The sequence below is a fragment of the Arachis ipaensis genome, chromosome B5 (assembly GCF_059453495.1).
Source record: "Arachis ipaensis isolate K30076 ecotype BB chromosome B5, ASM5945349v1, whole genome shotgun sequence".
NCBI classification, from domain to species: domain Eukaryota; kingdom Viridiplantae; phylum Streptophyta; class Magnoliopsida; order Fabales; family Fabaceae; genus Arachis; species Arachis ipaensis.
In genome coordinates this window covers 135,748,166-135,820,254 of record NC_142440.1, presented here as the reverse complement: position 1 = coordinate 135,820,254, position 72,089 = coordinate 135,748,166, and the positions used below count along the sequence as shown (strand labels likewise).

The window sequence follows — 72,089 nt, the reverse complement described above, 5'->3', positions numbered from 1 at the left end:
AACATTTCAAAATAAAACTTGTCAATAGACATTCAGGTTCTTTCAAAGTCATTGAAACTCCTCTAATTGAAACCCTCAAGTCAAATTCAAAGGCATTGCACTTGTCACATTTAAAACAGCTTTAAAACATAAGTTTCATTCTAAATAACTTTTTCCTGAAAGAGATACAATGCCTTTCTTAAGAAGCAAGACTAAATCACAATTTTCCCTTTAATAATTCGTTTCAAAAGCATGAACCATCCTTTTCTTGATAATTCAAATAAAATAGTAGAAGTCTTTAACTCATCATTTTTCTAGACAACATTCAATAAAGACTCAGATTTTATAGAAATTTCGGCAGCACCTCCCCTAAAACTTGGACTTTGCCACCCGGTTCGGGTCCCAACTAAACCGTTCCAAAATCCTTTTCAACAGCCCAAAATCCAAAATCAGTTCAAGGCAAGCCAAATCCAACAGTTATCTCAATTCTATATTTCAAGGAAACCTTTTCAAGAATCAAATCTTTATCAGTCGAATAAACTCATTTCTAAAACTTCAAAGAAACGGTTCAGCAATAATCGTTTATCAAAAACCAGATCATTTAAAGCCAGCCAGGCTGAATTCAAGAGTGTATTCTATTTTACACATTCTCAAGAAAATCCATTCAACTCAAATCAAATTTCCAACGGATTAAACTCGATCTCAAAGCTTTTAAAGGAATCAATTTCAAAAGCATTTCGTTTCACAAAGCCACACAACTGTCGAGTCAAACAAACACCCATAATCATACAAAATAACCAAACAATACATAGGACTGATACAATCACCAAATACACATCCTCACATCAGTACCCATATGTAATAATTCCAATATACAAAAATATAGTTTTTGGAAAGCGCCCCTACCTCAAAACACAATTCCATAACCCAAACGCCTCATCAAGTCCTTTCCGCCTCAACCCGAACTGACGGCAACCAAAACCTCAGCTCCCAGCCACTTTCGCAATAACCATGGCAACACTAATCGCAACATACAATAGTCAGGACTTGACCCCATGTTATCAAAACTCATATTCATTAACCGAACACAAGAGAATACTAACGCGAGGCTTTCCGAAACATAAATACTTCCTGAACTAGCGAAACAAAATATCTGCGATTCCGAACAGGCTGGGCAATAGCTCCGGCGGCGGCCAAAAGCTCCGAAGGATCTACTATAAAAACCACGCAGCATTAAAACCCTCTAGAAATCCAAAAAGGCAGAAACCTCAATTAAAACCCTTACCGGCAGAGTGGAGCAGTAGCTCCGGTGGCGACCTCCCGTAGCAACCACACCGTTTCCCGGCAACCAGAGGCACAGCGGGGTTTCTTGGCGGCAGAAACGGCAGTGGCTGGGCGTGATTATGCCTCCTCTCCTCTGTACAACCCGGCGGCTTCCCTCTCGCCGGTGCACAGCAGCGGCATTGCAACAAGGAGCACAGCGGTGGCGCGTAGGCCAACGACAACCCCCAGCAGTGGCACCAGCGGACCAGTCACGACGAAGGCAGCAGCAACTCAGACCACATCTCTCCAGTCTCCGACGTGAGCTCTCTCTCTCTATTCCACCGATGGTGACGATGACGGCAAGGACAGAAGCGGCAGCGCGAACACCACAACAGCAGCGGCGAGCTAGTCAGCGGCGCGAGAAGGATGGCGATGGCTGGACGGTGACGGATCTGACAAGGACGGAACCCTCGGCGGCACAGGGTGCGGGTGCGACGGGGCTCGCGGCGGCAGAGCGCGATGGCTCCCTTTCTCCCTCACATCATCCCTGCTTCTTCCACCTGTGAGCTTGACAGCCGTGGCCATGGAAGCTCCTCGTGCGATGGTGGTGAGGGCAATGGTGGTGGGGATTGGGCAGCGGCCTCCTTCCCCATTCTGCTTCCGTGGAACCCTCCCCTCTACCCCTTTCTTTTTCTTCATTGGTTTCTCAAAGAACAATGTGTGTGAGGGTTCAGCATAGGGGCTGCGCAGCAAGGACAGTGAAGAAAGGGGTTTTGAGGCTGCGCAGCATGAAGGGGGATTGGGGGAAAGGGTATGCCAAAATTAGGGTAAGGGGCATTATAGTAACTTCACATAAAATTGGGAATAATATAGTAATTGAAACTCAAATTAAATCCAACACTAATTATATATAGAAAATACTATTTGCTCATCAATTTCACAAATTATTTTCAATAAATTGTTCAAATCAAATAATTAGAAATAATATAATTAAATCCTTTATTTTCTCAAAACAAGAGTATCAATATTCTAAAATATTAATTATTTAGTCAAAAATCATATAAAAATCCTTATTATTTCACAACTACCGACTTTATAATTCAAATATGGAAAATAATCCAATAATTGTAAAATTGGATAATAATCATAACTTATCTCAAATTCAATAAATCAAAACTTGCCTTAATTATCTTTAATAAAATAATTTCTGAACTTAAGGCTATAAATAATTATATGATTTGAAACTTGATCATAAAAAGACTTTTCAAAGGTTCTGGGTCTTACATTCTACCCACCTTATAAAAATTTTCGTCCTCGAAAATTGATACAAAACGAAAGAAATTTCATAGCAGTTCACCCTTGAACACATTTAAGGAAGAAGAAAAAATATCTCAAAATATAAACATATACATGGTTTTTTTTTTTCAAATACTTGGATGGTCGTATGCATAACGATACAAAGGTAGGAGTGTGATTGCCAAGCAAACGTTACAAGATAGGCTCAATGCAAAAGATGACATGATTCAAACATGTGATTGTAAGGCAAGGCATCGAAGGCTATAAAACATGATGGGGTTAAAACGACGTGTTCAACATCCACACACTAATCTCATATCAACCTCAAAGTTTCAACCTTCCAACTCCATCAAGCACTTTACAATCCCCATACTCGATCACAAGCCTGACAACCGCAAACCCGTTCGCAAGGAACAAAACACCCACAACTTATAACGTCGCACACCTACCGCTTCAACTTCCGTATACCCATATCACATCTTAAAGAACTAACGCATCGCGTTACTATGTCTACAAGTCGCACGTGATATCAAAACAATTCTCGAGTCTACTCAGAAGGATACCAGATTCAGAAAGGAAAGACATATGTCAAGAGTAATACTCATAGATTTGGGAGAATGTATCCAATCCAGGTAAACAAAGACACTCAACCAATGAAGTTTGCTAGAAATAAATCGATTGACAACTTCAAAGATAACCCTTGTATCAAAGAAATTCAACAGGACCAATAAGAAGAAAATTCAGCGCATTATTTTGAAGCAAACTCAAGCTGAGTCGAGGAAGTATGAGGTTTACAGAAGAGAATATTTCAAACCAAGACAAAGCTCACAGATCTCAAGAGCATGATTAAAAATACTTCTGAATACACTGTTCATGAAAGAGTCGAAAACTTGTGAAAAAAACACTTTGCAGTCTAGAAGAAAAGTTGAGCAACAAACATTCTTCAAGAGAGTAGCAAAAGCATAAACGTGGCTTTACTTCAATACAATTTCATGTTGAAGCAGATTATGTAAAGTTTTAAAAACAAAATGCACACAAGTTTGGCTAAGAGATAAAATATTTCCTCAAATATCTTAGAAAGATAATTAGGTGTACAGCCTAACCAAACGCAGTTCATAAAAACTCAGAAGTAATCAAATGCTTGTTCAAAAATCTCCAAAGTCCATATTCAAACAAGCGTGTATAAAAATCTTAGCAAGGTCGAAAGAGAAAATTAAACTCTATTTGGAAAAGAAAATCCAAGGTAAAAGTTTGCTTGCAAATTGGTAAAGGAAATAAGTGGTGCGTTACAAACGAACCGGTTTCCACTAAACAAGGAAGCTTTCCAAAACCTCATTTAAAATAGCGCATGCCAAATTTAAATTAACTTCGTCAAAATTGAACAATGATTTCAATCTCAATCAAGCAACAGAAAATAATTTCCGTTTCGTATTTCTTCAAAGAGAATTCAAAACTTCTTTAAAAAGTTCAAAACAAGACTCCAAAAGTGTTCTTGAAATCACCATCTCAGAAGAACATTCAAGAAGTTTAAGATGTACTAAAAAGGAGTCAAGCCATGCAAGAAAGGATATTAAACCAAGATAGTTCAAACAAGATCCACTAGGCATGAAACATCAAATAAGCTTTCAATTGATTCAAAAGAATACAAAAGTCATAGGAAAAGACAACTCAATCATTATTAACTTCTCAAGGATAAATCTTTGACTAAAAACTCTTGTAGAGATAATGAGAGGATAGACGATGCACGAAATTGAAACAAATCAAGCTGACTCACATAAGAATGAGATTCACAAGAGAGGAAAAACCAAGATCAATGGTAATGTTCACATGATGTAAAAGATTAGTTAAAAAAACAAAGTCAAACAGCACATTCATGGAGATGGAAAGCTTAAGAGAGAATGAATCCGTTCATAAGAAGAAAGCTGCGAGTCCATCATTTTCAAAAGAACCACCATGACATAAATAATGTAGTAGGCTAAACCAAACTCAAATCAAAATAAATTAAGTGAAGTTCACCAAACGAAACTCAACCAGGATAAAAGCAAGAAATCCCCTTTCTTTCCAAAATTTTGAAAAATACCCCAAATATATAATCAATTGAAGATGTGCATTGGAACTATAGTAAAATTACTAGGAAGTCAAATTGTATTTAAAGTAAATGCAGTTTCGCACACCAGTAAAAGTACAGGTGAGGTATTAGAAATAAATAGTTGTTAAACTGTATAAGAAATCTTCAAAGTTCCACATATAGATAAGTGTATATCTAGTCGACAGCAACTTTTTAAAAAAATCTCAGAATTGGCTGTAATCACTGTCAAGTAAGAGAAAAACTGAATCAACAATTTCTCAAAGAATGGACTCAGAACCCGGAGTTAAAAGGCACAGTGCATTAAGACAAGTTCAAAGCTATATCAAAGAATACCTGAATCAAGAAGAACTCAAATAGAGAAAGATAGATGTAACAAGGATTGCAAACAAGCATATGCAATTGAGATCAAACAAGAATGCATAGGAATAGAGGAATAGAATTGAAGAATCAAACTACTTTTCAAAAGGATTAGCAAATAAGAACTTCAAGTTAGGACATAAAAGAACAGGTCGACTCGAACAGAATTTAAGATACACAACTGAATAGCCTCGAGAAATAGTTTCTAACATTCCCAAAACCCGCGATTCGCTTTACTCAAAACTCGTATAACATCTATGATAACCCATCAGTGCCTTCATATACATAATTCACTAGCATTAAGCCGGCCAAACTTAATACCAAGAATTATGCAATGCAAGACTAACAGCGTTAATAGATAGACCGTCATGTGCATAAAGCTCTAATTCTCGTCCTTCGACAAGACCTAATACATGACAAACGCTCAGAGCATGCAACTGAAGCATAGTCGGTCCATTCCTCAGGCTCTACAGGAAAGACCGCTCTGATACCATAATGTAACACCCTAACTACCAAAGTTCACGCTTCCGGCTGGACCACTCTGATAGTTCGGACATTACGACGACTTTTATACTATTTAATACTAAAATATGAGCCTGTTTAAAACTTTAAACCACAACACCACTCCCGAAAACACTTTCTTTCAATAACGTACATCCATAGATACCATACAACTTACAAAAACTCATAAAGGGTACATCCATATATATACATATACATATATAATATTACAAGCATTAACCAATACAATTCCTATCCCTCTTACAAAATATATCAAGATAAAGGCGAGGGTTCAATAAACCATAACTAAAACAATACAGAGTATCTCAACAACAACTAAATAAACTCTTCGTAACTTCTGTGCCCATATCCTGAAAGGAGAAAAATGTAGGGGGGGTGAGAACATCATCCTCGAAAGGGTTCTCAGTAGAGGGTTTTTGGGAATTACTGTAATAGGATACGTGAAGATAAACCGTACCAGTGACTAATAACCGTCTTATGCCTCTTTTCAAAAACAAAGGTTTACAATAAAAGAGAAATCTGAAATCCTTTTCTGAAAGAGGAAACTGTTCATTTAAAAACAATATTCAAAAGCCTTTCAAAAGGTTTATCTATGCTGAACCAAATTAGCCTTTCATACATTTCCATACCATAACCACAAAACCGAAACCAACCATCGGTCCATCTCAATTCAACCACGGCCCTAGGCCCAAACAATCCAACCAACAACCAATCACCACAATCCAACAGAGTCCCAATTGCAAACACAGATAGGAAGTTCAAGCACAAACAAACAGTTACAGCAAGTAGAACAAGTAGCAGCTAATCTCAAGTAATCACATAGGCAAACCAAGTACAATATGCACACGCAAACAATGTCACATAGATGCATATTATGCATGCCTGTCCCTAGTGGCTGATGATATCATCTGTCGGTTATAAAGCCAACCCGACAAGTCCTGGTAGCTAACCATTGGACTGTCCCTCTGTCGCGCATCCCCAACTCGAGTTATACTCATCATAAACTTGATCATAATCATGATCCATATCCATCACCCTCACTGGTGAATATTTACGGGGACGAGCTCATCCGGGACTTTCACAGTGCCCGGCCACACTTACGACATAGGGTCAAAAGAGCTTCGAGTCTCAACCTGGAGCACGTGGTGGCTAGCCATTGCTTCCTCCCAGGGAAACTCTCATCTCCGATAGTGGAAGTACAACATTCACATTTATCAATAATTCAGCATATACATGCATTCAATCTCATCCATGGATCAACATCCATCTCAGCCATCCAGTTCACGGTTCAGTCCAGAACCAGCCAATATTCATATCATACACAGCCATTCCGGATCACGGTTCAATCCAGAACCAACCAATATTCATAATCATACACAGCCATTCCGGCCCATAATAAAACAGAACTTTCACCATTCAAAATCATCAAATTCATAAAATCGGCATTTACGCCATAAATCACTTTCTCAAATCATTTCACTTTGAAATCAAGTTTCAACTCTTTTCAGCCTTGGCTTTAAAGATCTTATTTCTCAAATTATCTCAGGCTCATAAGCCACTTTTACTCAAGGAAAATTCCCTTTTTAAAACAAGCCACTCTCGGCTTCCTCTTTCCAAAACTTCCAAAACCATGGAAAGTTAAAGATCCCTTTTGAAACATTCAAAATCACCCATCCAACAATGGAATTTTTGTAACAAAAGTTTCTCGGCAGAGTCCCAAGTCCTTAGGGGAGAATAGCATAACTCATTTCGCCAAATTTATTTAAAATTATTAAAACCTTGGCTTTCCGATTTGAGTAATAAAATAAGATCTAAGCCAAACCGAGTCACGTAATCGTTTACTTCCTTCAAAGCCGCTTCCTTTACTTAGGCAAAACCAGCTTCAACCCCCATGACAAATTCTAAAGCGTTTCAACTGTTCAAAATTGTTTGTCTTGCAAAAGTTCAGAATTCAAAGAGTACTTAAAACCTTTCTCAAAACATTTCAAAATGAAACTTGTCAATAGACATTCAGGTTCTTTCAAAGTCATTGAAACTCCTCTAATTGAAACCCTCAAGTCAAATTCAAAGGCATTGCCCTTGTCACATTTAAAACAGCTTTAAAACATAAGTTTCATTCTAAATAACTTTCTCCTGAAAGAGATACAATGCCTTTCTTAAGAAGCAAGACTAAATCACAATTTTTCCTTTAATAATTCGTTTCAAAAGCATGAACCATCCTTTTTTTGATAATTCAAATAAAATAGTAGAAGTCTTTAACTCATCATTTTTCTAGACAACATTCAATAAAGACTCAGATTTTATAGAAATTTTGGCAGCACCTCCCCTAAAACTTGGACTTTGCCACCCGGTTCGGGTCCCAACTAAACCGTTCCAAAATCCTTTTCAACAGCCCAAAATCCAAAATCAGTTCAAGGCAAGCCAAATCCAACAGTTATCTCAATTCTATATTTCAAGGAAACCTTTTCAAGAATCAAATCTTTATCAGTCGAATAAACTCATTTCTAAAACTTCAAAGAAACGGTTCAGCAATAATCGTTTATCAAAAACCAGATCATTTAAAGCCAGCCAGGCTGAATTCAAGAGTGTATTCTATTTTACACATTCTCAAAAAAATCCATTCAACTCAAATCAAATTTCCAACGGATTAAACTCGATCTCAAAGCTTTTAAAGGAATCAATTTCAAAAGCATTTCGTTTCACAAAGCCACACAACTGTCGAGTCAAACAAACACCCATAATCATACAAAACAACCAAACAATACATAGGACTGATACAATCACCAAATACACATCCTCACATCAGTACCCATATGTAATAATTCCAATATACAAAAATATAGTTTTTGGAAAGCTCCCCTACCTCAAAACGCAATTCCATAACCCAAACGCCTCATCAAGTCCTTTCCGCCTCAACCCGAACTGACGGCAACCAAAACCTCAGCTCCCAGCCACTTTCGCAATAACCATGGCAACACTAATCGCAACATACAATAGTCAGGACTCGACCCCATGTTATCAAAACTCATATTCATTAACCGAACACAACAGAATACTAACGCGAGGCTTTCCGAAACATAAATACTTACTGAACTAGCAAAACGAAGTAGCTGCGATTCCGAGCAGGCCTGGCAACAGCTCCAGCGGCAGCCAGAAGCTCCGAAGGATCTACTATAAAAACCACGCAGCATTAAAACCCTCTCAAAATCCAAAAAGGTAAAAACCTGAATTCAAACCCTTACCGGCAGAGTGGAGCAGTAGCTCCGGCGGCGACCTCCCACAGCAACCACACCGTTTCCCGGCAACCAGAGGCACAGCGGGGTTTCTTGGCGGCAGAAACAGCGGTGGCTGGGCGTGATTATGCCTCCTCTCCTCTGTACGACCCGGCGGCTTCCCTCTCGCCGGCGCACAGCAGCGGCATTGCAACAAGGAGCACAGCGGTGGCACGTAGGCCAGCGACAACCCCCAGTAGTGACGCCGGTGGACCAATTACGACGGAGGCAGCAGCAACTCAAACCACGTCTCTCCAGTCTCCGATGTGAGCTCTCTCTCTTTCTTCCACCGATGGTGATGATGGCAAGGACAGAAGCGGCGGTGCGAACACCACAGCAGCGGCGGCGAGCTAGTCAGCGGCGCGAGAAGGACGGCGATGGCTGGACGGTGACGGATCTGACAAGGACGGAACCCTCGGCGGCGCAGGGAGCGACGGGGCTCGCGGCGGCAGAGCGCGATGGCTCCCTTTCTCCCTCGCGTCATCCCTGCTTCTTTCACCTGTGAGCTTGACAGCCGTGGCCATGGAAGCTCCTCGTGCGACGGTGGTGAGGGCAATGGTGGCGGGGATTAGGCAGCGGCCTCCTTCCCCATTCTGCTTCCATGGAACCCCTCCCCTCTACCCCTTTCTTTTTCTTCATTGGTTTCTCAAAGAACAATGTGTGTGAGGGTTCAGCATAGGGGCTGTGCAGCAAGGACAGTGAAGAAAGGGGTTTTGAGGCTGCGCAGCATGAAGGGGGATTGGGGGAAAGGGTATGCCAAAATTAGGGTAAGGGGCATTATAGTAACTTCACATAAAATTGGGAATAATATAGTAATTGAAACTCAAATTAAATCCAACACTAATTATATATAGAAAATACTATTTGCTCATCAATTTCACAAATTATTTTCAATAAATTGTTCAAATCAAATAATTATAAATCCTTTATTTTCTCAAAACAAGAGTATCAATATTCTAAAATATTAATTATTTAGTCAAAAATCATATAAAAATCCTTATTATTTCACAACTACCGACTTTATAATTCAAATATAGAAAATAATCCAATAATTGTAAAATTGGATAATAATCATAACTTATCTCAAATTCAATAAATCAAAACTTGCCTTAATTATCTTTAATAAAATAATTTCTGAAATTAAGGCTATAAATAATTATATGATTTGAAATTTGATCATAAAAAGACTTTTCAAAGGTTCTGGGTCTTACAGTTCAGTTCGATGATGTCCACAATTTTTCCATAATATGGAACACTACCAACAGCCACTCTGTTGTCACGCATGCTGGCATAACTTCTTGTATTGGATGAGACATAAACTCTACTATTTTGTGTTTTAGCCCGTCTTTCTTTGTGATAGTTCTAAACCTGTACCCATTGACGTTGTATGACCCAAACCATCTTGCCTGAAGCATGGGACCACATGCCAGCAACTTCATTTCTTTCGAATGTACGGTACTGTCCATTGGAACCTGGCACCATAAATTAGCGTTTGTTCGTATTAAAAATTGGAATTTACAAGAAATAATTCTAGGGCAGAAATAAGTTGGTCAGCTTAAAGTTCAACGAACTTCACGCTTGAACCGGCGAGGAAATTCTGCATGCACAACACGATCTATCTTAGAGTGCGACCTTGTTTGATCCCGTAATTTTCGCTTGGTTTCTGACCTAAATTTACTTTACGACATAACAAGAAATTATTCCAACGACTGAGTGTTTGAAATTGGTTATAGTCGTGCTTAATGATTACATGTGCATACTTAATAAATAGAGCGACGACCTCGCAATTGACTAGCACATGACGATGTGCCTGATCTCTTTCCATTGGGGTCAGTGCAAAATGTGAAACAGCTCCTGAAGTTTTTCCAATTTCAGGGAACATAGTACATCCTGTATTGTTTGTAACATCAACAGGTCGATCGTCAACTCGCGTTGGACGGTTGATTCTAGTCTCAGTATTATCCAAATATCTGGAGCAGAATGTCAAAATCTCCTCGGATAAATAGCCCTCCGCAATTGAGCCTTCAGCTTGTGCCCTGTTACGCACGTATTATTTCAATCGTCCCAAGTACCTTTTACATAAATACGACATAACGTTTAGTATATACGTAAGAAAATTGGAAAAAGAATTCTTAAATGCGTTTATTAGCACGCTAACCTTTCTATTGGATACATCCACCGATAATGTACCGAGCCACCAAGTTTTAGTTCATCAACGAGGTGCACCGTAAAATGAACCATGACAGTAAAGAAGGATGGAGGAAATATTATTTCCATCTGACACGGAGTTTGCACAACATGATTCTGAAGGGCACCAAGCTGCATAGGATTTATAGCTTTTCCACAGAGTTCTCGAAAAAATGAGGACAGATTCGCAATCACATTCGATACCGGACTTGGCAAAATCATTCTTCACCAAAATTGGAAGTAATTGTTCCATTAGAATGTGGCAGTCGTGACTCTTCAACCCATACAACTTGCGTTGCCGGATGTCAACACAACGAGCAATATTGCTCGAGTAACCATCTGGAAAGACCATGTTCTGTAGAGTCTTCAGAAGTACATCCTTCTGTGGATTCAACATTGTGAAGATTGCTGAAGGATATTTACCACCTTTGTCCGGCCACAATTCAGGCCTTATGCCCATGCTTTGTAAATCTTTGCGAGCTTTAAGAATATCTTTTGATTTGACGCTATCGTTTAAGATAGTGAAGACCACATTGTCACAAATGTTTTTCTCTATGTGCATCACGTCAAGGTTATGACGCAACATGTGATCCTTCCAGTACGGGAGATCAAAGAACACACTCCTCTTTTTCCAATACGAGTCATCTTGATCTGCATCTTCACCAATGCGTCTTCTTTTGGCTGTCAGAGTTGAGTTCTTCCCAAATGATACTTGCATGTTACACTGCTGCCTTAAGACATCTGTTCCAGAATACTTCTTCGGTAGATCCCTGCTTTCAGCTTGTCCGTCAAATCGACTACGGTCAAGTCTATACTTATGGCTCTGAGTCAAGAAGCGGCGATGTCCCATGTAACACCATTTTCGACTGAATGTTAGTCGCTGAGGCTTAGCGTCCACATTACAGTTCGGACATGCTAACCCACTGTACGTGTTCCATCCAGATAAATTTTCCAACCACGGAAAATCGCTAATAGTCCCACATTAGCGTCGCACGCATCTTGAAAGTGGTCCTCTTATTAGCATCATAAGTTTCAACACCATCCCACAATTGCTTCAACTCATCCACCAAGGGCTCCAAATATACATCTATGTCATTACCCGGCATTTTAGGACCGAAAATAATCATAGATAGGATAAAAGATGTTTGTTTCATGCAAAGCCATGGAGAAAGATTGTACGGAATAAGAATGACAGGCCAAATGGAATACTTCGTACTCATATTTCCGAAAGGATTAAATCTGTCACTAGCTAAAGCTAAACGAACATTGCGCGGATCATTGGAAAAACATGGATACTTTGCATCAAAATCTTTCCATGCTTCAGCGTCCCTTGGATGCCTCAAGTACCCATCATTATTATCAGACTCTTTATACCATACCATGTCAGTTGAGGTCTTGCTACACATGAATAACCGTTGCAGTCGTAGTATAAGAGGAAAGTAACGGAGAGTTTTTGCTGGGAGAGGCTTTCCGTTCTTCCTGACCGGTATTTTGAGTTTCGTAACGGAATCCTTTCGCGTTTTTTGCTTCCATCGTGAAGTCCCACACTGCTTGCATTTGGTCGCATCTTCATCATCACCTCGATACAACATGCAATCATTCGGGCATGCATCAACCTTTTTGCATTCAATCCCTAACTTTCGTATAGTTTTCTTCGCTTCATAGAAAGTGGATAGGAGTTTTGCTTGCTCAAATGCATCCCACAATAAGTCCAAGATCATCGACATAGCCTTGTCACTCACCCTGCACATACACTTAATGTGATAAAGTTTCACCAGAAAAGACAACTTTGAGTATTTCGAGCAGTCGGGATATAATTCCTCCACTCCATCCGCAAGAAGATCGGTAAAATTCTGTGCCTCGTGACTTGGACCATCGTACAAGTATGGCAACTCCAGATCATCGTCTTCTACAGGATCCCCTGTTGTGGTCTCCTCACCTCCAGGAGGCATTGTGAAGTTAAATGCCTCATTCACCATTTGAAGATATGGATTTTCCTCGGTTGTAACTTTCTCAAGTATCGGTGTGCAAGTAGATCTCTCCTCAGCTAGTTTTTCACCATGACGCAATCACAAAGTATATCCAGGGGGAAAAGGCTTTATCAACATGTGGTTGTACGCATCCTCTCTTGTTTGCATAAATTGAAACCTACATTGAGGGCATGGACACTTTATCATGTTATCCGAACGATGCATTCGCAAATGCAAAATCTAGGAACTTATTAAGTCCTCGTCTATATTCTATGCTATCTCGTGGCTTAAGAATCCAGGTTTTGTCCATATCTATTGTACACCAAAAAATGCACATAATTACAGGTATACAACGACAATGAAATATACGCCAATTTGGATATATTTTGTAGTACATTTTGAACTTATTCAAAATGTAAAAATGATATAATTTTAAACGATTTGGATAATATTGATTTGGTTTAAACTTTTCCACGTAATTTAATTTTATGCAAATGCTTGATTTTTACCAGTCTATTTTAAATTTATTTTTCAAATTATTTTGATCTAATATAATATAATTTTAATTAAATGGAATTTATATTCTAGTTAAACTTTAATTTTTTACTTTAATTAAGTCATTCGAATATTTAGTACATATATTTATATAATATTTTAAATTGCTAATACGTATATGTATATATATATTTATTTAAATTAGTCTCTCAAATTTTTATTAATAATAACATATTTTACTCAAGTTATGTAACATATAAATAATTATAATTTAAATGTTTAAAATTTAAATAAATATAATTTAAATTTTTTAAATTTTAAACCTAATTATTTGAATAATATATAATTTCATATATTTGTTAATAATTTTTTTTGGTGACTTAAGATGGATAAATTCAAAATAAAAGAAAAAAAAGCCTCAAGAGAAATTGCAAGCCGACAACATCATTAGAGACAATTATTTCGAAGTTTTGGCCATGTCAACAACCAATTAAGGTACTCAACTTTAATTTTAACTAAGTTCAAAAGTACTCCTTATCTTGGAGTATTATTTTAGAATCTTTTTAATATTTTAAGCATAAAACAAATAAAAGGGTAAATTACTGAAATAAAAATGACACACTATTACCACACCACTCATTCTGTGTTGGCATACATAGTAGAATTCGGTGCGTGCATAAATCGATGGTCTCTTTCAAAATGTTGATTAATAGAACTATTTTTGTTAAATACATTTTTAAAATATTTTAATAAAAGTTGATTACTAGTTTGTTCTTGAAAAAAAATTTCTTGAAAATTTTTTTCAATGAGATCGTATGTAAATTTTTCTCCTTTATGTGTTATATTCATTAGTTATATTAATCTTCTATTACAATACATTTTTTATTTATTTCACACAGTATTTATTTTACCTTATTTGACTTATCTTAATTCTTCTCTTTATTTTATTTTTTACTTAGACAATTATTTCTACTTTTCATATATAACTTTTTTATAATTCATCACATGCATGTTCCCCTTTAATTTAAGTAACTTTTATAGTTTATTTTACCATTGATGCTCTAGTTTGTGTTGTGTATTTATTTTTAATTTTTTAGTTATCTTTAAATATAATTATAAAAATATGATTTCATTTTGTCCAGTACTACCGCATTTAGTAGATAAATTACGAAATATTCGTATATTGTTACTTTGAATGTGTTTGAAGATTTTTATAATATTAATTATAATAATATTTTGTGTTTAAACTCTTTAAATAAAACAATTTTTTTTATTAATTATCCCGTACATTATACGGGAACATACACTAGTTTGGTACTAATATTAGGGTGATAGAAATTGATGTAAACAAACCATAAATTTTTTCAGGGATAAATTACAAATCATCAATACAATGACTACCAATTAGTACTCAGCGGAGAAACACATCAAAGACCTAAAAAGTTGAGCCAAAATATTTTAATTACGTCTTACAATTTTTATAATAAAGAATTAACAGGTATAATTAGAAACTGAATAAGCTGAACACTAATTTAATATGTCAAATAATATCGATATTCATTAATAAATGACAATTTCATAAAAATAAATAATTAGAACACACATCGAGAATAGTATTACGACAAACAAAAAAAGGAAAGTAATAACTCTAAAATACTCCAAATAATACAACAAGAACACATAAATAATTACGCACCATATGTTTATAGGTCAATGATGCCAAAAAAATAGTCTGAAATGTGTATCAAAAAGATGTAAACTAGTTAGTAAATATAAAATAATGTCCAAAAAATTTATAAAATTCATCAAAATTTTTCCAAACAGTTTTATCACAAAAATTAATTTAAGATGATTATATTATACACCAATAATATAAGATAATTAGGTGAATCGACTGAACCGGTCAGGTTTATCAAAAGACCGGTTCTCTAAAAAAAATAGAAAACCCCACCCCCCAAAACACCCAACTCTCTCTCCTATCTGTCTCACTCTCACATAGAAAACAAAATCCCTAGTTTGCTTAACCTAGGGGAGAAAAGACCGCCGCCAACATTAGCCCCCAGGCAACGCCCTACTAGCCACTGTCAGCTCCCCCAGTCGCCGTCACTCTTCTGTTCCTCACCGTATCTGCTCGTCGCGGGCCACTCACCGTCGCGGGCCACTCACCGTCGCGGGCACTCACCGTCGCTGCTCACTCACGTCGTGGGTCACTCAGCGGGTAAGTTCTGGGTTTCTACTTTCTGGCATTGTTTTCAACTTTTCATTTTTGGTTCTGGTCTTGTGTTCTTCAGACTTCATTTCTTCTATTCTTCTTGTTTTTTTAATTTTTTTAATTTTTTTATTTTGTTTTTATATGATTAATCAAATGTGAATATATTTGTTATAGCTTGAATTTGAGAATAAATTTTATGTATGTTGAATTTGAGAATTCTACTTTCTTCAATTTTTTTATCTTTTGAATTCTGCAATGTTCAATTTTTTGATTCTGTCAGTACTACTGAGATTGAAATTTTAAATCATTAGTTAAATCTGCTCCTGTTGTGTATTATATTTTTTTTATTTTGGATTGATTCATTGTATGATTTATTGATTTTTATTAGTTAATCTAGTAAAAAATTACTGCTTTAGTTCATTGCTGAACCTTGTTAAGCTTGCTTTAGTTCTCAAGTTGCTTGTTGCTTAAATTTAAAGGGATTGTGAATTTGGATTTAAGCTGTTATTGAAGTTTCCTTCGTTTGGGTGTTCTTCAGTTTCCAAGTGAAACTTACCCTTTGGCAATTTAAGCATGGTCGTTCAATTTAGAGCACCCGAAAATGCTGATTGTTAGATATTTCTTTCTTTGTTGCTTTGTTTTCAATATTCCTATAAGTGTTGTGTTGTTGCTGTGTTTTAAATATTCTTTTGATTCTTTGTTGTGTTGTTGCTGTGTTATATTTTTTTTAATTGAATGTTTGTACTGATTAGCTCTTTGAGGACCTGCACACCGACTAGCATTATTGCAATAAAGCTTTCCATGTTAAAACTTTTTGGCAATAAAAACTTTGACACGATGCGATAAATTTAAATACATTTGGAGTTTTCTTATTGTGTAGGAGAGATTTTAGAAACCTATTTAAAAGATTAGGTGAAGCACTTAATAACTAACGAGTTTCGGGGGATAGAGTTTAAAGATTTAATTTGGAGCATAGCAATTACTCTTAAAGACGAAACCGGAGCTAATAGGATAAAACAAACAATATTGTCATATGAATGAAAAAAATTAGTTAAATAACTCTAGTACTAAGATTTTGAATTACTTGAAAAATTAAGTACAACAAAACCTTGATTTTAACAATTGGAAAGGAGATTAGTGTTTAACACTGAAAATGGTGGTACCTGGATGAATGTGTAGTTGAAAATTGATGAAACCCACAGACGACTGTTGTTGGCACCCAAAATTTAAAAAGAAGAAGAGTGGAGATAATGAGTTTACAATTATACTTAAGTGAAATCTGTTATTATATAGTCGACCAAACTCATTTAAAATATAAGATATTATCAAGTCTGTTTTGAAGATAAGTAAAAGAAAAAACGAATTTGCCTATATTCTCCGGATTTACAGTCTATTTTTGAACAGAAGGTTTTTTTTCAGTTACAAATAATTAAATAGAAGGATAAATTAATTAAATAAAAGGTTAAATTAAGTAGTAGGAGAAACGGGCTACTCAACTCAGATAACAAAAAAATTTAAATTTGAAATCAAATAAGCTAGTTAAGTAAAAGCCGAAAAATCTGATTGAGATGAAGTTGTTAGGATTTCAAAAAACCACCCAACGTTTTAGCAAAATTTGAAATCAAATAAGCTAGTTAAGTAAAAGCCGGAGATTCTGATTGAGATGAAGTTGTTAGGATTTCAAAATCCACCCAATATTTTAGCAGTCAGTGTCTCCCCTCTTTATAACCTACTCTGCGCCTCCTTCACCCCGAACCACTTTATAATTCTTATTTCAGATAGATTTTGCACGAATACTGAGCTTATTCCTCTGCACAATAATCATGTCCTTTTAATAATTGAGAAGAAGGCTCTTAAATTTAACCAAAGGGTTGAAGTGATTCTGAAACCGTGATTTTTGGTTCTATAATTTCTGCCCAGTCACTTAAGGTGAATAAATTTTCCATCATTGTTCCTTTTTCACTCTTATGTAATTAATTTATATTGTTTATATCTTTCTGCCATTCATGATTAGGTTGATGATGATTTCTCCCATGTAACAGATTTTCGTCTTTTGCATTAGCTCTTTTTCGTAATGTTTTTCTGTTGTTACTGCAACATAGTTCCAAACAACAAAGATAAGTACTGGGTCACGTTGTTATCATTTTTATACTCCAAATTGTGCCTTCAAAAATTTTTTATCTTCTTTTCACGGAGTTCCAGCACAAGCACTACAAGTAGGAGCCCTTGATTCTCTTCTTTCCACAGAGTTCCGACACAGTTCCAGCACACCGGCGCCTGCCGCCTGTATCAGCGTCCTCCATCCACCGCCGCTGCAGCACCCCTGTCCCCTTTCTTTTTGCCCTGTTCTAGTTCTATTCTTCCAGATTCTAGTCCATTTTCCTGTTTAATTTTACTAAGTTTGATTAATTTGGTTAATTATTTGATTTAGGAGCGAACATACTGGGCCCAACTTCTCAAAGTTCTTCATTCATCTTCGAATTAACTTGAGGCAAAAACTTCTATGGCCCAATTTCTCCTTCCCCATTTATTTATTTATTTATTTTTATCTATTAATGTCTTTTATCTATTTGTCTCTCTCTATTTTTTTGGTCTTACAGAACATACACACTCTCCCTCAGTCTAACCCAGAATTTGAACCCTTTTCAATTTTATATTGTATTGTTTGAACTCTGAATAAATGAGACCCAAAAAAAAATCTTATTATAAATGGACCAGTACTTTTCTATCTCTACTGAATAGGTTACATGAGAAGTTCATATTTTGGACCTATATATTGAAAATGGACTTATAGTTGTTGCTGTAATTAATGAGATTGTGTGATCCTATTTATCCACTATATGGTGTCTGATCTTGCTGCCACATGCTTACCGATTCAATTGGATTGTGCGTAAACATTGCTGTTTAGAATTATGTTCATCATAATATCATGCTATTCTTGAGTTTGAATTGCAGTTTGTTCGCTTATCTGATATATTGTTGACATATTGCTGCTGGGATTCTTGAGTTTGAGCTGCATTTTGATTAACTGATTTTGAAACTTAGTTCTTTCTCCAACCATTAATCTGCGTTGATTGTGATTGTATTTTTACCTTTAGGAACAAGATATGATTTTGTTATTGTTATTCATTCATCCATTGCCTCGAAGATTCTATTGTTCTTTGTGTTTCTTTTTTGCTCATTTTTTTTTGTTTACGTCCTTTGATGCTTTTTGTTTACCTCAAGATCTGAAATGTTGCTGTCCTTTTTTGTTTACGTTGATCTGATTTTTTTTTTAAATTCTATCCACATGAAAATTATAAGCTAATTAGAAGCTTTTTTGTTCTTTTTTTGGATTTGGTTGTTCCTTTGGTTTGGACAGGAGGGATAAAAAAATCAGACTTTGATTAAAACTGGATTTTTGGTTAAAAAATCTAGTTTTAAAATTGGATGTTAAAAATAAAACCAGATTTTAAATTTCAATATTTTAAAACCAGATTTAAATTCGGATTTTTAATTTAGATATTAAAAAATTGGATTTAACATCAGGTTAATAAATGACACCAAATTTAAATATTAAACCTGCTATGAAATAGGTTTTTGTTTCTTCAAACCCGTTTTAAACCGGTGTCTCTTTTTAATCCGGTTCCAGTTTGGTATCATGAACTATAAAATTGGTTCTAAAGTGGATCTTGTTTGGATTTTTGAAAATCCAAACCATGGCGACCCCTACCCAAATGTTATGATTCTGAATTTTTCTCCCTTTGGTTATTGATGATCTGCTTCTTTACATGCAAGATAGACCTGTTACGTACCATTCAGACGTTTGCAACATTTACAAAATTAATTAGTGATACCTGAAAAAGTTGTTGCTATAGAAAGGTTGAATAAGTATCATTTTTAATGAGTCTTACCCCCAATCTTTGGTTTACGGCCTCAACACTGGGCATGACTGGTTTAGGAAAAATTTAATACGATAGATATTTACATCTCAAATGTTTCTATTTAACAACTTCTCTAATGCTCGATTTGCTAAGGTTACATTAATTTCTCATTTTACTTAGACAAATGTTTGTTGGGGATGAAAAGTTGTTGCCATGTCATCTTTAACACCACAGAGTTTGTCTCCTTTATTAGCACCTTTGAAAGTTGATAACAGACTTTTCATGATTATTTAATTTCATTTATTTATTATTATTCAGCAACAAAATTGCTATATAATGTCTTAAATGTTGTTTGAAACTTGATTGATATAATTGGTATAGTCATTGTGCACTATTTGGTTTTCCATTGTCGTTCTATTGTTGGTTCTCTAATGACCTTGTGGTGTGTAAAGGAATAATCAAATGCCAAGGAAACCTTGGTACACCGTTAGTAATGCAGCCGGAATTGTAGCTGGCCCTAATAGTCAAACCCACGCTACTCCGGTGAGTTATTTAATGCACCAGTTATTTAAAATGTTCATTTGCCTTTTAGTGTATACACTTCTTCAATATAATTTGTGGGAAAATCGAATAAAATAAATTGATTTTCTAACTACTTTGTTTTTAGCAAACGGATGGAACGCATGATACGGAAGCAGATACTTCAAGTGCACAGCGACGTGCAAGAGCCCCTCCACCTCCGCATTCCGGCAACGGTGCTCGACAATCCCGTGTTAACGCGGTACCCTTTCGACCACCTCGCAATGAAACACGGCTGGCTTCGTCAAGTGACATTAGGGACGCTCGAGCTCCTGCGACAAATAGAAAGCATCCACCGGATTCACATGAAGGTGTAGATGACCATTCAGAAGATGAAGACTATGACCCGGAGACGGATGAGATCGAGTCATTCGATGACCATCTAGACAACATGTTTGCCGCACATGAAGTTGAACGTCAAGGCAATGCCAACAGCAAAAAAAGGACACTGATTATTGGGTTGTTGATGTCATAGGTATTCCTCCAGCGGGGAATTCTACAAAGAATAGGAAGTTGCTGGAGGAATTCAAGAAATCATTTGTTCCATAAGGTTTATGAGAAAGAACTAACTTTTGAGGAAAATATCAAGCGTAAGCCAGCAGGAATAGAGGTAAATCACTGGAAAAAGTTTCTTCAATATCGGTTGGACGATGACACGAAGGTAACAAATATGTAGTTGAAATTTCATTGTATGCGATTTTAAATGGTAATGAATTACTACTAAATATGCTGAATTTATTGTGATAGTGGAAAAACTACTACCCAAAAGTTCATCACCTTATCATTTTTTTTGTTTCCTGAAGTTGTACGCTCAAGGCTGATTTATAAAATCATTAACAGTGTAGTAATTTATCCCGATAACATTTATTTTTCTTCATTTTGTGTGTAGGAGAAGTGTAGAAAAAATGCCATTAATCGTTCAAAGCAACAATACACACATACCGGAGGTTCTAAAACGATGGCAAGAAAGAGACACGAAAAAGTAATTAATTTAACTTCAGTTCAAGAATATTTGGTGAGGTTTCTGGTAATACAGTGTTGTATTTAATACAAATGTGTGTTGATGATTGTTATAGGAGCAACGACAGGAAGGCCTATTGGGAGAGGAGAGGGATGGACCATGAGTCATAAAAAAAAGAATGGAAAGTATATGAATGAAGAAGCGCGTTTGGTTGGGGTAAATCATGTTCATTACTTTTTCAAATTTCCCTTTGCAATTACTATCATTAAATTTAGATTAGTGTAAATCCGGACCTCACATGTTTGCAGGAAGCAATTGAACTTATTGAGAGCCAAGACCCCTCTAGCAAGGAATTTTCACAGAATGATTCCCTTGCACAAGTGCTTGGAAAGGAGCACCCAGGAAGAGTTCGTGGACTCGGTATTGGTACATGTCCGAGTCGGTGTTTTCGTAACATTTCAGAGCAGTCGGACTACGGTGTACAGATTGAGGAGTATCAGATGGAGATTATGAAACTCAAGGCGAAGGCAGCAGAACTCAAGGCAGCAGCAGCAGAGGAAAAGGCTAAGAGACAGAGAATGGAGACAGAGGCAGCTGAAGGGAATGCAAAAATACAGACAATGAGAAATTTGTTGACATACGTAATCCAGCAACAAGGAGGTAATTTGCCACCTGAAATAGCTGCGGATTTGGATTCTTTGAGAAGTGCACCAACCTCATCCCATGCAAGATGATGTGTGGGCACTAATGATTTGACTTATCAGTGTTGGAATCGGAATACTCTTTTATTGTTTACTTTCATAAAGACTTTTGAGATATTTATTTGTAGTTTTTTATCTTGTTGACTTTATTTGTAGTTTACAGTAATGGATGCACTGGATGCAAATTATCATTATAATGATTCACCTTTGAAAAATTAATTATGTTTCGTTTCGTATGTTATTTTTGGATTGGCTGTTGGTTATTTTAATAAATTACCGCAATTGAGTGGATGAACATATAAAAAATAAAAGAGTTGTCATATTTTATTATAAATTCTGGGTTTTTTTTAAAAAAAAGTGTTACTCGACATGTGGCAGCGGTTTTAAATCCGCTGCTATATTCATAACATGATTAGTAAACATGATTAGTAAACGTATGCCATTTTGCAGTGGTTGACAACCGCTGCATTCTCCCTTAAATCATATTTTCACGATTTAGTAGTGGATGAAACCGCTGCAAAATAATGCCGCTGCAAAATACCATTTAGCAGCGGTTGTACCAGCGGTTACTAATAACCGCTTACTAATAACCGCTGCTAAGGGTTTAGCCGCACACTATCTTTCAGCGGATTTATCAACCGCTGTTATCCATTTGGCAGCGGTTAAAAATCACTGCTAATCCTGAATATAACCGCTGCTATTTGCCGGATTTGGTGTAGTGTTAGTTGCGTAAAAATTTAACACATCTAAAATAATACAGTCGCATACAAAATTCTTCTTGAAGACATCCGAAAATTAACCAAAAATAAAATTTATGATTCAAGAATGAAATGTCATATCTCATTTTATTATTAGTCGACATTTTTCATTATTTAGTTAAACATGTTTATTGTTTGGTATTTTAATATCTTATTTATTTCTAATTTTAGAAGAAGAGAGACTGTGAGAGAGAGCATTTATTCATTCTAATTTATTTAATTTTTTTATTGTTTGGTATTTTAATATCTTATTTATTAACACATCTAAAATTAAATGAACAACATAAATACATCCAAAATTAGATATTTGTACATTTAACTTATATTAACATTACGAACTCCAAATCAAATAGATGCGTGAAAAAAATAATCAACACACACACATCCATAAACTTAAAAAAAAAACATAAACACATCCAAAATTAAATGAATAACATAAATACATCTAAAATTAAATAAACAAAAAATCATAAACACATCTAAAATTAAATGAATAATATAAACACATTTAAAATTAAGTATTTGCACATCAAAAATACATTAATATTACAAACTAAATCCCTTTGTTACTTGCACCAACCTTCATCAAAGTTTCAATCTCTATGCTCTCAAATGGTTCAAGTTCATGCCTTTGATTCTTATTCATAATCTTCTCAAAGAAAAAAAATTCTAAGAATATTCACATTTTTATTTAAATTCACATTTGAACGTGAAAGGTGAGTGAGATTCATATTCTTTATCTTTGGTGTATATATATATACTAGCAAAAGATCCGTACAATGCACGGACAAAAAATATCTATTGCTAAAATTTATCTCTTCAAGCAACAACTCATAAAATAATATGGTATTATTTATTTAAAAAACCTTTATAATATATCATATATTAACAAATAATTAAATTACACATCCATCCTATTATATTTAATTAAAGAAATAGTAAAAAAATTTCAGTATCACTAAAATATGATAGCTTGAATACTTCTAAAAAAACAAACATTATTTCATCTATAAATAAAAATATTTTTTTAAGATGCACATATATTTTAATTTCAAGATGTACATGCAGTTTCATCCAAATTTCGTCACCCTATTACTAAAAGTATTTCTTCAACATGCACATCCATTTCGCTAATAGGGATCTGTGAGAGAGCATTGAATATATGAAGAAATGAGAAAATACATGATTTAAAAATATAACTATTTTGGCTTTTGATTTTATTTATCTGCTAATTAAATATAAAAAGAAAACGAACTAAAAATTTACAAAAATTTATTTTTTTTTCATCTACTACTACTTTTAATGTAAACCTTAACATAAAGGAAAAAGAAATAGATAAACGAAAGTATATTGCTTTACCCTTTTTTTCTTCTATGCTTTATTGAAAAATGCTATCAAAATTACATGTGGATGAATATTACATAGTTGTTCGAATGATTAAACTATAATATTTTTAGTATATACCACATAGAAAAAATAGATATTATTTAAAAATAGTTCCTAATATTCTTTTAAACCCAATATCGTCTGAATTTGTCCCAAAATATTAAATTCAACAAATCTGATGGCATTAAGTAAATAATACTATTGCACGATCACCACTACAACTAACAAAACCACCATGTTATCACGGTAAGTTTCTCTCTCTTCTAACCAATTGTATACTCTATTTATCCACCGTACCAATCTATACCCTTCCTTAATACTACAGATAATATTTTTCTTTCATGATCACACTCTAATATCCAACTATCAATACATTTAATGATCGAGAATTAATAAATCTTTGTTATTTATTCATCAAAACAACAACAATTGCAATATCAAGTGTTCAACCACAAAGAATTCAGAGGTAACAATGGTGGATCCACAGATATTTATGTTGGCCCAAAATAATCATTTCATCAAAAACAGCAAACTCGAATGCTATAGAACATGTAGAATTGTGAAGGTGGAAATGTTACACTTAACTTTGGTTTCATATGAAAAAGTAAAAAAATGAAAAACACAAAATTTGAGAAGTGTTATGTGTTTTAAAATCACAATATCATTGAACACCTTCAACCTAACTAACTTTTAGGAGAATGGTTAAACCGTTAGACCTCCTCCATCTGAATGTGGTGTAAAATCAATAACCCACTCTAATTAAGCATATAGAAGGTAATTATAATGATAGCTTTTCTTATCCAACCAAAGAACATGATGACGTTTTCTCAAATTAATTTCTTTTCAACCTAGTCTAGATTACCTAGCTATCTATTTAAAGTTTAGACAAGTAGCTAGTTATTACTTTAGGCTATCCTTTCAGTAACTCTGATATAACAAAGTCATTCCATGTCTTCTTTAAAAATTCTTTAAAATAATAACTCAAAATAACATTATTTGAACATCTTTCTCAATCTCTATAATTAATTCTTATATTTTTTGTGAGAAAATATTCAACACATACCATATAAATTCTTATCAATTATCATTTGCAACTGAATTCTTAACTTTCTCTTATCAATTATCATTTGCAACTGAATTCTCAACTTTCTCTTGAATAAGATTCGCAACACAGTATATATATAACTTTTCAAATATAAATCATTTGCCAAAACAAAATCTAACATATCACACTAAAGAGCTACTGTATTTTATTGATCTATATAGAGCTAAACTATAAAAATAAAGGGCTACATAATTAAATTTGAGACAACCAAAAACCTTCACATTACACACCAAAAAAGGGTGGATACTATTTACACTGCTCATATCTAATGCCCTATAAATTTTAATCAGTAGCTCTAGTTAAATGACATAAAAAATCATGTCACTTGACCCCTCACCAGATGCAAATTCATCCTCAAAAGCATCAACATCATCAGATTCATCAAATTCGAGCTTTAAGGACCTTGTCAACCTCTTCAAGGGAGGCTTTTCCTTTTTCTAATCTTGAGAACAACCTTGTGTAATGCCAACAACATATTCCTAATTTCAATAAATCTATTAAAATTTAAACCAAATTAAAAAAATTAATACAAATAGGTCTAAAAAATCAAATAATAAAAGTTAGCACATTGTATAAGCAAATAAACACATCATCAACTTGATCACACAAATTATCCGAGTGATCACTTTTATTTGACATCTCTCTCATGGCATTAGCAGATTTTCTTTAATGAGAATGACACTTTTATAACACGCACAATATAGTAACTTTAGTTAACACAAGATAAAAAAAATGAGGAGGGAGTAGTATATCTAGTAGTGTACAACCAAAAAACCTGAATCTTTGAAATAGTTAAAACTTTTTAATTTAGGTGGGAAAAGAAAGGAAATAACTAATAGATATTTAAAACTAAAACATTTAAAATACACAGTATACCCTAGATTAGTCTATACCTACTAACATCCAATATCTAATTCAAGATCTTTATAGCCACCACTATCAGATCAAAGAATACGAAGAACAAACTTGGAACTCTATACCCTACCTAATAGTAGGAGAAAAATATAGCAAAGAGATGTGAAAAATAGCACGTAAATCAAGATAGCTCCCTCTACACCCGAACCTAATAATGTCAGAAGGAAGAAGAAGAGCATGCAATGAACACATTTAGTATTAGTTTAAATATTATAATTTTAATAGGTGCATACAACATTTTTAATATTTAACGTAGGATAGAACGTAGACAATTTATAGAAAAGTAGATATAGACAATTTATTTAGAATATTATTACCCTAATACAGACTGATTTGTCAACTATTCTCTTCGATCTTTATAGCAGATTATTCTCATTAGCACATTCTAAACAATTATTCACTTAAGATCAGTAAAAAATATATTAGTAAACCTACTTAAAAGGAATTGGAGCAACCATAACAAAATCATAAAAGGCCAAACAATTATTTGTTTTCAATTATCATGAAAATGGTATATAGGTTAGAGAATCATTTAATGCTATTCATCTTTTAAAAACCAACTTAATGTTCAAAAATCAATTACTTAAACATATAATTTATTTTTTTACATCCTAAACCTCATTCAAATAATTAGTATATTAAGTGAGCAATCTTCTCTATAAATCCTAAGCTAGCAGCAATAGATATAAGCAATAAAGAGAATTGGAAGAGAAACAGCAATAGATATAAAGAAATAAAGAGAATTGGAAGAGAAGACAAAGAGAGAAAAGGAAAAAAGAGAACATAAAGCTAACAAAAATAACATGAGGTCAGTGTAAGAAAAAAAGTAAGAATCAAAACTAAAAAAGTCTATGCATAGATCTAGGGGATGGCAAGCTCAGGTAATCAGCATACGTTTTGTTTAAATATCATAATTTTAGTGGTCTTTCTATATAATTAGATTTTCAATGAAAAAATATATCATATTCTATTGAAGATACACACAAGCTAAAAAAATAGGGAAGGAAGGATATATCTAACAGTATACAACTAAGAAATTTGAATTTTTTAAATAGTTAAACTTTTTAATTTGGTAAGGAAAAGAAAGAAAGCAACTAATAGATATTTGAAACTAAACATTGAAAATACATCGTATAAACTCTAGAATAGTCTATACCTACTAACCTCCAATATCTAATCCAAGATCTTTATAGCCGCCACTATCAGATCGAAGAATGAGAAGAACAGACTTAGAACCTTATACCCTAACCTAATAGTAGGAGAGAAATATAGCAAAGAGGTGTGAAAAATAGCTCATAAATCAAGACAGCTCCCTCTAAATCCTAACCTAATAGTGTATACCTCAGAGAGATGTAACAAAAATTGCGCATGAGATAATAGAGAGTGAAGATGAAAAAAGATAGAAAAAAGAGAAGAGGAATATAAAAGGAAGAAAGAGAAATGAAAGACCAAAAGGAAGGAAGAGGAAGAGCATATAATGAGCACATCTAGTATTAGTTTAAATATTATAATTTTAATAGGCATATACAACATATTTTTAATATTTAATGCAGGATAGAGCATATTCCGAATGAAAAATATGTCAAGGTGATCTCTTTTAGAAAAGTAGATATAGATCATTTATTTATTACTCCAGTACAGACTGATTTGTCAACTATTCTCTTCTATCTTTATAGCAGATTATCCTTATTAGCACATTATAAACAATTAGAGAAATTATAGGGAGCCAATGGCCTAAGCGTACAATGTGTACAATGGAGATTTAGGAAGTATTAGAGATATGACCATTAGTGTTGCATTATCCTGTCAGGTTACGTTTTTAGGATGAGTGGTTTCATGATATGGTATTAAAGTTCTAGATCCAAAAGGTCAAGAGTTCGATCCTTGGTGAACCCCAAAATCAACTTAAGTTTTTGGGATGAGATGTTTATTATCCCTGGTATCGGGATGGTTATTCTGGATAGTATGGGTGATGTTCATTTTATTCATAGACCAAAGATTTAGTCCATTGTACACATTGTACGTTTAGGCCATTGGCTCCCTAGCAGTAGTCAAACAATTATTCACTTAAGATCAGTTAAAAATTATTAGTAAACCTACTTAAAAGGAATTGAAGCAACCGTAACAAAATCATGGAAGGTCAAAAAATAACACTAAATTCATATAGATCTAAAAGAAAAAGTAAAGCCACCTATAAAACAAATGAATAATAAGAATGACATGAACCCAAAATTACAGATTTAACACGTCACATATGACAAAATAGTAAATTTAATCCGAAATTTCTCATCAAATCAGTTTAGAATTCAAACAAATTAAACTTCTTTTTTTAACCCAAGCAGCAATATATTTTTATTTTTAAGAAAAAATTCTTAAGGAAACCAAAGTTAAAGTCAATTATACACAAGACAATGATACAGATCTGTCATAACATCAAATTTTTTTCTCAGGTTATGATAATGATACATATCCGAAAAGGTAAACTTACATTCAAATTTGTTAACACCTTTCAATCATCTCAATGAAGATTTCCTTGATATTTTCCTTCACAATCCTTCTATAAAGATACTGTTCTTGCAATCTTGCCCCGTCTTAAATCTGTCACTCCTCACCATCTGCGGCTAACAACAAACATTAAAAAAAATCATACGAACATCATGCTCAGAAATGAAAGAACAAACAGCAATAACAGATTCCAAAAAATCTCAAATTAAATAAACCCAAAACTCTTACATACCTACCCCATGATAGATGACAAAACAATAAATTTAATCCAAAATTTCTCATCAAATCAGTTCAGAATTCAAAAAAATTAAACTTCTTTTTTTTAAAAAAAAAAAATCAAGTAGCAATATATTTTTATTTTTAAGAAAAAAATTCCTAAGAAAACCAAAGCTAAAGTCAATTATACATAAGATAATAATACAGATTTGTCATGACATCAATTTTTTTTCTCAGGTTATGATAATAATACAGATCCAAAAAGATCACACAAAGTTAAAATCAAGACCTTTACCAAAGTAGAGGCCTTACCATCTCAGCCCTTCCAATCCTCGCAAAGAGTATCATCCAACAAACTAATGCATGAAACAAATAACAATTAAAAAAATCAAAAATAAAAAAAGAAACATTTCTATTAAACACCTAGCGAGTGCCATTATCAACATCTTTCAATCATCTCAATGAAGATTTCTGTGAGATATTCCTTCACAATCCTTCTATACAGATACTGTCCTTGCAATGTTGTCCGATCTTAAATTGGTCACTCCTCACCATCTGCAGCCAACAACAAACATTAAAAAAAATCATATGAACATCATGATTCCAAAAATACTTAACTTAAATGAACCCAAAACCCTTACATACCTACCCCAAGGCACAATCAGCCGCTCCTTGCACGGCACCTCCACTTCGAAGCCTGGAGCAATAGAAAAAACCCTAAAAAACACGATCTTGATTCATAATCTCCATGTACTAACAAATCAGACTTAAAAAAAATAGTTATTTCATAATTATTTGCAACAAAAAATCTGAGATCTTAATATGTGTTCAGGTGAGCAAGCATTTGCTCCAGGACTCACCGCAACCGAGAGCGTCAGAGACAGTCGGCAAGACAGAGAGAGAGAACACATCACTGAGAAGTCACTCTCACCGGCTCAAAGAGAGAAGCCACTACCCCTCGAGCCCTCTTCGTACCCATTATAATCCATATCCCCTGTTTGAGACCTCATTCTCCCACCATTTGACGTTGCGTCATTCCTGTTTGACTGTCGCTTGTCTACTCACTCCCTTATCACACGTCCCGTTGTCGTTCAGATCCACCGTTGCTTGTGCTCAATCGTGGGAAAGTGAATGCCGCCTCTCCAACATTTTTCGAAGAAGTTGGGTTTGGGTTGGGACAAAAGCAAAAAAGAGCAAGAGAGAGTCATGAAGATAGATTTTCAAACTTAGAGTTTGGAACAGAAATTGGGTTACATGGGATGATACGTTAGCATTTTAGGCTCTAAAGAGCTGAGGAGCCAACACGTGGATGAATAATATTAGTTTATACTATTAGAAGATATATATATATATATATATATATATATATATATATATATATATATATATATATATATATAGTGAACCTTTTAATATAGAACAAAAAGGTATCTGGGGATCCCTTCAAGCCGTTAAATTTCATTAGTTTTCACACAAAAAAAATCTTATACAAAATAATAAGAGAAAGAAGGTGGCACGGATGATGAAGCGATTACGAGGAGGAAGTCGGCACAGAGGACGAAGCGACAACAAGGAGGAGCGCGGGAACGAAGATGGGCGCGGCGCGGAAGAGGAAATGCACCGAGGATGATGTTACCTAAGCTGGAGTGCTAGTATCAATAGGTAATTAGATATTGGAGATTCTTCCCTACGAAAAGCATAGTCAAAGTCTGCACACCCTAAGTAAAAGAGAACGTTATCTTTTCACTTTTTATAATTGTCATCACTTAATAAATGAACTTCAGATATATTTTTAGATATTATTACTGTTGCAAATAATAAATCATGCCAACATTACTCAACTTTAAATAAACACATCAAAAATCATAATATATGATAATACATGTCAATACAAATCATATCAAAATAAATATGAATCATAGTGTTATTAAAATATATTTGTAGACAGATTTTAACACACATAATATTCACTATATATATTAACTAAAGAACTGAAACTAAAAAATAAGATACTATTTCTTAATACTTGTGGACTAATTAAAAAATAAAATATTATTTTTTATTTCAACTTAATTATATATAAATAATATAATTATTTTTTGTAAATAAATTTACTATATTATTCACAATAATTATAAATATATTATATTAATATTTATGTAATTTTTTAATATAATTATTATAAAAAATATTGTGGCTATTTTTTAATAAATTATCTATTAATCACAAATATAATAATATACAACGAAAAATTTTATATTACATATAAATATAATCATCATCACATAAATAAATATAGTGATATATAACATAATAAAATTGAATATGATAATATTTATTAATGAAAGAAAATTGATATATAACATAATACAATTTTCAAGAACATATAATAATATTTATTAATGAAAGAAAATTCAATGAAACCTAATTCATGTATAGCCGCTAACTTCGTGCTACTTCTTCCAGGTTCTTAAGGCTTCGTAAGTTTTTTTTTTTTCTTTTTTTTTTTTTAACGCTAGGGGTAAATATGAGTTGGGTGAAATTTAATTTGTCTTAATCTAAATCCAATTTTAAATATACATTAGATCTAACTCTAATTTGATTATATAGATCCGATAAAATTTAAATATTTTTAGGTCATAATTATATCGGATCTAAATAATCAAACTTTTAAAACTTTAATAATAATTTATAAAAAAAATTATTTATGATGTACTTATTTAATTTAAAAAAAAAACTTGTTAACGAAAAGTAGTTGATATTTATATTTAAATTTAAATTTATCTATAAATTTTAATTTGATATTTTTTTATCTATTTTTTAATTCAATAAGTGTGAGTAAAAATAAAACAATAAATTTATAATTAATATAATATAATATTAGAATCAATTTAAAATATATATACTTTTTTTTAATTTTTTTAAGATGTACATGAGTCGGATGAAGTCGAATCACTTTGATCCGATCCGATCCTAAATAATCATCAGATCTATTTTTTAGATTTTTACCCGGTACTAAACTCAATAAAATTACATTGAATTAGCTCTTATAATATTCAAATTTAAATCGAAGCTTCGTATCAGACCGGGTCATATACACCGTTATTCAACGCAAAAAAAGATGAAGAACCAAAAGGAAGAATAAACACGCCAAGACCACAACCCCTCACCTTCTACCACAAAAACAAAGAGGCGATATTCAAGTCATAGTAGTATGAGAAAGTCCTTTAAAAATATTTACTTTTATTCTTTCTTCTCTTTATTTGAATTTTTTAATTAAATTTTAAAAACTATTCATATTAAATACTCACAATTCAAAAATAAGTATGAATATTCTCTGAATGATGTTAAGTAATTTTTAAAATTTAATAATAAACTTAAAATTTTCTTTTCGATTCAAAAACTGTTCATACTTCTTCAAATAATAACTAGGCCCGAGATAATTGTTTGTTCTGATATTACATGTTATCTATTTAGATTAATAGTTAAATTAGTTCTTAAAAAATAGATCATTCTTTTAATTTATTCTTAAAAAATTTTATCAATCAAATTCGTCCTTTAAATATTACAAATTAGTCATGTTTGTCTTTTCATCACTTCATTAATAATTTTCGCCAACAATTAATGATATGGAACGTTAATTGATAATAGCATACACGATATTTAGTATGTCCAATTGGACATTGATCATACATGGTTATGAAAATATATCATTTTTTTGTTGTGACTATGAAAATATATCAATTTAGTCTTACTTTTTAATTATATAAATCTTAATCCCAATATAATTTGAGACTAAATTGATAAATTTTCATAAATATATCTGATCAGCATTTAATTAGACATATTATGTATTAATTATGTTGTAAGTTAATGTCCTATATCATCAATCATTGATAAAAATTGTTGATGGAATAACAGAAAGACAAATATGATTAATTTGTAATATTTGAAGGACGAATTTCATTGATAAAATCTTTTAAGGACAAATTTTAAAGAGTGATCCATCTTTTATGGACTGATTTAACTATTAACCTTATCTATTTCATAAAACCAATAATCTACGTACTTTTTTCTAGTTATAGCCAATTATTCTTAATTCAAATTTAAAACTTCCTATTCTTGAACCATTAACTTAAAATAAAATCATTATATCTAATATGCTAGCCAGAATTAGTGACCCAAATTTTATTAATACTTGTATTTTTTCTATCAAAAAATTAATTAATTGTTAATACAGTTAACTAATATAAATTTTTTAATAATTATAATACCACGCACGTTAATTTTTATATTAATAAATTAGACTATAAATAAAATAAAAATTTTAACACGATATTGGCGTAGACAATCAAAATGAAGAACCTCAATGACGTTGGAAGGAGGTCAATTTCTAAGAAGGTACACACTTCTTTAAATTAAACCAAACCAGTACTTCTCACATTATCCTTCAAGGTTTCCAAGGTCCCCATGTTGAAAAGTAGTGATCAATAAAAATCAAACATAAAAAACAAATAGATTTGACTATTTTAGTTGCAACTGTGATTCCATGAAGAAGTGAAATGAATATAATTCATATAAATTTTAATTCAAATTTTAAAATACATTTAACTTATTAATTGATGAGTTTTAGTACGATGGATTTCACTGTGCGGCTATTTCTCAAATTCAACATTCATGAACAATAATATGCAATTAGATTTGTAAGGTTTTGTTTGTTTATACATATGAGATATTGAGATAGGAATATAAAAATATAAAATTGTGTTTAGTAGATGAATTATGAATAGAAATATTATGTTTAGAGATATTAAATTAATATATTTTATATTTATTTTGACAGAAAGAATATAAAGATATTAATAAAAAATAAACTTATTTTTTTATTTTTATTAATTTTTTATAATTATATTTTTTATTATATATTTTTTTAAATTTTTAAATAAAAAAATTTAATTAAATTTTTATAATTTATTTTAGTTTATCACTAAATAAAATACAAAAATAATAAATTTTGCATTTCTTATTCTCAATATCTTATTTTATCATATTTTTAGAACTAAACGCAGCCCAAACGAAGAATAATAATATTACGTCTTTGCTTTACCATGATAATAATTTCATTACCAATAATAGAAAAAAAAAGGTTTGGTTAACAAGGGCACCTATTAAGAAAATATAAAAGCAAAGTTTTTATTGATTTTTTTATATTTCAATATACTTTTAATGTGTATTAATTAAGTATTGAAAGTTAATATTCTAAATTAGGAGATTTTCATTAGATTTTGATTTATTTTATGTTTTATTCTTAATAAATTATTGTAACAATTTACAAAATATATAATTACCATAAATTGTTTTAATAAAAGAGAAGATTTAAAACATAGTAATATACATACAAAGGAAAAGTATAGTAATTCCCCTTATCTATTATTTTAAATTTGTAATTTTTAAAATTAAGTCTGCCATTCGCTTTCCTTTCTTTTATAACTCATTAGTCATGAACACATTCCTAGGTCGTAGCTTGAGCCTTAAAGTTTTATTTACAAAATGAGTGTAGTTGGAGTGCAATTAAGAAATATGAAAATATGATTTGATTAATTGAATTCATTAAATAATTTGATTTCATTTATAAGACAAGATTTAAATTGATATGACGATCGAGTATGTATTCTATTTGGAATATATCAAAGTTAAATTTAATTTGATTTAGCTTTAATATTTTACATATTTAAACCCCCTCCTATTTTTTGCATATTAATTGAAAATAGTAGTAATATGGATGGAAGGTTATTTATTTGATTCAAAAAATTATATAATTCCATCAATAATTTTTCAAACAAGAGGTGTTGGTCAAAAAAAAAAAAAAAAAAACAAAAAGAACGTGAGGCGCACAAATTAATAATATTAATTAATAGTATATACCACAGCTATACTACGTTCACTACACGCTAGGTGATTATTAATCTTGAAATCAAAAGATTAAACCCTCACGAAATGACAATTTATTCAGATCACATTTGCTTATAAGTAGGTTTCACTCTTACAAGGTTTTTTTATATCACACACCAAGAAAGTATGCCTTTCCACTACGAGTGACATTGGCAAAGGATCTAACAAAAACATACGTGGAAGTATCCATGTTCTCGTCTGCCAATTAGCGTTGTAAGCTCCTCTTTTTTTTTTTTTCTTTTCTTTTCTTTTTTTTCTGAATTTTTTTATAATAATTATTTTATGTGTTGTAATTTCCTTTTTTTTTTTTTCTTTGGGATATCCCAAATACACTTTTGTAATCCGTTATAAACTTTTAGTCTAATCATAAGAGGGGAGAAAAACTTTGATAATGTCATAATGTCATGACAAAACCAATACAACCGAGCAAATAGAAAATAACTCAAAACACCTATCATAATTTCTTTAACTAATCTCTTCCATATATTGCTAAGATCAATAATATAACCTAACACCTATTACTATAATAACATTCTTTTTTTTACATTGAACTTATTCAAGAAGAACACCTCACCTAGCACAGGAAAATTTTCACCATATATTAAAATCCTTTTTCAATATTTTTTTTGTTGTTCACAGAATTTTTTAGTCAAGTCAAAAGGCCAATAAATTACTGTATGTACAAGACCAACATTTATTTAAACAGATGAGTAAACTGATCACTCGACCAACCCAAATTGTTTATCATTTTTCAATATTGATAACGAATAATTTGGTTTTTGATTCACCAAATGAGATCATATATGAACGTTACAATCTATAGGAGTACTGACAGATTCTTATATCAAACTCTATCTAACATTTCTTTTAATTTTAGCAGTTGGTCTAAAATAATTAATTGAGATTTTCATCGTATTAGACAGATATAATTTTAATTTATTTCCGAAATATAAGCATATCACACTTAAAAATTTTAATCAATTTCAAAATCATCAAATTTATAAAAATAAATTTGATCACTTTCTAAATATATTACAATACATTTCTAATGATATGGTGTGTATATAACTATATATAGATACCCCTTACTATCTCACCGTTACTCTACTACTTGGTTCAACCTTAATTATTATTTCCTCATTTAGTCATTTTTGGGACCGTATCCGATCTTTTCATTCCGTCAACTCTCCCAATTATTGCCACTATTTAATATATGTAAATCACCATTCAACGTGATTTTGATCCGTTCACTTTTCTGGCTTTTGTTTCTCCATTTTCCACCTTCCTATTTGTATTATAAACATGCATTATATATTCATATACTACTAATACTTAAGAGACAATCAATAACAGCGAAGATATAACTATTCCACCCTCATGTGAGATCTAACACTTTTTTCTTTTGATGTTTTTCAGCCCTCTTTATTCAAAATTCACGCGTCAACATACATACATACACGCATACATACATACATATATTTTTCTTTAAACAAAAAAAAACACACTGATCAATTTTAAAACTTTGCATTAATTTTTTTTGTTACCCACGGTATTTCTCAGACCGACAGGCCAAGGATTATTCCGTTGTGAATTTGAGCTCCATTTAAGGATTTATTACTGTCCAACTCATCATGTTAAAATTGAATAGAACTACTCGTTTAGACATGATTAATTGAAAATCGACTATCAAATTTATCCGATTTAAGATAAAAAAACATTTAGTAGCGAATTTGTCAAAAATCGAAAAAATTAGTCAAAAATCAATTAACCAATTGAAATTATATGTTTTTTCATTAGCAGTTAACTAATTTAAAATAATAAATAACAAAAAATTATTTTTTAAAAAAGTATATATATTATACATAAATATATTATTTTATTATATCCTATTTAACTTTAATTAAATTTTTAATTTTATTAATTCAATAACAGGTTCGGTTTTATTTCAAAACCTATTTTTAACTCTTCATTACTTCATCATGTTCATTATACACAAGCACGTGTGCATTTGGATTTCTATATTCTCAATATCAAATTAAATGGACTAATTAATTTCTACCTTTCTTCTTTTCTTTTCTTTTCTTTTCTTTTTATTTATTTAGCAGCCCACATTTTTGCTATCCAATAATTAAGAAATGGAGGTTTTTCACTCTATCAAAGACTTGGTTGCAACAAGAGGTAGTGGTTACAGTAATCTCCTAGTGCGAAGGCCCATGCAAATTACAGTGTTCTGTATTGGATTTGCTGTGTTGTTGATGTTCTTGATATGCAACTATCCTTCTCCCTTTAGAGTTTCTACTATCTCAAACTACTTCAACGGTGTCTCAACAAAGGCAAGTCTCTCTATGTCTCTATTTCTATCTCATTGTCTTTGAATTTATATTTGTATATTCGTTTTTATAAAAGTTTAACTCTTTTCAATATTTTTTTTTTTAAAAAAAAAAAACTAGGTTTACTTTTATTGGAAAGTCATTACTTTGATTTTCGTCCTTTAATTTGTTTTTTAGTGACAGCTTGAACGCAATTAGAAATGTAGTACACATAAAAGTTGTTTATAACAACATTGGAAGTCATTGACTTTTAGGTTTTCTAGGCATAGTTTCCAAATTGAAATCCAAATTGTGAATAAAAAATAAATCATATACTTTTTATTACTACTCATGAATAAAACAATAACGTGAATTATAATATTTTATTGATCAATTTCTAAAAAACATTTCAGTTTTTTTTTTTCAAGTATAGGAAATATTAAAAAACAACTATGTATCTAAGCAGCGGATATTATTACCTAAACCCTAAACCCTGAAATATGTATTTCATTTATTTGCTTTAAAATAAATCAGATTTTAGCTCATCTAGTTATAAATCACAATGACCACAAACAAGCTAAGTGAGACTGCACATATATTATTACGGTAAAAACTCAGGTGAAGTCAGACTTCACGTGAAGTTGATACCTGAGAGTCGTTAGATAAAAATTTAGTCAAATTAATCAAATAATTTAACGGTTTTCAAATATCAACTTCACTGAAGTCGACTGCACCTAAGTTTTCACCTATTATTACTTCTATATATTGCTTAACCCTTGTTATTACTTGTATTTCTAAGCTAGCTAAGGGTAACCCTAGTTCTTTCATTGACTATTTATACCTCCCACATGATTAAAGTTTTTTTCCCCAGAGATTATAGAATATCCAGATAAAAGTACTTTTTTTTTTTAATGTTTTTTAATATAAAATATTATTTTTGGCCCAAACGTATGGATTAAATATGAAAATTGTCTAGCTAATTTTTTTTGTTCATTTTTTCCTCGTGTTTGAAAATTAATTCAATGTTATCCTCACTTTTCTTCATTGAAAATACTAATAGATGATGTATATTTTCTCAAACTCTAATTCTTTCTGCAATTTAGTGTAGAAGAAAAACATGGTCTTATATGGTATAAGAACTTGATGTTGGTGTAGAGTGAAGTAGAAGAATATGCTATCCTAAAATTTTTAAATTTAATTTTTCTTTATTTATATATTTTTATTTTTTTAACTATATTTTAAATATATTCACAATAATAATATTATAAGATTTTGCCACTTGTAACAACATTTATTATATATTTCACCACCTTTATTAGTAATGTTTAATTGAGTTAATCGTAAATAGCATTGAATCACTTTTAAAATGTTCAAGATATAAATATATATGACGAAAAAAATATTAGAAAATGTTAATAGATTTGACTAATATTTTAGACAATATATAATATTGGGGTTTAATATTGTTGTCTCCTCTTTCATTTAGCAGGAGAAACATGAGTCGACGCTAGAGAGTATTCTAAGAAATGCATCGATGGAGAATAACACAGTTATCATCACAAATTTAAATGATGCATGGGCAGAACCGGGTTCAATATTTGATGTATTTCGAGAGAGTTTTCGAATTGGGAACGAGACACAACGTTTCTTAAATCATTTGGTGGTAATTAATTGGGACCAAAAGGCACAGGTACGTTGCCAAGCCGTACACCCACATTGTTATCAAATTGAATCAAAGAGCGAGAATGCCACATCAAAGGAAGCATTTTTTATGACCAAAGACTACCTCCACATTGTGTGGAAAAAAATTGAGTTTCTTGGCCTTGTTCTTGAACTGGGCTACAGCTTTATCTTCACGGTACATACACTTTTTTTTTTTTATCTCAAATCAATATCTTCTTCATTTGCAGTTGCACGCCACAATTATATTACTTTTTGTTTCTAATATTCTTAAAAAATTTTAAAAATATCCTTTAACGATTAATTCATTTTAATTTTATCCCTAAAATTTCTATAAATTTTAATTTTGACGGTGAACCATTAATCAATTTCTTTTTCAACTCTACCCATAAATATCAACAATCATTATCACTAGTTTTTCCCTCGATGATCACCATTGCCCCAATCCCGCCAGCTGTCATGAACACTGCCACGATTATCACCCTTCACACTTACCACTGCCCCAACTACCTTGCTACCATCACACCTCGTTCTCATACTCGTCGCAACACCATAAACCCTTTTCACTTCATCAGAAACTCAATCGATCACATCCACCACATTTCTGTTATCATTCCTTTTACTCACTGCCACCCCTTCCAAAATTTCTATCCATTCTTACAACCCACCATCACCAAGAACAACAACAACCACCACTCAACACAGATTTGAACAATAGAAACAAAAATCAACGACGACAAGCGAAATAGTGGAAAACATAAAGGTTGTTACTGCGAGTGATGAAGGAGGCAAAGGTGGTTGTGATAGCAACGAGGGTGGATATTGGTCATGACGAGAGAGGTAAAAAGGCCGAGGTGGTTGTAGCGACAGCGAATGATTGAGGAGGTAAATGCGATGGCAGGGCATGGTGTGAGGGAGAGGGGTTTGGAAAGAAGAAAGGAAGGGTTTTTCGAACAGAAATGATAATAATGAGGTGAGTGCTAGGTAAACAATGAAAATTTTGAACTAACATTAATAATTACTAATCAAATGAAAATACACTACATCTTAATTTAATGCTACTAATTAAATTTATTCTTTTAATCCTATTAAATCATATTGTTTATACATTGTTGAAAAATCTTGTTATCTATACTTTTTCTAATAATGAATATGTTTTAGGGATAAAATTGAAAGAAAGAGTTGATTAATTGTTGACTATCAAAAAATTATCTCTAAGGAATAAAATTCAAATTTACTAAAATTAAAATAAAAAATATAAATAAAATATGAGTATTTTTTAAAAATAATAATTTAATTAAAAATTAAAACAAAAAATAAAATATTTAAAAATAAAAATATGACATTTCAAATATTTTGGATAAAATTTTCTAAATATAACATTAAAAGACTAAATCAATACTTTACCTAAAGAACAATTGGAAGCAGCATTATAATGCTCGTGTTAAAAGAAAATATAATATTTATGGTTTTTTTTTTCTTTTCTACAAAAGAAAAAGGTTGTATGAAAATACCATCCTTATTTCCAAACTTGAGCATTGAATACACATACACCTTTACTAGGATTTAGACAGAGTCACTAAAAATTTGGAACAAAAGTTTTAACCGTGCTAAGAACTTCTAGTGACAAATTCGTTGGTTAATTTCCAATTGTTGGTAATTATTTTTATTGTCCCTAAAAAATGAACTAAATAAATGCCATGTATACTAAAACTGTTTTTTATTTGATTTATTTATAGGATACTGATGTAATGTGGCTAAGGAACCCCTTCAAACATTTTCAAGAAGATGCAGATTTCCAAACTTCTTGTGATTATTTCACTGGAAACTCGTCGGATCTGAATAATGCTCCAAACACAGGGTTCAGCTATGTAAAATCCAATGAAAAAACCATTTGGCTCTACAAGTTTTGGTTCAACTCTAGCAAACTTTACCCAAACTTGCATGATCAAGATGCGTTTAACATGATCAAGATTCACCCTAACATTTCCAGCATGAATTTGAAGATTAGGTTCTTAAGCACAACATATTTTGGTGGGTTTTGCCGGCCCAGTGACGACTTTAACCAAGTTTGTACAATGCATGCCAATTGTTGTGTTGGATTGGACAACAAAGTCAATGATCTTAAGATCTTGCTTCAGGATTGGAAAAATTACATGGCACTGCCTCAGATTGAGAAACAACAATCACATCGTTCTTGGACTGTTCCTCAACTTTGCAGGTAATGTAATTAACTTATGTTAACATCTGCCACAAAGATAGATAAGATTAATTCATGAATTTTTTTATAATACCATTAATTAAAGAAAAATATTATTTGCACACTACTAAAATCAATCACATTTAACTCATTTTTAATGTACATTTATATTAATAAATAATTTTAGTCTACATCTAACATAATTATTAATTAAGATATAAATAATTATTAATTAATTACATATATACTTATATACGTGATTAATTAGTCACCAAAATATACGTGATTCATTATATACTACTAATTAAGTTTAAAAAAAAGAATTTTTTTTTTGTAATTTTCTCAAAGAAAAATCGTTCCAAGGAGGATTTAATTTATTATGTTGTATTAATAGTCCTAATCCCCCATAATTTTATGCTTCCAGTTCTTGTCCACGTACTAACAATTTTGACATTATGAAAGGACTTCCTTCCAACGAATGCATCAGAGGCACAATAAACGTTGACCATGACGACTGACAACAATACATTATTTAACTATAAAGGTACGATAATAATCGTGCAATTACTTTTAATCTACATTTCTAAATGAATATTATTAGAGCCAAGTATTTAATAGCAAGGCAGAGAAGATAATAATTATTATAATAAAAATAAGTTAAGACCAAAGGTGTCTAAAGGATCGGAGGCTTAGTACTACTATTGTAGGAGCAATTTGTTTATATTTACTATTATTTGGTTAGATTTTTCAGAGGTTTTGAATTTCTATTAGGTTTCTGGCTTTCGTTGATGCATCTCTATGTAACCTCCCTCAACTCCCGTGGACGTGTTGTATTTAATTTAATAGCTAATTTTTAATATACATGTAACATGATACAATAAATGATTATAAAAATGATATTTTTCGTTAAAATTTATGATGTACAAAATTAAATTTATTATTTAAATATTCTTTTTTAATTTAAATAAAATATATTTTTTATTTCTGAAATTTGTTAAAAATTTTAAAAATATTTTTAAATTTTGATTTGTTTCAATTTTGTCCATCAAAAGATTTACATCAATTTTACTCTTATTCCTAATTTTTTGATAATTAATATATTTTTTTCAAATATACCCCTCCCTTATACTTATCATCATCATCATCACAATCTTCTGTCTCTCTTTTCATCCTCGCTGTCAGCTCCACCACCATCATCATTATTGAGCAATCACGATTAACCTCCTCCTTCATCGTCGCCGGCCAAACCCTTCATTCTCCTTCTTTCTCCTTTCTTCTCCGACTCTCCATCTCTACCACCACCATCTCCTTTGAGCCCCATTCTCGATGACCACTACCTTCTTTTTTCTTTTTCACGCAAACCCAGCACCATCGAAGCCATCGTTCTTCCTCCTTTTTTGTTAGTAAACTCAGCTTTCTATCTTTTTATTGCATGTGAGGTGGCCACATGAACAATGACAATTAGATTGGTCCCCTAAAAGAGCTTGTAGCTCCCTCATTATCCATGGCTCAATTCGTTGTAAAATGTCCCTTTTAACAGCATTTCTTGTTCCATTCTAAAAATTTACAGAGTGAAAGACTCATATTGAGTGTTTAAATAGAAATAGAATGATTGGCTACAAAATATTGTTGCAACTAAGTATTAAAAATGAAAAAGGAGAAAAAGAGAAGTATACCTCTATGAAAAGGAACATGTTGCATGGACCGCAGCCTTTGCATCCTCGCTCAAGACACCTTAGGGTTGCATAACCAGGATGCATCCTTTGATTGTATATGTTACAAAACCCAAATTCCCAAATCATATCAACCAATCTTCCAAAACACTCAATTGAATTGTTGTTTACATACCTAGCACGCCATTGAAGCTTCCTCTCAGCAATAACATCTGCATTCACAAGTCCAACACGCCCAAATGATCTTCTCCAGGGCAATGCCCTCCTTCGTCCATTATTCACCGCTACCCTCGTCCTACCAAACAAATAAGAAACTAAGTTTGCTAACAGAAAAGGAGGAAGAGCGATGACTTTGACAGTGCTGGGTTTGTGCGAAGAAGAAGAAAAAGGGTGGTGGTCATCGAGAATGGGGCTCAACGGAGATGGAGAGTCAGAGAAAAAAAGGAGAAAGAAGGAGAATGAGGGGTTTGCTCGGCGACGATGAAAAAGAAGGTTGACAGTGGTTGCTCAATAATGATGATGGTGGTGGAGATGACGGTGAGGATGAAAAGAGAGAAAGAAAGAGAGACAGAGAAGTGTGATGATGATGATGATGATGATGATAGGTATAAGGGAGGGGTATATTTGAAAAGAAAAATATTAGTTATCAAAAAATTAATAATAAAGATAAAATTGATGCAAATTAAAAATTTGAGGAACAAAATTGAAACAAATCAAAATTTAAGAATATTTTTAAAATTTTTAACAAACTTTAGAAATAAAAAGTATATTTTTCTTTTTTAATTTGTATAGGTTATGTATTTTTTGGAATGGTCATCAATTAACACCATTCAAGTGCTGATTTTGTTAACTCTATGAGTAGGTTTTGAAGGATGGAGCATTGTATCACTCAATCTTCAACTGATCACAGCAAAGGATTTAGGTTGTCATTCCAATCGTTTGGTTGAGTTTTTGAAGAAATTCCAAAAAACTAGAATCAGCGAAGATAGAAGAGAAAAAGGGAAGAGAGATGTTAGGAATTTGGAAGAAAGCAAAGACTTGACTTAATTTTATGAATATGGAATTATATGTATGGTTAGAGATTCAAAAGTTTAAAGATTAAATTTAGATAATTAGATATAATAAAATAATATTTTTTGTATTAAAATATATATTTTTTTAAAATTGATATCTTTTGTGATATTATTTTAGGACGATTATTCGATAAAAAATCAAATCAGTTCGATTGATTTACCTTTTTTGATTAACTGATGATTATCTAATCATTAGTTTTAACGTTTTATCATGTCTTCTAAATTAGTTTAGTTGCTGATTTTTCATTAACCTGGTTGTCCTAACCATGTCTGTTTATTCTCGAATTTAGAACTATGAATACAATGACAAATTGGCAAATATATACAGTGGTAAATAATTATTTTATTTATTTATTAAAAGAAATTCTTTAAAGAATATACAAAAAATTTATTTTGATGTCATTAAGTTATTAAAAAATATTTTTTTTACTAATTTTTTTATTTTTTAATGTACTTGATAAATTTTAATCATAAAAATAAAAAGTATTAAAAAAATAAAAGATATATGTTTTAAAAATTATAATTTACATCTTTTTAAAGATTTTTATTAATGAATAATTTAGATATACATAGAAATATTATATCAATAATATTTTTATAATTAAGTATAGATACAGAATTTAAAGAGTAATTTCGTGTATATTTATTATTAGGATAGAAAATTATGTCTTTTAATAATTTTTTTATTTTAAAAAAATATATTTTTAACAAAATAAATAAATAAATAAATAATAGATATTTTTATGTGAAATATTCAAAGATTAAAATACCTTTGCTTTTCTAAAAAATATTTTACAATTTTTTTTATTAGAAACTCATTGAAACAAATTCAAAAGTGATAATATAAAAAGTTATGACATACAATGAACTTTTCTAAATATAATAAATTGAAGAATTATTGACTTGATGTGCTGGAAAGGAAAAGAAAAAGAAAATTAAAGAAAAGAATCAAAAGATAATGTCAAAAGAAAATTGGGTCAAACCAATTTAATGATGATAATTAATAATCACATTAGGAAAATTTATCTTACCTTTTAATATAGTGAGAAGTAGACAGTTTTTATTTCATTATATACATACATACATTTTACAAATATATATGGAGAGAGAGAAACATACACACAACTGATGCTCCTTTGTTTGATCAATCTTTGGAACTGAGAACTACATACACATTTTGAGGCTTTTCCAGCGGTGTCTACACCAGGTTGTGAGAAAAGTTTCAATATCTTCCGCTTTAATTTCAGTTGTTGTTTTTGGGTACCTGTTACATCTCGTAGGCAGAAAAAAATAGAATTTTTTTACTTAATATTTGTAATTTTTTTAATAATAATATTTTTAGTATTTTACTTCGTATAAAATGTTAGGGACAAACCTCAAAATCTCCAGAGATAGTTTTAACATAAATTAATAATGTTAAAAATAAAATAAAATAAAATAAAACGTTAAAAATATTTAAAAAAAATCAACTATAAAAACAAAAAATATATTTTAAAAAAAATTATACCTCTCACTCTCCATTTTAATAAAAATGTTTATCTTTACTGATTTTTTTCTATTTATTTTTCTGGGTAATGCCTCTATTTTCCAGAAAAGTATTGATAATTTTTTGTTTCTTAAAATTTTCATATTACTTGAATTTCAGATTCAAGAGATGAAAATATCTGATAGTTTAATTTCGTATTTTTTTAATAAATTAAATAGGTAATAACATGAATTTATTGACCACTCCATGTTGACTATTCTTTTTTTATATACTAGTTGATTAATTAATGGGCACTTAATGTAAGATTAATCGAAATAATAAGTAATTTTTTAATTAGTAGTCTTGGTCTCTTGGGTTACATAAATAAAAAAAAAATTTATAATTTCTTCTTTTAATATTAAAAAAGTAGAAGAAAAAATATATTAAGTTGAATTATATAAGGGTGTATATTAGGTGTCTATGCTAAAAAATATTATCAAAATATAAAAAAACATCAACGTAAACATATATATAGTGGATATCCGGCCACTCCATTATCACTTCAATCCAAATTGTATTCTAAATCTTAATTCCAAACATAAATTCTAAATAAAAAAACAAAAGAGTTCACTTTAATCAATAATCGTGGGTCACCAAGACTGATCATATCTAAATTATTCTCCAAGCAAAATTAATTTGAATATTTCTTTGTATCAAAATTCATTGAAATTTGTACTTCTTAAAAGACCGAATGCACCATGTTAATACACACATAAGCAAATATGATATAATATTTTTCGTGAGCATACCATAGTATTCAACTTTTTTTTGGTTGGGTAAAGCGTGCAACTCTTAATTATGTCTAATTGAAAGTTCACAATGAGTCAATGACATTAATAAGGGCAAATGACCTTATTTATTTATTTATTTATTTTCAGCACCCAAGTTTTTGCTATCAAAGTAAGTAATGAAGAAGGCCTCTATTAACAACTTCACTGCAAGATATGGATACAACCACTTTCTTTGGCTAAGAAGATCCATGCACATGCTTTTTGTTGGATTGGTCTTGTTGTGGATGATTCTCTTATACTACTATGCTTCTACTCGTTACTTCATTCATGTGTCAACAAAGGTGTGCCTCTCTCGGTTATTTCGGTTATTCTGTTTTCTATATCTTGTTCTATATTCTAAGTCGCTTACTCTTAGTCATAAGTATACAAGCCTTGTTCTCTAATATATATTAGTGTCTTTCCATCTCCTCAAGATGTATAACCTTATTATCTCTTCATGGTATAAGAGCATTTTAGGTTATGTGAAGACTAGCCGAACAAATTTGAATAATGTAAGTTTAAAGTCTACAATTAACAGGCTCGTCAAGATCACTCAACATACAAAAATAACTTGCAATATTTTCTTTGGCATACTCAGATACACACATATGTTTGTAGCTTCATGACATTTTTAATGTATGAATAAGATAGTTATTTGTGTTGGGTATACGAAGATGGTAAGATGACAAAATCTTTTATTTGTGTAGTGGTTTCAAGGCACGATTAAATCGCTTTCTTTAGAGAGATATTTGTCCCCATACTTAGTTGCTATAGGGTTGATGACAATACTCTCCCATGATACAATGAAACCTAATAATTTCTTTATTAGCAATAGTTAGAAATTCTCAACTCTCTTGAACAAAGAAAATCTCTTAACAGTTGAGTAAATTGTACACTTAGTACTTATTTTTTTACTGAAATAGTGGACAAGGACTTATATTTATACATATTGCACGTAGCAATTATGATTATTTACGTCTACAAATAGTTGTGTCTTTTCTATTGTCAATAGATACAATGTTTTGAACATACACAATTCTTAAAGAGTTGTGTCCCTTTAGCCAATAGACACAATGTTTTGAACATATACAATCCTTAAAAGATTGTGTCCCTTCAACCAAATGGTACTAAACGGTTAATAACCGTTTATTAATATTAATAATATTAATAATAATATCAATAATATTAATAATACTAATTAATCAAATTTGTAAATACCCTTCAATCCCCCACTATTTACAAAACTTAAATGTCATACAAGTATATGCATAAAGAATGTGTCACTAAGATTAAACATTCTTTTAGTATAAATTTTAAAGTTCTAACGAAGTAATAGGTGTCTAATCGATTAAACCTATATTCCATATGCTAGTACCAAAAATCACACACATTACTTATACCCTCCAAGTTCAAGAGTTTATAATTTTAAGCATTTATATAGCCTTGTGCTCATCCTGGTTTCATGAATATTTACGAGAATAAAACCTCTAAAATTCTCGATTAGAGCGGTACCACTCTTATATTCATATAGGTGGAATCTTTTGATAGATAATATTATCATTTCATTAAGAGTTTAAAACTCACCCTCCTAATTTATTGTAAATAGCACTAAATCCTATACTTTAGTGCTCCAATTGCTAAATAACTTATTATTATCCATTAAATCTTGAAACTAGTGATCTACTAGAATAAGGTTGGGTTCCCATCATTCAGAAATAATAGGTTTTAATCTCATTTTAGCAGTAGTCTCTTTGATTTTATCCCTTGACAAACCTTTAGTCAAAGGGTCTGCTAAATTTTCTTGAGATCTTATATAAGTGATGGTAACTACACCATTATTTATTAGTTGCCTCACAAACTCATGTCTCAAACTTATATGTCTAGGCTTTCCATTATAAACCTTATTATATGCTCGAGACATGGTTGATTCACTATCACAGAAGATTGAAATGGCTGTCGTCTGCTATGGCCACAGCTTTATATCATATAACAAATTTCTTAACCATTATGCTTCTTTACCTGCTGCTGATAAAGCTACAAACTCAGCCTCCATAGTAGAATGTGTAATACATGTTTGTTTCTTTGAGACCCAACTTATTGCTCAACCACCTATGGTGAAAATTCATCCTGAAGTGGATTTGTTATCACTAAGATTTGTAATCCAACTTGCGTCGGAATAACCTTCTAAAACTGCGGGATAATCACTATAATGTAATCCAAAGTATATGGTTTTCTTGAGATAACCAAGAACTCTTGTTATAGATTTCCAATGTTGATTGCTAGGCTTTCCTGTAAACCTTGATAATTTGCACACCGCAAATGCTATATTAGGTCTAGTACAATGCATTGCATACATTAAACTTCCTATAGCACTAGCATATTCTAATTGTGCTATAGGTCTTCCTATGTTTTCTTCTAATTTAAAATTAGGATCATAGGGCGTATTGGATTCTTTAATTGTGAGATAATCAAACTTTTCTAATACCTTTTTGATATAATGAGATTGACTTAAAGTAAAGCCAACTTCATTCTTATGCACTTTTATGCCTAATATTGTATCAACTTCATTCAAATCCTTCATCTTGAATTTAGAAATTAGATACTCCTTCGTTATACGAATTCCTTCTAAATTTGTTCCGATGATTAACATATCATCAACATATAAACAAATAATTATTCCATAATTTTTAGTAAATTTTGAGTAAATATATTTATCCGCACTATTATATGAGAAGCCATTTTATAACACCACTGAATCAAACTTCTCATGCCATTGTTTAGGCGCTTGTTTTATCCCATACAAAGACTTAATTAATTTTCAAACTTTCTTTTCATTTCCGGGTAGCACATAGCCTTCCAGTTGCTCCATATAAATTTCTTCATTAAGATCTCCATTTAGAAAAGCTGTTTTAACATCAATTTGATGTATATGAAGCTTGTGAATGGATGCCAATGCTATAAGAGTCCTAATAGAAGTCATTCTTGCCACAGGTGCGTAGGTATTGAAATAGTCTAGACCTTCTTATTGTCTAAACCCCTTGGCCACTAACCTTGCTTTAAAGGTTTGTAATGAACCATCAGTATTATACTTTCTTCTAAATACCCACTTACATCCTATAAGCTTTGATTGTGGAGGCAAATCAACCAAGACCCAAGTATTGTTAGATAATATTGAGTCCATTTCATCATTTATTGCTTCTTTCCAAAAAGCAGAATCCCTTGAAGTCATAGCCTCTTTGAACGTTTGAGGATCACCCTCTATGTTCATCACAATAAGAATCTTGTTTGTTACAGAATTTCTAGTTCCTTCTACCAAAGAGGTGATAGCCTGAGAAGAAATAAAATCTGGACCCAAGTCCTTTTCTTTTCTTGCTCTCAAACTCTTCCTTGGTTCAATCAACTCTTTGTCGCTTAGACATTTATTGTTTTGATTATTTATTTTTTGTGAAATATTAGTATCATTTTGGGGATATTCTGAATTAGAAGTTGAATCATTGATAAATCTATTTTCAATAAATTCTACCTCTCTTGATTCAACAACTACATTAGACACTAAGTCTAATATTCTATATGCTTTAGAATTTTGAGCATATCCTATAAAAGTGCCTTTTGTGGCTCTTGGTCCTAATTTGGTTCTCTTTTGATCAGGAACTCGATAAAAGGCTAAACACCCCCACACCTTAAGATAATTTAAATTAGGTTTCCTTCCTTTCCAAATTTCATAAGAAGAAACCTTTCTATGTCTTGATGGTATTCTATTATGGATATGACATGATGTCAATAATGCTTCACCCCATAAATTATAAGGCAATTTTGCATTTAGTAACATTGAATTAACCATATTCACTAAGGTACGATTTTTCCTTTCCGCCAAACAATTTTGTTACGGAGTATATGGAGCGGAAGATTCATGCACAATACCATGTAATTCACAAAAGTTATCAAATTCATTAGAAAAATATTCTCCACCTCGATCACTACGAAGAACTTTTATTTTCTTATCATGCATATTTTCTACTTTCATTTTATATTTCTTAAATATTTCAAAAGCTTCATCTTTATTTCTAAGCAAATACACATAAGTAAATCTAGAACAATCATCAATAAAGGTTATAAAATATCTTTTTCCTCCTCTAGTAATATTGCCATTTAGTTCACAAATATCACTATGAATCAATTCTACTAAATGTGTATTTATTTCAACCTTAGGAAAAGGTTTCTTAGTAATTTTGGATTGTATGCAAATATCACATTTCTTATTAAAATCCTTGTTACTAAAATCAATATAGTTATTCTTTTGCATATATTCAATTGATTTGTAATTTAAGTGTGCTAATCTACTATGCCATAAATCACAAGAATCAACAACATACAAGAAAACATTCACTTTATTAATACTAAGTTTAAACATGTCTTCAGTACAATATCCTTTTCCTATGAATACATCATTCTTAAGTAAGATCACTTTATCGGATTCCATTAAAACTTTGAATCCTTTCTTACACAAGAGACTAACAGAAACTAAATTTTTTCTCAAATCTGGAACATGAAGTACATTTATTAAACTTAATTTCTTTCCAGATGTAAAATTCAATTCCACACTTTCTTGACCACAAACTTTAGCTGAGTTGTCATTTTCCATCAAGACTTCTCTATTGTTCACTTCTTCATATGCTTTGAATTGGTTGCGATCATTGCAAACGTGAATAGTAACCCCAGAATCTAACCACCACTCAAGTGATTTTTCTTGTGTTGCTATGTTGACTTCTGTAACCATGCCAATATGCATGTTTTGTACTTTTTCTGCAACCATAGAAATTAGATCCTTCTCTTCCACTAAGTTGGTCTTTGGTGCTTTTTTTTTTCAGAAGTCTACATTCTTTGATATAGTGTCCTTTCTTGTGACAATGATAACACTCTCTTTGTCTTTTCTTATCTTGCTTTGAATCTTTAGAGAACTTTCTTTTCTTCCTATTGGTGTAATTTTCACCAATATGATTCACTTTAAAACTTTGAGAAAGATACACAACATCACGTTTTCGAGTTTCCTCCTCTATACGTATATGCCTTAGTAATTTCTCAATTGTGAAGTCCTTAGTAGTTTCCAAGATGAAGGCAATTTTGAAATAATTGTTCCAACTTGTAATGATTCAGGAATCACCACTTGTAGATCACGAAGTCTACTTACAAGGATTTGTAATTCATGAATTTGATCCATGACAGGCATAGTATCATTCATAATAAATTCAAAATATTTCATCATGATAAACTTATATGTTCCTTGTCGTTCGGTATTGTACTTTTCTTCCAAAGACTTCCAAATCTCCAATGGTGATTGAATTGACATGTAGAGATCATAGAGTCGGTCGGATAAGGTGTTGAGGATATGACCTCGACATGCGAAAGTATCTTCATCACGTTTCTTCTTCAATTGAACGATCTTTTCTTTCTCTTCCGGTGTGACGTTTTCAGCGGCATCGGCAATTGGTGTAATCTTTGGATCAATCACATATGCAAGATTGAGAACCGAAAGAAGGAACATTATCTTATCCTTCCAACGGTTGAAGTTTGTTCCATCAAAGCGATCTAACTTGACAAACTCTTGATTCATGACCTTGAACGTGGTGTTTTGATCTTGTGCCATCTTCAACCAATATCTCTCTAAAATTATTGGGTATATGAATATGGTAAGATGACAAAGTCTTATATTTGTGTAGTGGTTTCAAGGCACGATTAGATCGCTTTCTTTAGAGAGATATTTGTCCCCACACTTAGTTGCTATAGGGTTGATGACAATATTCTCCCAAGATCAATGAAACCTAAGAATTTCTTAATTAGCAATAGTAAGAAATTCTCAACTCTCTTGAACAAAGAAAATCTCTTAATAGTTGAGTAAATTGTACACTTAGTACTTATTTTTTTTACTGAAATAGTGGACAAGAACTTATATTTATACATATTGCATGTATCAATTATGATTAGTTACGTATACAAATGGTTGTGTCTTTTCTATTGCCAATAGATACAATGTTTTGAATATACACAATTCTTAAAGAGTTGTGTCCCTTTAGCCAATAGACACAATATTTTGAACATACACAATTCTTAAAGAGTTGTGTCCCTTTAGCCAATAGACACAATGTTTTGAACATACACAATTCTTAAAAGATTGTGTCCATTTAACTAAATAGTACTAAACGGTTAATAATCATTTATTAATATTAATAATATTAATAATATTAATTAATTAAATTTGTAAATACCTTCCATTTGTTTGGTTCAAAGTAAACTCATATCTAACCTGGTCTCTTTTAAAACCAATCTTATAGATATTTTTGTTTGTTTGGAGCATCTTCTTGGTGAATTTGTAAAATAACTATATTTTTTATGTATTTGTAAGATATTTGATCCATGCTCTTTAGAAGAGCAATATTCTATCAATATTTTTTTCTCGTTTACTAAATCTCCAATATTTTAAAATAGAATATCAATATATTCTTATTTTTAATAAAATATTAAATTTTTTAAAAGTACAATGACTGATTTGTTATTATAAAATATTGGTGTGAGAGTATTTTGTTTCGTATTCAATTATGTAAGAAATTTTCTTAACCATATTTTAATAGGTATTGATCTTATTTGTGTTTTGATTTGAATTATAGTTAGAAATTTTTTGCCATTCCATAAGGACATGTTTACACTTTTTAAGTTTTTAGAACAGTTTAAACATTGGAGAACCCTCCATCTCTGTTCTCCATACCTTCCGAATTATATTTTCACTATTTTCTTATGACACAAAGATTTTTAAAAATGAAATCTGTGTTTTGCTTTGAAGGAACCAATATCTGAATTAAGTAGGAGAGGGCAATGATTAGAATCAGTATCACTCAAGTGAAAAATAAGTGCTCTAGAATAGTCTTCTCTTTATTGAACTAAAAGCCAACCTTCTATCTAGTTTCTATTGGGTTAGATTATTATTAAATTGTCTGTTACTTTAAGTAAATTTTCTTCCATCAACCCCAAATTTACTAGTCTTCCATTATTGATAAAATTAAAAAAATTCTGAATGAAAGTAGCAAATTTCATCCTTCCTCCTTTCTTATCATGGTAAGTAGTTACAGAGTTAAATCCACTAATAATTAAATAGTACTCACTTATATTAGTCATAATATTCAGAATTTGGTTAAATTGTGCTTCTTTTTGTCTCTCGTTAGTGTGCAAGTAGACGCTCATCAATCATCACATCCCATGTCTTTTGGCTTATAGAGTTCTACAATTTAAAATATACTAAATAGTCTTCATGTTACATAATCTATATTTTCTCCTCTTTTTTCCATACCATCATTAAACTTTCTGCCCTTGAATCAACACAAGAAATTCTTAAAAACCTACACCTTCAAGCATCCTTCCATAGTCAAAACAGGTTTTTTTGTTTCACATAAAAATATTACCTCAAGAGAATGGGTCAAATACAACCCTTTAATATTGTAAACTGTCAGAAAATTTTCAAACTCTAACAGTTCTACATTATCTTCTTCATGGATCTTTCGATGCCATTTTTGGGTGGCACCCTTCCGTTTCTCATTCACCTAGGGGTGTCAAAAATTCTCAGGAGGCGGGGATCCCCGCGGGGACCGCCCCGAATAGGGCCCTAATGGTGAAAAATTTTTCTCGTGGGGATGGGGATGGGGAGCGAAATTTTCCTGAGATAGGCGCGGGGACCCGATCGGGGATCCCCGCCCATCCCCGATAATTCTCCGAATTTTTGACTTACTTAATAACCCTTACTTTATTTCTAATATAGGAGTTTTTTTAGTAATTTCACTCATTGAAAAACCCTAAATCTATTGTTCAAGATTTTATTTTATGGACTATGATTTGCTATGTTATATTTCTGGACTTATAATCTTGGATAAGACATGTTTGTGTGTTTGTAATAATATTTTGTAGTTTATTTTTTTATTTTTTTGATATTTTTTATTATAATTTCCATATGAATGTTAAACATAGGAAAATGGGGAATGGGGCCCGCGTCCCCACGGAGAACGCAGAGAACGGGAATGGGAACAATTATTCCCCCATGGCGGGGAACGTAGCGGGGACGGGAATTAATTTTGGGGGCGGGGACGGGGAGCAGGGAGGCATCCCCCGCCCCCGCCCCACCCCATTGACATCCCTACATTCACCATCATGTGATCATGGTAGTTTATTTTCGCCTTTGACTCCACTTTATTTCTTTCCAAACCTCGTTTAACCCCGATTAGTAGGCTGCTAGACTGAGATCTTCCATTTTTTTCAAATTCGATTTTTCTCATCATTCTTCTTATGATTCCAACTATTAAAACAGAGCCTCTTTTAGTACCCCTTTCTATCTGATTTTTTATATTTTATTAACTTCAATCTCTTTCAAAATAGCCACTGGTTCCTCTCTATCATACCTCATGGAACAACTTTAACCCTCCTTCTCCTTCATGCTCACCTGTTTCTTGTTCCTCAAACTGACAGATTTACAAAACCGTGTAAAAGCCAAGCGAGAGGTGGTTTTCTCATAGGTTGAGATGAGAAAAAATTTTGCTGGCTCATGTTAGCACTGTCACATCTATAGCCTTCCTCAATCATCCTACCTACTTGATCTGCTTTTAGTCAAGCACCAATTCAATCTTTCTTAATCTGATTTAATTTGCAGCAAAATTGTAACACGCTTACTTTTAACATCTCATGATCGTACTAAAAATTTAGGTATTACTTACTTCTAATCCTTTAATTTAATATTATAATTGTTTAATATTGAGTCTTCATAAATAAGAACCAAGTCTTTAATTATTAACGCAAAAAGTCTATATTTTAAAATCACAATCACATGTCATATTCACATAATAATAAATACATAGACTTATTTACAATTCTTCAGTCACAAATCCTACCCCTCTAATTACCAAACAATAAATGTCGAGGGAAAATTAAATTCTAGAACTAAACTAAATATAGAAATGAAAACACATATATACATTAAAGCTCTGTAGTCGGTCGTGGTTTCACGCTAAAGTTTCCTGAACCTGTCACTGAAAAAGAATTTCTGTAGGGGAGTAAGAACATCATCCTCGAAAAGATTCTCAGTAGAGGATTTAAGAATTGTTATAAGAGGATATTTAAAAGAAAACCGTTTTTCGATTGCACTGATTATCGCTCGTCTTATGAATCTTTTTAAAACCAATTGTTAATCATCCAAAATCTTTTCAAAGAAATAATATTTAATTTTTCAAAAATTCAAAACCCTTCTTTTCTTGCAAGAAAAATTCACAATTAGTTTTCTACCCTTCTTTTCTGTTATTAAGTCTATGCTGAACCAGCTTGATTTTTCATACTTTACTAACAACTCAATCAGAAACCAATCACAGTCTTCAGCCCATCTCATAATTAATCAACACAATCATCATCTCATTGCCAATAATCTCAAAAGTATCGCATCAGAACAAACATAGACAAAACAGACAAGGAAAGCACATGTATAGATGGCAGTTACAACATATAGCTTAGATAACAGTTAATAACAGTTTAACAATCAGGCAAACCAAAACAAATTCAAACTCAAGAAAAGCATACAAATGCATATGATGCATGCCTGTCATATGGCTTATAATATCATCTGTTGGTTATATAGTCAACCTCGACATGTCCTGGTAGCTAACCGTGCACAAAAACACCCTTCGCAGAGCAAGCACAGGGCTGAGCCACAACCCCCCCCCTCTTTGCTACTACTACCCAGGTGGGTGTTTATAAGCTCAACCTGGAGCAAGCAGGACGAACCACAATCCTTGCTACTGTTCAGGTATCTCAAACATTGACCTGGAGTAAGTGGGACGAACAATAATCCTTGCTACTGCCCAAGTATCACAAACATACATTCATTCACAAATCATACTTTAAAATCAATCCCCGTCATCCTTTATTCAAATTCAATCATCATTATTATCAAATCTCAATCATATTTCTTTTCCCCAATAATTCAATTCAAAACATAATTCATTATTTCCTTAAAATAATTCAAGTAAAATAATATAATTCTTAAATACATAATTTTCTAAATACCATTTCAAATAAGTCCTAGATTTTATAGAAATTTTGACAGTACCTTTCCTAAAAATTGGACCTTGCCACCTTTTTCGGGTCCTATCCAAATATTCCTCAAATTCTTTTAAATCATTTCCAAATCATACCAATTCTAATATTTCAAATTAATTTCAATTCTCAGAAATCATTTTCGATAAATCAACAATCCAAATTCAATGTCTCAAACCCTTTTCAATAACTCGACTCATTTTCAATATCAAACTGTTTCCAAATCTCAAAAAGACAAATTCGACAACCGCCAATTTAATAAAAATCATTCAATAACCCAAAGTATTCAATCTTCTCAAATAACTAATAATTCAACAACAAACAATTAAAATCGTCCAAAGCAACTCAAATCAATCCATAAGACTTACGAAATCACAAATATATATATATATATATTGCATTAATATCGATTTATAACAATTCTCGAAAATAAAATGAGTTTAAAAAAAGTGCCCCTACCTCGTTCGCGACTCAATTACGCGACAAACTGCGTTTCTATTCTTATCTCGCAACAATGACATCAATACTGACCATCCCCACAGCAGTCATAGCCTCGGACCACTAGGAAGAAAGAACAGGGACTGCAGCACCTCCAGCGGTGCTTCCTGATGACCATGCACGGCGGCTACAACCACGGCAACGGATGGAAGAACAGTGGCCATGGAAGCAGCAACAGCAGAGTCCCATCCCGTTTTCTCCCTCTCCGCGATCTCCTCTTCTCTCCTTGAAGCTCGACGGCGGCAACACCTTGAGGCTACGCCGACAGATCCGACGGCGGCAGAAGACACAGTGGCGGCGCGAAACAGCGATCCTTCCTGCGGCGGCTCTGGGAAAAACGGCGCGCCTTCCTTCTGTTCGTGAACCTCTATGGATGGCGGCTCGATGGCGACGTCTTCTTCTTGTCTCCATTGCAAGCTCTCCCGTTCATCTCTCACTCTCCCTCGGCTGGCCCATTCGACGGTGACGGCGACAATGACGTGGGTTCACAACGGCGACGCCTTTCCTTCTTCGATGCGGTTGGACGGCAACGCGACACGGCGCAGCAAGCGACGGCGAGGCAGAAGCCCCTCCACCTCCTCCTTTGCTCTCTCTCGGATTCCTCTCTCTATTTCCCTTTTCTCCTCTTCGCTCTCTCTCTCCCTTTGTTTCTTTCTTTCTTACTGTGTGCGTATGTTGGTGTTGTGTGTGTTTGGAGAAGAAAAGGAAAGGAGGCTGGCGGTGGTTAGGTTAGGATTTTGTGGGTGTGTTTTGAAATTAGGGTTAGGGTTATAGTAGGTTAGTAATTTCAAATAAAAATAGGGATAATAGAATAATTGAAAATCGATTTTAATTCAATAAAATTATATATAAAATATTATTTGTTCATCAATTATAAATTATTTTCGAATAAATACTCTAATCCAAGAATTAGAGATGAGATAATTGATTTTGTTTATTTATAAAAATTAAATGATTAAATTATTAAATTTTATAATTTAAATATATCTAATAATAAAATTAAATAAAAATTTTAGTTTAATTATCAAAATTTGATTTAATTAACTTTAATCAAATACTTTTTTAAAATTAATATCTTTAATGAATAAATAAATTAAAATTGACTCACAATAACAATTTAAAAAAATGATGGGTCTTACAAAAATCATCCATAAATTTCGTACAACTGTTCTAGTCATGTCCTTAGTGAGTGCAATAAGTGCAAAAAATTTCAACTCGTTTGTATCTCAAACTCACTTCTACAGATTTATTATTTAGAACATTCATTCACATGTGTTATCCCGCATTTTCCTCCCCCTTTTAATTAGAATTTTAAAACCTTTAATTCTTTTATCCTAACTCTAAAAAGGACAACATCAAGAATCCCACTGAACTTCTCACCCAGTTTCTTCTCTACCTCCAACGTTTTAAACTATTTTGGTCACAGAAAGTAATTTTAAAAGGCTTTTAAAACAAGCATCAAGTCCATGATTAGGTTGAGAATTTCTTTCTCCGCCCGAATTTACGATGGATGTTGAGAAGGGCTTCGTGAATAACAAGAGAAGAAATGAAGGTAAGCTTGAGAGAGAAGGAGAAAGAGATCGGTTTGAATAAAAGATTGCAGCACCCTAGAAATGCACGTAGTTAAGCCCTAGTAGAGCACATAGTAATAAAGTCCTAACCACTAATAGTTAATACCTTAAATAACATTAGCTCACAATATTTACTTTATTAATATTTTTATAATGAATACTATCATTTAAAATACCTTCAAATAACGACAAATCTTTTTTTTCTGTTTGGGTATGGTAGGAATAAGGCTCCTTTATAAATATGTTAAGTAATCCAACTACTAAGTGTATGTTTGGATTACAAAACTATAGTTTGTATAAAATTGATTTTGCAAACTTGATTTTGATGAAAAATAAGTTTGTGTTAAGTGATTTATGTTTGGCAATCTTTATATTAAAATAGATTATAGTAAAATAAATGTTGTTTGGATTATACTACTCAAAATCACTTTTAGATAAAAAATTACTAAAAGAGACATCAATTTAGATAATTTTTTTATATTATTCTATTATTTTACTTTAGATATTTGAATAGATCTTATTAAGAGACATGATAAAACACTAATAAAATACATAAAAAATAATAAAAAATATCATAAAAAATTTCATATATAAAAAAAATTCATATGAACTAGAAAACAATAAAAAATAATAATATACATAAAAAAGTAGAACACTAAAAAAATAATATAAAAAATATTTATCATATAAATAAAATAAATACAATAAAAAATAAAAATATGAAAGATAGTATTATACATTTTATAATGTTAAAAAAAGAAAATGTTTTATAATTTTTTTAGTACCGTTAGTACTCTTTAATTTAGTATCATTTTGTACTATAAACTTTTATTATTTATGACTATTTTGTTACTTATAATTAGTATATAATAAAGACGAAAATAAAGTACAGTCATAAGGACAATAAAAACGAAAAAAAATCATGCAAACATAGTATATAATAATTACGATCAACAACATATATTATATTAAAAAATTATAATAAAAAGTAAATAAAATTCATATGAATAAAATCAAATAAAAAAAATAAAAAAATTTATATACAACATAAATATAGTACAGTAAAAGATAGAAAAAATAATAAATTTTTTATTTGGGTGGTGATTGAAATAAATTTGTATGAAAAAAAAATTAGAACGAAAAACATACACAAAGAACTACAGTAAAAATTATATGGTTACTTGGATCTTTTTTATAAAAGAAAATAAAGGGTAAGATTGATAGAAAAGGAAAAAAATTCTCATCTAATTTCTTAATGGTAGCCAAACTTTCCCAATGTAAACGCAGAAACTAAAATTTTTTGCTTCAGGTAAACGTACGTTGAGATGTATAAGTACTTCTGGGTTGAGAGTTCCAAAAGATTGCCAAACATAAAAGTAGAACGTTCAAGACGCTCAAACGAGCTTCTCTGTTCCCTAACGTGAACCCCAAACACACCCTAACACAATATCTAGTCTAATTGTAGTTTATTATGAGATGCTTCTAATCAAACTCTTGTAATAAGTAGAATCTATCACTCTTTCTTTATCTTTTGTCAATAAGTTACATTTCTCTTCCATCAGAGTAGAAACTCATGATCATTTTGAATATTTCATTTGAAAATTTTTTAAAATGGTATTATTATATTTCTACTGATAAATAAAAAACTCTCCATCTTTTTGAATAATTTTAATACCGAAAAATTAAAATAAAATATCAATGTCATATCAGTCATTTTAAAATTATTATCATAGTTATTGAATTCTATAATTATCTTCAATTGTTACCCGTAAAGATCAAATCTTTAACATAGGCATAAATAATCAGGTATCATAGATCAATGAATGTGATGCAAAGAACATACTCAAATAGACATATTCTAAAACCATGCTCAATGAAATAAGAATAACCATACTTTTGATACTTGTTTTAACTCATAAAACTCTATTTAACCTGTATACTTTACTTCTTTTTCTTCAGAAATTTTATATCTTACAGGTTGCTTACCATGTATATACATCTTCTGTAAAATACTATTTAAAAATATTGACTTAACAATTAACATTCATTTGATGTGTTTTTATTTATTTTAAGTCAAAAATAAAATAATCACACAAATTTCTCAAATATCTCAGAGTAATCGATACCTTTTACTTACACTCCTTTGTCTTGAAACTATTGGGCTTGTACTTTTTCTTTACTCTAATCCATTTTACATCTGCAGGTAAATTTGTCATTTATCATGTGTCATTCTAATCGTTGCTACATCAACTTATGAGCTCTTACTCCTAATCCACCCTAATAACTATTATTCTTGTTTTTCTTTTATTCCTATTATACTAATGACTTACTTTTAATTTCTTTTATTCGTGTTTCTCACTTCCCATTTCATTTCGATACTATTGAGATGCTGATGAATTTCGATATTTGAACTCTTGATATTATTCTCCTCAAAATTTGAACTGTTTATCAGGAAAAGTATGAACCAAAGCTAGAAAGTATTCTAAGAAATGCATCCATGAAGGATAACACAGTTATCATCACAAGTTTGAATGAAGCATGGGCAAAACCAGGTTCAATATTTGATGTGTTTCGAGAGAGTTTTCGAGTTGGAAACGACACAAAAAATTTCTTAAATCATTTGGTGGTAATAAATTGGGATCAAAAGGCACAAGCACGTTGCCAAGCCATACACCCACATTGTTATCAGATTGAATCAAAGAACGAGAATGCCACATCAAAGGAAGCATTTTTTATGACCAAAGACTACCTCCACATTGTGTGGAGAAAAATTGAGTTTCTTGGCTTTGTTCTTCAAATGGGATACAACTTTGTCTTTACGGTACGTCAATTTTTGTTATCTCAAATAATCAATTTCTTTATCAAACATGACTTTGTACGTACTGTTTTTCATAATTGTGAATCTCTATTTGGTTATAAATATATATCCACTTTGATTATATGTAGTCATGGAGTTTGTTTATAATTGTGATTTTTTTTCATTATATTGTTTATGAAATTGATCATAAATTTGAGTTTACTTTGCATTATTCTTTCGGTAATATTATATTAATTAAAAATATAATAATTTATAATTAACTTATTTAACCTAACGTTCATAATTTTATTTATGTAATAATTATAATTATATTTTTATTATCTTAATATTATTCAATTATTTTAACGATAATTAAAAAATATAAAATAAAACAAGTAGTAACTAAAAAATATAAATAACATAATTTTTGTATTATTTAATTATGTTTGTTTATAAATATAAGATACTAAGATATAAATATAGCAATGCAAAATTATGTTATTGTTGGCAGATGAGATATAAACAGCAACATTATATTTAAAATATTAAATTAATATATTTTATATTTTTTTTAAAAAAAATATAAAAACATTGAATGCAGTCACCATTTATGTTTTTTTTTTAATTATTTCTCTTTTATTGTTATTGTCAATTTTTTATAATTATATTTTTTGTCATTCTATTTTTTTTTAAATTGTGTTAAGAAAAAAATTAGACCTTTTATTATTTTATTTTACTTTATTTAATTTAGTATCAAACAAAATATCAAAAAAAAAATCAATTTTATATTTATATTTTCTGTGTCTTATTTTAAATGTCATATCTCAGTTTGTTCTGATTTCAAAACCAAATATTTTGTATTCTTTTAGTGTTGTGGAGCTAGCCTGAATTTCTAATTTTCTATATATACACTAATAATAACTCATGATGACTGGCGTTTACGTAGGATTAAGAAAAAAAAAAAAGCATGAAAACTATTTTTAACTGTTTCCCATATTCTAATCTTTATTTTGAAATGTAGCAAGTTTTGAATTGTTTTGACATCTAACTTAATTAAGAAACTTAATCAGGTTGAAAATTACTTATACACACCTAACACTTAACACTACTACCGCCACAATTTCTTGAACTTTTTTTATGTTTTCCTTTAATTTGCAGGATACTGATATAATGTGGCTAAGGAACCCCTTCAAATATTTTCAAGAAGATGCAGATTTTCAAACTTCTTGTGATAATTTCAATGGCGACTCCTCCGACCTAGATAACGCTCCAAATACAGGGTTCAGCTATGTAAAATCCAATGAAAAAACCATTTGGCTCTACAAGATTTGGTTCAATTCTAGGAAGGATTTTCCCAACATGCATGATCAAGATGTGTTCAACGAGATCAAAAGACTCCCTCAAATCTCAAGCATGAACCTGAAAATTAGGTTTCTTAGCCCAGAATATTTTGGCGGATTTTGCGAGTACTTCAAGGATTTTAACAAGCTTTGTACGATGCATGCTAATTGTTGTGTTGGATTGAAGAACAAAATCCATGATCTTAGCAACTTTCTTGAGGATTGGAGCAAGTACCTGGCGTTGCCTCAAAACATGAAAGGCAAAAAGGCACATTATTATCATTCTTGGAGTGTGCCATCATCATGCAGGTTCTATCCTAGTACAGAGTAGAAATATAAAATTATATAGGTGATGGAATAGATTTTAATAAATTAAACACCGATGCTATAGAAATGTATTCTTGATAATAACAAAAAATAAAATTTTACACTATATAAAAAATGAATTTTGATTGACGTATAATCATTTCGTTAAGTGTGATCGTTAGAATTTTTGTATTATTTCTAAATTCGAAGATTATCTATAATATTATTAAAAAAATATATGAAAATGGAAGTATATCTAAATTCGTGAAGATGATTGAGAGAGTTTGAATATTTTTCAATCAAAATCTACTGAATTGTTATTTTAGATTGAATAACAACTTTCTAATAGAACAAGGATTGCAAGATTATTTTGGTACATTAGAAACCAAAATTTTGAAATTGTATTATATGTAGCTATTGGTTCTCGTTAAATTCTAAAGTCAGAAGTAAAATAGAATATTTTATTATTTTTATTTAAACTTAAATAAAAATGATAATGACTTATTCCATTTAATATTTATAATAATAAATGAGATTATATATAGTATGAAATAGCTAATGTAATTATAATCAATTATATGTATTGTAACACCTTTATTACTAAAATGTCACGCTTCCGGCTGTGCCACTCTGATAGCAAGAATATTACGATGACTTTTATATACTTAATAATAAAATAGGAGCCTTTTTAACTTCAAATCGTGTTGCTGTTTTTTTGAAAAACCAAAAGTTCTTTTTCTTTTTACAAACATGCATATATAAACAAATTCAATCACAATCTTTATATACATATATATACATAAACATATGAAATTTCTCATACAAGTAACTTACAAATATTATAAACGTACATATCATTACAACTCCTATCCCTTTTTACGAAAATATAATAACAAAGGAAAAGGGAAAAACTATAACTAATATATAAATATACAACACAATTAGAGGCACAGGAGAAATTCCATAAAAATTCTCATCCATCCTGAAAAGAGAAATCTATAGGGGGTGAGAACTTAACCAAACGGTCTCATTATAGGAGTTTTAGAATTGTTATAAGAAAATATATATAAAAGAAAACCGTTTTCAATCGTAGCGATCATCATTCGTCTTAGGAACCTTTTTTAAAAACCAACAGTTTATCATCCAAAATCCAAATTCATATTTTTCTCATAAAATCTTAAAAGTTACCTTAGCTGTTTGAATGATTATTCTGTTCCAAGTATATGTTCATTAATTCTATACTGAACCAGTTAGATTTTTCATACTTTGCTAAACCTCACACAAATCAATCATGGCTTTCGACCCATCACATAATCAATCAATACACAATCCACCAGAAGTCAATGTCCATATCAACATTTATCAACTAATCAAAATACGGCCTCCAGCCCAACTAGTCACGGCCTCCAGCCCAAAATAATCAAATTTCAGCCTCCAGCCCAAAACATAACCAAATCATGACCTTCGACCCAACATATAATGAAATCACAGTCTCAAAAGCATCAATTCTTTTACCAATACTTAGTCTCAAGACAGAATCAATCATAGGCACAAACAATACAAGGCAAACACAATTAGAGAGCAGTTACAGCAAGTAACACAATTAACAGTTAGATAGAATTCATCAGATAGGCAAACCAAAACACTTAAGTACACCCAAACAATAGCAAACAAATGCAGTATGATGCATGCATGTCCTACTGGCCATGAGCTCACGTGTCGGTTAAACTGTCAGAACCCCATCCAAATTCGATTGGCATCTCCCAGATTAGTCTCTCAGTTGCGCATCCCCAAGAGGAATAATTCCGTGGGAGAGTGCCTTACCACCTTCTCTTGGAGGTATACTCAGGGAGAAATATTCCGTAGGAGAGTGCCCTACTACCTTCTCCTGGATGCCGAAAAATTTCGTGGGATAGTGCACTACCACCTTGCAACCAGAGAGAGACATGAGAGAAATATTCTGATGGAGAGTGTCTTACCACCTTTCTCACTTTCAGCATACACAATTTAAAGAGGATGTAGAGAAAATATTCTAAGGGCAAGTGTCCTACCACCTTTTCTATTCCTAACCAACAATCAAAAGAGGATGTGAGAGAAACATTTTGAGAGAGAGTATCCTACCACCTTCTCCACTCCCAACCAACAATCAAAAGAAGATGTGGAAAGAACATTCCGAGTAAGAGTGCTCTACCACCTTCCCCACTTACAACTAACAATCAAAAGAGAATGTGAAAAAACATTCCGAAGGAGAGTGCCCTACCACCTTCCCCACTTCCATACCGCAACCGCATCTCCAGGAAGAATAATTCTGAGGGAGAATGTCCTACCACCTTTTTCTGGAGACATTGCCACATCAATATGCAAACGGGATTCACCACCGTTCTTGCCATTACAATCATTCAGACCATAATCAGTCAACATTAATATCTTTAAATCAATTTCATATTCAATAGGTTCATCAACCACAAGCTTTCTTCAATAATCATTAAAATTTGATCCACAATCTTATTAAATGTCTCATTCTAATCTATTCCATATGCTCACATTCATATCAAAGTATAAAAACTAGTTATTGAACCTTAATTGGGGGTTACATGGATAAAAATGCCGGTAAGATAGGCCACAACAGTTAAAATCAGCATTTTCTGAAGAATAGGGCAGTCGTGCGTACGTATATTTTCAATTTGTTTTCAATTCGGGTTGCACAGTCGTGCGTATGCATGCCTCGTGTGTACCCAAAAATATCAAATCATGCATATGCATACATGGTGTGTACGCGCAAAATCCACCACATTTTAATTCTGTTTAAATTTTATGCGTACGCATGGGTTGTGCGTACGCATGACTCCACTTTTCTGCAATTTCTGCAGAATTTAGTTTTTAATGCCAGCTTTCAATCATACATAATTTTCTCTAAAAAAACTCTATTTTTCTTTGTTCTTAAGCCATTTTAAAGCTCTCATCATCACCTTTAATTTAAGACAAATTTTATCAAATTTCGAACTTCGAGCGCCAAGTTATAGCCCATCAAAATTGGTCAAAAACTCATTTTTACTAAAATCTCCAAAATGACATTTTTCATAAAATCTCCAATTTGCTCCATTCCACACCATCACAAACCACTTCTAGACACCAACAATACATATTCCTCAATACTCAATCACTTCTTACTCATTCAAGCCTAATCAACCCACTTTCAAACCATATAACTTAAATCATTAAAATATACATTTATAACAAGCACAACTCATCAATTATCAATCCAAACTCATTATTTCAACTACATGAAACTTACACACTTACCATAACTTACCAAATAGGGGATATCTCATCATATCACGGTCTTAGACCCAAACTCTCACATCAATAATTATAATAGGCAATTAAATCACACTATTATAATTATACACACACACACATCATATTTCAAGCTACTATCCAATTAATTAATCACCACAACAATCAAACATACGAATTCATGAGACTCACATGATCACCAAAAATATAATTTCCATATCAATATCGATTTATAACAATTCTTAGTAATGAAATGGTTTTAAGAAAAATCCCTACCTTGTTGCATTGACGGCAGTTGTTCAACACTTGGATTCCCTTCTCGATCATACCCAAGCCTCAATCAACGACATCAAGCCTCCATCAAGAGCTCCATAATCAACCCAAGCGCCAAAATTCACACCAAGATCAACCAAGCACCCAAGCTATCCCATACACCCTTTTTACATCAATTATCTTACCATTTCAAGCTAGGGTTTGCACATACAAGGGAGAATCAAAAGAAAAAAGAGTTTCCTAACCTTAATCCACGTATTCATGGGTCAAAATTCTGCTAGAACTCTAAGATTAAATTTTTTCTAAACATCAAAATCACAATATTTTAACCCAACATATACCAAAACGCGAATTCAGAAGAGAAATAGAAAATGGAGCAAGAATTTTGAAGTTTCTTACCATAATAGTTAGAGATAATTGAAGAGGAAGTTAAGATGAATGCGTAACCATAAACAGGTCATCAATCGGAGCTACGGTTTAGGAGATTTGTGATTTGAGGTGGTAAATGAATAGTCACAAAAGTCTCTCTCTCTCTCTCTCTCTCTCTCTCTCTCTCTCTCTCTCTCTCTCTCTCTCTCTCTCTCTCTCTCTCTCTCTCTCTCTCTCTCTCTCTCTCTCTATATATATATATATATATATATATATATATAATATGAGTGAATTTGGCAAGTGAGAGAGTTTATATAGGTCATGGGCTTGGGCCTTGGGCCTAATTGAAGGCCCGATTCAATTTTTAGCCCATTTGGCCTCACTCAAGGCCAAAACCTTTAAGATAACAGCTCGAATTTTTAAAATATTTTTTTGTCATTCATAAAATAAAGTTCAAAATCTCTAATAACTCATAATTAAATTTTCAAAAATCCAGAGTCTTACATGTATCACCTATAATCAATTATATATATATTGTGATAATAAGAGGTATGTTTTATATGGTTTCTTCTTCATTTTTTAAGCATTTCAAAGACCGGAGTAGTGAAGTTGAGTTCATTACTTTGTTATGCACAAAGTTTATATGCTTCACTTGGCGTGGTTGTTGAATTCTCAACTCGCGTAATCATATCTTTGACTGGACTAAAAAATTGTTGCCTCTCGAAAAGTAACTTCGTATATATTTTTCCAACAGAATGCTTCGATGATTGATAATTCGTCAAAAAATATGAGAAAAATCAATACAACATTTTAGGTTATAGGTCATGATTTTTTAGTCGCAGCGTATAAAAATCATAATCTAATAAAATTCTCCACGGTAAAAAATTTTTTGTTACAATTTTAAAAGTTAACATTTTTAATAAAATTATTTTAAGTTTTAAGTCACACTTTTTATTGTCATATTTAAAAACTATGACTTAAGAACACTTATAGTCATCATTTTTTTAAAAACCGTGACCTACAACGATCTACAGTTACAACGTGATTTAAAACAGTTTATGCTCACGATTTTAAAGCATGACCTAAAGGGTCCCTATAGTCATAGTTTTATAAAACCTGGAACTATGACCTGAGCTAAGTCTCAAAGTAACCTCTGCTGAAATTGACCGCTTGCATAAAAAAAGGACCCTAAGATCCCATTGCACCATAAATGTCCTTGCTATTGAAAAAAGTATACCACATTAGTCCTCACTCCCTTTCCATCGAGTTACTCTTCATGTCGTGAATGACGACCTATCATGTCCTTTCCATGCTGGACTAAATGAAATAACGTCACTTTAGTTTTGGCGCTAAATGCTTGAAGAAACTACGCCATTTAACCTTAACGATCATACATCTTATTTTGGGATAGATATTTTATGGTTTATTAAGGTTAAATGACGTCATTTCATCAAGCATTTAGTAACAAAACTAAAGCAGCTCTTTATGTCTAATCCAACATGGAAGAATAAGTGTCAGCATGACGAGTAACTCGACAGAAAGGAGTGGAGACCAACGTAGTACAATATTTTATATCTCAAAAATTTTTCTGGTGCAATTAGAATCATGGAGTCATTTTCAATGCAAGTGACCAATCTAAGAGATCACTTTAGAGTAGGGATGGCAATTTCCCCCGGCGAGGTGGGTATCCGTGGAGATTTACCCGCCGGGGGACAGGTTTGGGGATCATTTTCTCCCCGCGGGGGCGGGGGTGGGTATCCGTTTAATAAACGGGGTGGGGTAGGGAGAGAGGTACCCGCCCCGTGATACCCGCATAATACCTGTGTAGATGAAATTACATAAATATCCTTATATATATTATGATGGAAACAAAAAACTTAATCCTCAATTTCTCATGCCGCCTCTGCCTCACTCCCTCACTCTCTCATCAGTTCACTCTCACTCTCACATCCCAACCTAAATCGCGTCTCAGGTCTCACCCTCTTCGTCTTTCTTCCTCCACCTTCCTCCCTTGCCTCCGCTCACCTTCTTCCTCTTACTGAGTTGCTGGTGTCGCTCCGTGCTTGCGTCTTACAGCGTTGGCACCGCCTGCACCCGCGTCGTCACCTGCACCTGCGTCGCCGCCTCTACTTCGTGAAGATGAAGCTGCTCCAGCCTGCCTCTGCCATCACCAGCATATTCAGATCTGTTATCACCAGCTATGCTTATGCATCCATCTTCTTCAGATTTGCCAATTTGCCATCATCAATAGCCAATAAGCTGTTTGCATTCTTTTAATTATAGAATCATTCAAAAAGTTTTTATTTCTTTTCCAATAATCATCATCATCATCTATCATATATATGTAAATATTATTCTAATTTATACATATTGTTAATGTTTGATTTATATATCTTTTGTGTAGCTTTTATGAATATAATATATGAATATGTTTGATTTTATTATATTGTGAATTGTATTTTGCTGGAAAATGATTTCAAATGGATGAAAATTAGAAATGAATTTGGTTTAATTATGATGTAATTTAAATTATTTGATTGTTCTACATAATTGTATTATTTCTATTCATAGATTGGAACTGGATTAAAATTTTTATTAAAAAATCCGTAGATATCTGCGGAATCCCCGATCCCCGGTGGATACAGGGTCCCCGTTACCCGTCGTGGGGACGGGGCAGAGACAGGATGGATTATGGGTGGCGGGAGCGGGAGGTGGGGGCATGTTCCCGCTCCATGGAGACCCGTTGCCATTCCTACTTTAGAGTTTTACTCACTTAAAAAAATTTGGTCACGGTTTTAAAATATGACCTAAAATTATCTTTGGTCATGGTTTGATAAAACGGTAACCTAAAATGGTCTATAGTTAGAGTTTTGATGCATGACCTAAAAAAATTATAGTCACAGTTTTATAAAACAGTGACAAAAAAAATCTATAAATATAATTTTAAATGATGATTTAAAATAACTAATTATCACTATTTATAACCAAAATAGAAGTTTTGAAAATCAGACACGTTAATAATTTGGTCGAGGGACTCATTTAAAAATTCAATGGTCTAATCGGTTTAAATAAAATAAAATTAGTTAATGTAATTTTTTTATAAAAGAAATCTTATTTATTTAATTTTTTTCTCTGCATATAAAATTTCAAAAAAAAAAAAACACTAATAGCAAAAATAAAAAAAAGATTTAAGGAAAACAAAAGTGGGCTAATAATTTTATGAAAAAAATTTAAAATGATTAAAAAAATCGTAGTGGTTCAATTGGTTTATTGGTATATCCTCAATTTCACTCTTTTTTCCACAAGTTTTTTGCAACACAAATTTTGTATATATATAAATTCAGTAACGTTAGAAAGACAAAAATAAAATAACTAAAATTTATTTTATTTAATATTTATTAATTTATATAATAATTAATTAATATTAAATAAGATAAATTTTAATTATTTTTAATTAATTTTTTTTAATTACTAAATTTTTTTTTATAATTATAAAGAGAATCGGATAGAATAATGACTCCCGATTGATCTAGGCTAATCACTCGGTACTCAAAATAAAAAAAATTAAATTAAAAGTATAATTTAAACTTTAAAATGAATTAAATAATATTTATACACAATTGCTTAAATAATTAATTTAGTATTTAAACTTTTATGTATATATAATATTTTTACCAAAAATATGAATACTGACAGTATAAAAATACCAAAAAAAATATCAAAAATTTCTACGATAAAGAGTACAAAGATTACCAAATTAAAAATACTAAGAGAAAAAAATTAACTAAACTAACTAACAAAATCAAAATATCTAAACCATTAACTAAATTAATAAAGTCTAAACAACCAAACTAATTATTTACTTAAAATACAAGAGAAAAAAACTAATATGAAAATGCAAAGCATTATGTGGCGAGTGTCATTTAGTCTATTGATATTTCTGTCGCGTTCATATTGTTGGGGGCATGTGTATTTTAAGAACTCTAACTTAAACTATTATAAGGTATGAAAATAGTAAAAACTATTGAAATGAACACAAATCCAATTACGAGCACATTTCAGATACTAAGTCATCAATTTACACATTGTACATATCTCGGGTACTGAACTCAGATTCTATTTGCATGTATCTCGAGTACTTAGTACTTATTTAACTTTTTCTGATACAGATTATGTATTTATGTAATTACACTATATTTTATGTATTTTCGTAAATTTTATATTTATTTAATTTAAATAAAAAAATTCTATATTACCCCTGTTATGTTTTTTTAAAATAGATATTAATTTACTACCTAAATTAAAATTTCTTTTTAAAATAAAACAGATTTTATGTTGAAGATTAATACATAACTTTCGTTGACAAATAAATTAAACTGTAAAATTATTTTTAATAATAATATAAAACAAAAACACTGCTAATCCATGCATATTTGAAAAAATTGAAAGTTGAATATGATCTGAGTCCCAATTTCTTAAAATTGAATCGGAGATTAAACTAATCAGATAAAATTCTAATCAATATCAAACTGCAATAGAATTGATTTAGATGTATTTTATTTTTTCAAATCTAATCGGTTAATCTAAATTATCGAATAAATTTAATTTGTCAATAAATTAACAAATCAAGCAAATATTTCCTATATTTTATATATATTTATATGTTATTTTATGAACATCAAATATTTATCCTTATATATATAATGATAGATTTTTATGAAAATCACACAACTTACCTTTTTTCACATCTTCTACTGTGTATAATAAGCCTTTTGAACTCGTGTATTCTGATATTTGCATCTCCACTCCTAGAAATAAAATGGTGCAAGATATTATGTTCAATTCTTTGATGCCTTTTCTAAATTCACTTGACTATACTTAATCTCCTCTAGATCACAACTCAAATCAGTTTTTGAATATTTCTAAAGTATGGTTGAATTGAAATTCGATGCTAAAATCAAAATGTTCCAAAGTGATAATACAAAGGAATATATTAGTTTGTCTAAAGATTTTCAAGAGCAGGGTATTATCCACAGGTTTGTCTACTCTCATGTGCATCAACAAAATGGTGCTTCAGAAAGGAGGTATCAACATATTGTGGAGATGGGACTAACTCTCATGGCTAATGCTAGTGTACATCTGAAATATTGGGGTCAGACTTTTTTGACTGCTGCTTAACTTATCAACATTCTTCCAACACGAGTTCTTAACAATTGCTCTCCAATAAACCTGACTACCACAATTTGAGGGTCTTCAATTGTCTATGCTTTCCTCATCTTCGACCCTATAACAATCACAAGCTTGCGTTCACATCTGAACTAGCAGTGTTTCTTGGTTATGGTACATAGCTTAAAGGTTTTAGGTGTTTACTTCTCTCAGAAAAAATAATTATCACCAGACATTGTGTTTTTTATGAATTCACTTTCTCTTTTCAAACTGTGTCTTCAAATCTACCCTCATCCTCAACTACTGACCATCACCAACCACTTCCTCTTCCTACACACCATCAACTTCACGCTTATCATAACCCACCACCCATTAATTCTCCATCCCCTCACTCAAACACAACATTACATATTACTCCATCTCATTCTTCCACGACTACGTCAACCCAACCTCATTTAGACACTCACAAATTTCGGAACCACCACAACCAGTGAACACTCATCCCATGACCACACGATCCAAAGTTGGCATCTTCAAACC

The 72,089-nt window shown here is 31.5% G+C and overlaps 2 protein-coding genes and 1 pseudogene across 6 annotated transcripts; all 3 read left to right on the top strand.

Moving 5' to 3' along the window:
• The first annotated feature begins 21,204 nt into the window (after positions 1-21,204).
• On the top strand, positions 21,205-21,779 carry LOC107641053 (uncharacterized). The gene is made up of 2 exons (XM_016344563.2): positions 21,205-21,261; positions 21,354-21,779. Exons 1-2 carry the CDS (start codon positions 21,205-21,207, stop codon positions 21,777-21,779), a joined length of 483 nt encoding a protein of 160 aa, XP_016200049.2.
• A 12,883-nt stretch (positions 21,780-34,662) lies between these two features.
• On the top strand, positions 34,663-43,613 carry LOC107641052 (uncharacterized protein At4g15970-like). 4 transcript variants are annotated; one of them, XM_088488280.1, is made up of 6 exons: positions 34,663-34,796; positions 36,689-36,916; positions 38,382-38,750; positions 40,312-40,793; positions 41,197-41,316; positions 43,308-43,613. In XM_088488280.1, the coding sequence occupies exons 2-5, from the start codon at positions 36,719-36,721 to the stop codon at positions 41,288-41,290; spliced, it is 1,143 nt and encodes a 380-aa protein (XP_088344406.1). In that variant the 5' UTR covers positions 34,663-34,796; positions 36,689-36,718; the 3' UTR covers positions 41,291-41,316; positions 43,308-43,613. The 4 variants fall into 4 exon arrangements, with proteins under 4 accessions (XP_088344406.1, XP_088344405.1, XP_020980096.1 ...); XM_088488279.1 differs by having other exon boundaries at positions 34,667-34,796; positions 36,686-36,916; XM_021124435.2 differs by having other exon boundaries at positions 34,670-34,796; positions 36,686-36,916; positions 41,235-41,316.
• Positions 40,677-62,469, top strand: LOC107641051 (uncharacterized protein At4g15970 pseudogene; annotated as a pseudogene). Its single transcript, XR_015883371.1, has 4 exons — positions 40,677-40,793; positions 45,922-46,115; positions 60,454-60,822; positions 61,957-62,469. The product of XR_015883371.1 is annotated as an uncharacterized protein At4g15970 pseudogene (transcript).
• Positions 62,470-72,089: the final 9,620 nt, after the last annotated feature.

Coding starts and splice junctions, on each gene's coding strand:
- LOC107641053 (XM_016344563.2), top strand. CDS start 21,205: ATGAGTCATAAAAAAAAGAATGGAAAGTATATGAATGAAGAAGCGCGT. Junction 21,262..21,353: donor AAGAAGCGCGTTTGGTTGGG/GTAAATCATGTT, acceptor ACATGTTTGCAG/GAAGCAATTGAACTTATTGA.
- LOC107641052 (XM_088488280.1), top strand. CDS start 36,719: ATGGAGGTTTTTCACTCTATCAAAGACTTGGTTGCAACAAGAGGTAGT. Junction 36,917..38,381: donor TCAACGGTGTCTCAACAAAG/GCAAGTCTCTCT, acceptor TTCATTTAGCAG/GAGAAACATGAGTCGACGCT. Junction 38,751..40,311: donor GCTACAGCTTTATCTTCACG/GTACATACACTT, acceptor ATTTATTTATAG/GATACTGATGTAATGTGGCT.